Source organism: Eleutherodactylus coqui, chromosome 6 (assembly GCF_035609145.1).
Source record: "Eleutherodactylus coqui strain aEleCoq1 chromosome 6, aEleCoq1.hap1, whole genome shotgun sequence".
In the NCBI taxonomy this organism is placed as follows: domain Eukaryota; kingdom Metazoa; phylum Chordata; class Amphibia; order Anura; family Eleutherodactylidae; genus Eleutherodactylus; species Eleutherodactylus coqui.
In genome coordinates, this window is record NC_089842.1 from 90,596,897 (window position 1) to 90,668,985 (window position 72,089).

A 72,089-nucleotide genomic window follows, 5' to 3' on the forward strand; every position below is an offset into this window, starting at 1 on the left:
CCATGCTGTCGGTCCACACGGAGTTGTAACTACATGTGTCCACTTCTAAAGAACCCCAGTCTGACTGGGGCACGCAGTGTGGGCCGAAGCCCACCTGCATTAAACATGACATTACCTCAGCTGTGATGGGCAATGCAATGGGATATATTTATGTACCGCCGGTGGCTTCCAGGGAGCCACCCATGCTGTTGGTCCACACGGAGTTGTAACTACATGTGTCCACTTCTAAAGAACCCCAGTCTGACTGGGGCATGCAGTGTGGGCCGAAGTCCACCTGCATTAAACATGACATTACCTCAGCTGTGATGGGCAATGCTATGGGATATATTTATGTGCCGCCGGTGGCTTCCTGGCACCCACCCATGCTGTCGGTCCACAGGGACTTCACAATAGGGAGTTGTACCTGTCTGTGTCTATGAATTAAAAAGCCCGGTCACGTTGGGGCATGCAGTGTGGGCCGAAGCCCACCTGCATTTAATCTGACATTAGCTCTGCTGTCCAGGGCACTGCAATGGGATACATTTATGTACAGCCGGTGGGTTCCAGGGAGCCACCCATGCTGTGGGTGCACACGGAATTCCCATTGCGGAGTTGGGGATTCCCAGTTTTACCTGCCTGTGACTTTTTATAAAAAAACGCGGTATGACTGGGGCATGCAGACACCTTGACAGAATGAATAGTGTGTGGCACATAGGTTCCCCATTGCTATGCCCACGTGTGCAGCTCCTGATGGCGGTGGCACAGGATTATATTTCTCATTGCTTCTGTACAGCATTGTGGACTATCGCCCCGCCCCTTTTAAAGAGGGTCGCTGCCTAGCCGTGCCAACCCTCTGCAGTGTGTGCCTGCGGTTCCTCCTCATGGCAGACGCACTTATAAATAGACATGAGGGTGGCGTGGCATGAGGGCAGCTGAAGGCTGCGCAGGGACAATTTGGTGTGCGCTGTGGACACTGGGTCGTGCAGTGGGGGGGGGGGGGTTGGGCAGCATGTAACACAGGAGAAGTGGCAGTGGAGTGTCATGCAGGCGGTGATTGTGCTTTGTTGGAGGTAGTGTGGTGCTTAGCTAAGGTATGCCATGCTAATGAGGGCTTTTCAGAAGTAAAAATTGTTGGGAGGGGGGGGGCACTCTTGCCGTTATTGTGGCTTAATAGTGGGACCTGGGAATTTGAGATGCAGCCCAACATGTAGCCCCTCGCCTGCCCTATCCGTTGCTGTGTCGTTCCCATCACTTTCTTGAATTGCCCAGATTTTCACAAATGAAAACCTTAGCGAGCATCGGCAATATACAAAAATGCTCGGGTCGCCCATTGACTTCAATGGGGTTCGTTACTCGAAACGAACCCTCGAGCATCGCAAAAATTTCGTCCCGAGTAACGAGCACCTGAGCATTTTGGTGCTCGCTCATCTCTAACAAAGATCTAAAACCATGTAATTAGTACTAAATGTCAAATTGGATATATACAACGAGCAGGCATGAAGACCTGTAAGGTCCCAAAAGATATTCCATAAATTAGCAACCTGAAATAGACAAATAAGTAGATAGAACTATTTGCCTTGTTCCTTTAAGATATGTAATCAAGGAGCAATGTCCCTTTTACATGGGCTGAATTCATGGATCAGTGCTTTGAGCGCCGATTGTCATGCATGTCAATCGGCACTTGTTTCATTTTCTTTTACACGGACTGAGAATAACCAATGTGCCAGATGCCACGGACGATCCCATAGAAAATTAGGGAATCAGTTCCACCATCAATTTCCTTCTGGCATTTCACTGTAGTACCAGAGGAAAGAAAACCTGAAGGCTGCACATTCGGGAACGGCCTAACTCTAGAGCCACATCACCTAGGCTATATATGTTGGAGCCTGCTTTGTGCTGCTCACAATATTCCTTGGAGTTCTGTCTGGACTGGTTCTCTGCTTTACCTGGCCACATGGTTGACAAATCTGAGCCAAGAAGAACAGACCCCCAAAGACACAGTGGAAACTCATCAAATGTGACCCTTAACACTAGTGCAAGTGGTGCACTCTAAAGGGACCCCTAAAGGATTTTCAGGATGAAGAGCAGGACATCATCCAATCACCTCAAAACTGTAGCAAAACTAATGCTGCACGAGCACAGCGGGAATCCTTCCTTAATATTGTGTAAGCTGCGCACACTGGAGAACCAGTATTTTAAGCACAAGCTGAAAGGAAACCTATACCCCAGCGGCACAGCACAAACCTCAATAGGTCGAGGAAAGGGGCATCTCCTGAATAGGCTTAAAAGTAACGTGAAAGTGGTTGTTATCCACAGAATAGGAGTTAAGTATCTGGTGGAGGTTCAACTGCTGGGATCCCACTGATCATGAGAATGGGGGTCTTAAGTGTCCCTGAATGAATGGATCACACACGTGCATTACCACTCTATTTATTTCAGTGGGACTGCGTGAAATGGCTAACGTGTATTATCTCACTAAGTAGGGCTCCTTAGGTGGTGTTTGTCAATCCCTTAGGTTTTTCCGTCACTGCAAAAGGTCCCTTGAGGGTTGTATGTTGGAATATCCTCAGTGTGCTTCTATAGCTCCTGTGGTGTGTGGTCTGATAGGTTGACAGGGAGGCGTTTACGCTGGTTGACCAATCAGCCATTAGGTATATACTAGTAATTATAAGAAATTATAGCAGCAGTGTTTCTGTTGGCGCAATGCGCTACACAGGTGTGCTACATGGTACATGCATTATGATCCCCACACATCACACACACACACACCTCTGGTACATGCATTATGATCCCCACACATTACACACACAGCTCTACTACATCCATCCTGACCCAACACATTACACACACAGCTCTACTATATGCCACACACAGCTGTAGTACATCCATCTTGATTCCCACACATTACACACACAGCTCTGCTACATTGTACATTCATTATGATTCCCACACATCACACACACACAGAGATCTACTATATGCATGCTGATCACACACACAGCAGATTACACACACAGCGCTGCTACATGATAGATCCATCCTGACCCCACACATCACAAACACAGCACATGACACACACAGCTCTGTTACATCCTGATTCACACATATCACACATCTATGCTATTCCAGACTCCTGGATACAGTGATCACCCCTGGTCATGTAATTCCTGACTCCACCCACACAGGTGATCACATGACGGTGACATCATCACTGGTCTTGGTGGCTACTGTCGGTTTATCCAGTATACATTTATTTCTACCAAACTGCACAATGGCTCCTCCCACAGCAGTGACTCACCGCAGGGCCCTCAGCCCAATGAATCTCTGAGGTGAATCTTTGCCAGGACTGCTGAGTTGTGTCTGAGATAATAAAGGCTTAGTTGTATTCTGATTGTGTTATTTTTGTTCTCCCCTTCCAAGAGCCCTAATTGTGTTTTTCTTTTGTCGGTCAGGCTCTCTGTTTTATATATGTTGTAGGACCATTGATGAATTCACCAGGGGGCAGAGTGATGACATCACCAGGGGCGGAGCATAAGAAGCACTCACATACTAACTGACAGGTGGTCATTAGTAGTTTGATTCTGGTTTCGCCCTGATTTGGATGCAGATCATTTTCCTTTCATGCGTGTATGAATGCGGTGCAGACCTGTGTTTGTGGTATTCTGTCAGAAGGGTGATATCTGACACCTTTGTCCCTCTATCCATCTTTATAGTTGTTGGTGTGTTCATGTGTACTGTTTGGAACTCAGTTTGTTGTTTGAATGTTTGGTTTATTCTCCTATTTTCCCATATGGATTGTTAGATGCTGGAATCAAGGTAAATTCTGTCTGTTCCCCTCACTCCATCAGATGGGTGATGTCTGATGCCATAGTCCCTATTCAATCAGATGGGTGATGTCTGATGCCATAGTCCCTATTCCGTCAGATGGGTGATGTCTGATGCCATGGCTCCTAATCTGTCGAATGGGTGATTTATGATGGCATAGTCCCTATTCTGTCAAATGGGTGTGGTCTTATGCCATGGCTCCTAATTTTTAGGATGGGTGATTTATCATGGCATAGTCCCTATTCTGTCATGTAATGTCTGATACCTTAGTTCTTCAATCCGTTCGTATTGGGGTTGGACGCCTAAATTAAGTCTTGTCTGTTGTGTATTGTGTGGCTGTGGACTTCTGACTGCTATGTGCCTATGCCTAGCTCTTAGGTTTACCATCTGCTAATTTTCTTCCTAATATTTAATCTACAGACAGATGTGTGGCTGTCCTTATTAGGACGATCGCCCTGCTATTAGGCATGGTGCAGCGAGACCATATTTTTAGGGATAGTAATCTCATTCCTGCAGTGGTCCATTATGGACATTTTAATTTGTTTTGGTGTAACGTGATTCTGGTTGTCCATTATGGACAATATTGTGTCTTATTAGATGTGTTGGTGACGTCCATGCAGGTCATTGTAGCTACGCCCTACACAAACGTAAGAGCCAAGCCTTTGTACTCCTCCAGCAGTCCCATATAGAAATTAATCTAGTGTGCATGCATGACCATCCCTGCATTTATTCAGAGACACTTGGTACCCCCATTCTTGCGATCCGTGGGGGTCCCAGTGGATGGTTGATTAGTTTTTTTCACGGATCAACTCCTTTAAAGATTGTATTTTTTGTTAGATCTTTCAAAGCAGAACAATCTTTTTCACTGGAAACATTTTATAACATCCTCCTATGTCTAGATATTGCTGTTATATACATTGCCTATGTACGAGATAGCCCAAGAGGTCTGACTGAGCTACTGAGTATGAGTGACCACTGGCATTGGACATATTAGATTGTTAACATTTGCATCAGAGCTTTTGTTCAGAACCTCCTTCACTGATTCGGACACAGTTGACAGAACAAATAGTGCTTGACACCACTTTTTCATCAAAATAGTGGACACCATGGCAAAGCCTGACGTTACCTATAATAGGTCAATGGCACCATCAGTGTCCGCCGTGAGACAGATCCAGCACAATGTAATGGCATTTTTTTACCTGGTCTGCAAAAATTATTTGGCCTTTTTTTTTGTCACCTATAGCACTTTTTTTTCTTTTTTCACTGAAAACGTTTCCCCTTTTTTATTTTCTTATATTAGGTGTAATGTATACAAAAAGTGAGCTGTTGAGAAGTCTGCTAAGACCCTGCATCTCTGACATGTCAGGTGTCGCTGGTGATCACATGATCACTGGGTCCTACGCAGGAAACAGCAGTGCCATTTTCTGCATACTCTCCCAGTGCTATGTAGCTTGTAAAAGCTTCTGGTCCTCGGCTGTGTTCTTCATGCACATGACGAGAAACCAATTCCGGTTTCTACTCGTGGATGAAAAATCGCGGCATGTTCTATTTTTGTGTGGATTCCACGCGGACATCTTCCTTTGAATGGCTGGGACAATTGCCTCTGTCAATATTGGTTCATCAAGCACTGGCTCTGATTGGTTCTTGAGCACCGCGGCTCAGCCAATCAGAGGCAGCACTCCCTGGAGGCGGGATTTTTCAATCTCCTGACCAGGAGGCTCTCCTGTAGGACTTCAAACGAATGCTAAATTTGTAAAGTAACCAGGCAGCAGCTGATGATTTTTTATAAAGATAGAAAAAAACTTTTATTCCTCCATAAAAGTCAGACTGGCGACGTTTCGGTTTCCACTGAAACCTTTCTCAAGCCCGAGAAAGGTTTCAGTGGAAACCGAAACGTCGCCAGTCTGACTTTTATGGAGGAATAAAAGTTTTTTTCTATCTTTATAAAAAATCATCAGCTGCTGCCTGGTTACTTTACAAATTTAGCTGTGTTTGGTTTTTGGATCCGGACCACACCAGGCTCTTGCACGTTTCTCCCCATATCCACAACAGATGATTTTCTGGTGGAATCCGGAGTTTTAGTCTTTCAACTCTGGTGAGTGCTGTGGTTGCATTAACTTCTTTTGGAACTTCAAACGAATGCCGGAGATACAGAGAAGACGTGTGGTGGAGCGGACAGCGCTTCTTAGGTGATGTATTTTTTTTTCAGGCAGCTAGGGCTTATTTTAGGGGAAACAGTAGGATTTCCTATTGTAAGGGCGAAGTCAGATGAGCGTTTTTTTTTGTATGCACCTATGTGCGCAAAAAAAGCATGTCTGATAGAACCATTGGTTTGCTATGTGGTGTTCACATGTTCGTTTTTTACAGGCGCAACATCTTTGCACCTGCAAAAGATAGGACATGCGTGCAGCAGCAAGGTCCATGCTGTGCATATTGAATCCATACGGCGAGTCCCCTCATCCATGAACACTGTGACAACACAGTCACAGTGTTCAGTGATGATGGGACTCCCCGCGGGGACGAAAGAATCCCCTGCTACAACTGTGGCAGAGGATCGTGATGTTCTCCCATTGCTTTACATGGGGCCGTCGTTGAAGCCGCCTCATTGAAAGCAATGGGATACAGGCAACCCCCACAGAGATTTTTGGGAAGGGCTTGAAACATAAGCACTTTCCTGAAAATCATCACTGGATGTAGAACCCCCCCCCCCCCCCCGCCTCTTGAAAGAACTGGTCTGATTGGCTGAGCGCTCAGCCAATCAGAGGCAGCACTCAGCCATTCATTATATTCATTCACACGAGCACTTTCAAGATTTTTAAATTTCCGGTCAGAAGAAAGTGCTTTAGATCGGTGCCGGCATGCAAGAGAGAAGACGCACCGGAGCCTGGACAGCGCTGCTAGGTGAGTAATTTTTTTTCCCCTACACCCAGGGATAATTTTCAGGGAAAGGCTTATATTTCAAGCCCTTCCCCGAAGATCACTGTGGCGGTTGCCTGCATCCGATTGCTTTTAATACAGCTGGCAGCATCAGCACTTGCCCCATTGAAAGCAATGGGCACGGAGCTACGGTCACGCGCATTTTGATAATGCGTCAAGCGCTATTTCTTTGCGCACATAGGTGGGAAATAAACACTGCTTTGACAGAGCCCTAAAATTGCATTGCACTGCACAAAACCACATTTTCGTGCGATGCAACACAAAGGAAGGCTTGATGGGGAAACATGGTCTAAAAAACCACGCAAATTGCGGCAATGTTCAAGAACCTGCGATTTTTTTTTTCTCTCTCGCAATGTTGCAGCCTACAAAACATCACTAGTTTGAAGGAAACCATAGGAAAGCATGGGCTTCACATACATGCAGTATGTAGCACTGTCGCATCGCGAGAAAATCACGCAATTTTGCTTCCTGTGTGAAACCGGCCTTAATATGCTTTGAGTTGCTAGACTTGTACAAGCTGGTGCTCACCTCGGCCAGGACTATTATCCATATTAGAACATTTTTATATTTTCCTATTTGTTTGTACAGTGGGTTTATGCCATCTCGGGAAAATGCCCAATTTTAAGGGCCCATGTATTACGAACATATTTTTCACATGCGTAATACAAGGTGCTAAAAGCCCATTGATTAATATTGGGCCTCTCACACCTGCATTTTTTTCACACACGTATAAAAAAGTATTTCAGTGCGTATTGCAAGCATCATTGCACCAATATAAGCCAGGGGGATTTACCATACGCAGCTACGCTCTTTCCCATTGCAAACAGCCGATATACACTCCTGTGAATAAGCCCTTAGGCCGGGTTTACCGGGCCATATTTGTATGCAACATGCAGTGGATACAATCCATTGATTTCAAAAGGTTCATGTCATTATTTTGCATGCGCATTTCAGGCGCATGAAAAAATACGTCAGATGCTCTATTTTCTGCGCAGCGCAAGACCCCATTAAAATCAACGGGCCCTGCGCAAATGTGCCATGAATACACAGGAAGCCTGCATATTCGCAGAGCATATGGGCACAAAATCAATGAGATTTTGTGAGGTTATGTTTGTGTGCGCAAAATATATGGGTGTCATCTTATTTTGGGCGCACAAACACGTGGCATGTTTGCGTGGCAAAAAAGTGCTTACCCCCATGTGAAGCCGGCCATAGTCCGATGGCTGATCGTTCGGCAAGCTGGCCAGATATTGCTATTAGTGGCCAGTGTTGGTAGTGCAAGAGCTCATAGAATGGTAGAGTTGGGAAGGACCTCCAGCGTCATCTGGTCCAGCCCCCTGGCTTCATTCCCATTGAAATCAGTCCGCTTCCAGCTCTTCATTATGGACAGGCCTGGTCCGTATCTAGGTGACCTGACATCTCTAGATATACTTATACCTGCACTTTTTTTTTAATGTACAGAATAGGTGATTCTAAGCATTTTTTGCAATACGTTTTATACGCCTATTCTACACATTTTTCTTACAACACCCCTCTTCTGCTATGCAGCTAGGTGAAGACGGGGCTAAGAAATCTATCTTCACCTAGCTGCATAACAGTAGAGGGCGCTCCAGCTGTGTCTACACCTATTCTCTATACGTAGCGTTGTATGCTGCATATGGCTTCTCCCCTCACAGTGCTCACACCCCACTGGAGCTGGTGCACTGGCAGGGCTCTCAGTGCATGGGGTGTACACTGTTATATGTCACAGTCCGATGCACTGAGGCCCTGCGGGGAGCAGGTGCTGTGAGGAGAGAAGCCGTATGCAGAATAGAGCAGCTTCTTCTTGTCAGCACCAGGGAATGGTGGAATAGGGGACAGTCGTGAGACTTGTAAAACATGGCGGCGGTGGGACACAGGGTTATTAAAAATAAACTCCATATAATAGTGACATTTATTAATAAACTGTAATACGGGAAGAGAAAAGTGTCTGCAGCTGTTCTATAGAGAGCATTCCTCCTGCATCCCTATTTCTGCCATTACTTTGGTGCAAAAAAACTCAAAAAAACGCCAAATACATTTTTTTGTAAATGTTTTTTTCTTACAGAGAAGCCTAGTGGAAAGTGCCACAAAATATACCATATCCAGAGCATGATGAGGTTTTGATAAAATGCCACTGACCCCAGAAACACACCAAAGGTGAGAATAAAACTACAGGAAAGCGTAATATTTATAGTGCATTTCATAATCTTATATATGAAACACAAAATCTGTTTGTTTGTGTCATCTACAAATCCACAGTTCTGGTCTGATTTGAGTGAAATTGTGCATGAGCGTTCTTCAGCACCGGGTGACGAATACTGGCGTAATTAAAAATCCAAAACTCACCGACTTCCTCTGTAACTTTTGTTGCCAATAGCAACCAATCACAACACAGCTTTCATCTCTTACACTGCTGAGGTAAAAATGAAAGCTGCGCTGTGATTGGTTGTTATGGGCAACACAGATTTTTTTTTTGGACAGCTTCCATAAGGGCTCAGTCACACGGGCGCATCGGCGCCCGTGTTACTGCAGGAGGAAGATGGCTGTACCTCAAGACGGACGTCTCTCTGCAGCGCCGGGAGAAAGAACATGCAGCTGTCATTCAGCTGAGAGCTGCCCCTGATTGGTCCCTGCACTGAGCCAATCAGAGGCAGCACTCACTCACCCATTCATGAATTCATGAATGGGTGAGTGAGAGCTGCCTCTGATTGGTGAGGGCTGTGACCAATCAGAGGCAGCTCATTCAGCAGGCGGGGATTTTAAATACCCGGCTGTTGAATACTACTCACAGCAGTTCAGGAGAACTGCTGGCCGGCCGCGGCTGAACTCCGTCTGCCGGGACAAGGTGAGTATATATTTTTTTAAACTTTTTACACAGTTTTGGATGATTTTCAGGGAAGGGCTTATATTTTTAAGCCCTTCCCGAAAATCCATCCTGAGATCGCCGGCAGCCCATTGCTTTCAATGCCTGCCGGCTCCATTGAATTCAATGGGCAAACATCATTCTTCTCTGTCACAGCTGTTACAGCTGTGGCAGAGGAGAATGATTTGTCTAGTATATGTTCTCAATGGGGTCGGCGCTGCTGCCGCCGGCCCCATTGAGCGCATCGGCGCGATCTGCGATTTCTGTTCTATAATAAATCGGACAAGCGCATAAAAAGCGCTCATGTGTCCGATACCATTGCAAAGCAATGGTTCTATAAAAACGGCGATCGCATGCGCAGAGCGCACCAAAAATTGCCCGTCTGACCGAGGCCTTACTGATCTTCTTTTTGGTGCAGTTGAATCCAAGATTGATAGGCTGTAGTAAATAAATTCCATGTACCTACCAGCCATGCATAGCATGCTTCCCTCATGGTAAGTGTGCTAGTATGATGGCACAGCATGAGCAGGCACTCTGGGGGCACACATGGCTTCCTGCCATAAAGACTTTTCTCATACTGGTATATATTAATCACAGTCAGACTTATTATCTCCTCGTACAGTAAATCAGCTTAGCGTATAGTAGCAGTAAGCTAAGTCCTCCTGGAAAGACACTGCCCATTTTTGGTGAGCCAGATCATTTGGCTTGGCTCATTGAAAAGAGCTTTCCCTTTCGGCTATTAAATGGTTCTTTTGGCTCTCGTGTTTGCTGCATGCCCCCCTTTGGTGATGGCCGAAAAGGATCCTCCAAGCAGGAACACTGACCCTTGTGATATATTTATACTCTTTGTAAATACAAATCCAGCCCCTAGAGGGAGCTGTTGTTTTTCTGCAGTTCCATCTCAGGCAGATATACAAGTGATTAGAGCTGTGGTGTGATTAGATGAACCTCTTGCCACCTGAGACCCTCAAAGTGGTTCCCCCCTTGGCCTATAAGAAGGCTCTCAGAGGGTCCTTGTGTGTAGTGACTCTTCTTCTGCTTGTTGACTGCTAGCTGCTCTGCGATGCAGAGAGATTGAGAGGAGGTGCTTTAAGGGAATGTGATAAGCTAGCCAGTTGGATTGACACATTGCTGCCACCTGGGCTGTTCTGACCAGACTGTTAGGAGGTGTTGGGAACAGTGGATGTGTGAGGGCACACAAGGCGATCGGGCTTAGGATGCGCTCGACAGACCACCAGTAGAGAGGATCGTCCGACTGCTGCAGCTGTTTTGTTGCCCACCATCCAGAGACAGGTGGCACCATCGTTACAACCCTGTGTCTGTCAAAACCATTTCCAGGTACATGGCTGAAGGACACGTCTCATGGTGCCCATTACTTGTACTGCCTGTGCCACCCACTGTCATTTCCATTTGCGCTGATGTCGTGAACGATGAATCTGGATGCTACAGAGTGGAAGCAGGTTGTGTTCAGTGATGAATCCAGGCTTAGTTAGACACTGAGGACGGCCGTGTTTGTGTCTGGAGACGTAGGTGTGAGCGCCTCAATCCTGCCTTTGCTGTGGTGCGGCACGCTGCCCCCACTTCTGGCGTGATGGTTTGGGGGGGCATCGTATATGACAGTTGGTCCCCCCTAGTAGTGGTACGAGGGACAATGACAGCTCAGTGATATGTTCAGGACATCCTGCAGCCATGTGTTCCTCTCATGGCGGCTTCCAGCAGGATAATTCTCGGCCGCACACACAAGGGGGTCACAGGAAGCCCCAACAACATTGTCACACTTCCATGTCTGCCCGGTCACCAGATGTATTACCAATAGTACATGTATGGGACCAACTGAGATGACAACTTCCACAGCCTATAAGTCTGCACAATCTAGAGGCTCAGATACAGCAGATGTGGGCAATATGCTGCGGGATACCAGATTTTTTTTTGACAATGAGTGTAACCTCTCTGCATGTTTGGCACCACCTCTAAATCAGCTGGGCCACACACTGCCATAAAAATATATATTTTATTTAATACATGAAATTCAAAAAAGATCACTTCTCCCCCAAATTACACATATTGTGGTATATAGAAGTGTCATTTGTGTTCAGCATTCATGCCCTGGAGAAGCACTGTGTTGGGGCCGAGCTGCGGCTTAATGTTATATCTTATAGGCGATAATGTTACTTTTTAGTGGCCCATTCTGTAGTAAGCTAATGTATCTGGTGCCACGCGCTTATGAGAGCTGTGTGGGAGAAAATCCTTATTGCCCATAGCAACCAATCACAGCGCAGCTTTCATGTTACCTCAGCAGTATGAGAAATGAAATCTGTGCTGTGATTGGTTGCTAAGGACAACACAGATTGTCTTTCAGACGGCTTTCATAAGCGTGTGGCACCAGGTACGTTCCCGAGGCCGCTGTCTAGTGATGTGGCTGCTGTAGTGGATACGAGCTCTTTATAGGGGGCTTTATCCTGTAGGAAATAAAACATGGAGGCTGATATCACTGAATTTGACCCTTAGGCCTTAGGCACGGCACGCACGGATTCTGCGACGGGAATCCCACACGGAATCCGGCAATGACCACCGCCAACATTCTCTGTACTGCGGATGGGCTGCCCATCACACATGCGCAGTACAGATTTCCCCGCGCCGGCGCTAGGCGATGATGCAGGTCCCATGACCTTTCCAGAATTGACATTCCGGAAAGGCTGCGGGTCGGACGGCTTCCATTGACTTCAATGGAAGCCGTCCGTGTTGAAAACGCACCGAAATGGCGCATGCTGCTATTTTTCCACTGCGAGCAAAAATCGCAAGTGATTTCCGCCTTTCTACGTGGAAGAATCACTTTTACATTGCATGCTATGGAACCTGCGGGCGGCCGCCCACTGCAGGGTCCGCAGCAGAGATCCGCCCGGGTGCACTCAGCCTCCCCTAAATTGTCTGCAGGGCGCTGGTTCGGTCACGGATATTGTATCCGTCTGTTACTATTTGGAGGGAAGGTCACACAGTGCGCGCCCTTCACGGACTGCGTGGAATACTCCCAGCAACCTACAATGGCAGCCATCACAAGCTGCCTTCTTCCTGTCACTGTAGAAGGTCCCTGAGCTGTCGTCTGTCGGAGACCCCCCTCTGTGTAACGCGCTGGCCTTCACAGCCGGGGCCCTGCCACACAGACTCTGCATGTATATATATGGCCGTTATGGAGCAGCAGATGTAAGCGTGGCTGCTGAACTGCCGTGTCACCGAGCTAGCAGTGAGAAGGTTATAGAAGAAGCTTCCGGCACGGTCCGGCTGGCAGGGAATTACCCCATCACTAGCGCCATCACCCGGAAGCCACGGCCGCCCCGGTTACCATGGTGACCGCAGCTGGAGAAACCGAAAGTAAAACCTCCAGGAAGTTGCGGCCACCCGAGGAAACCGGAAAGCCTGCAGAGTCTCACCATGAGGGTCGGCGTCCTCTCAGGTAATTACAGCACACAGCCCTGTATATGGAGCGGCTGCTGGACGCGGCCATCACTGGGGGGGACCTGTGGGGCCGCGGGACGGGCGGTTACTTCATAGTAGTCACTGCAGCAGCCCTGACGAGACGGCGCTGGTCTGCATGCTGGGGATTGTAGTACCCCACAATTACAGATTTGTGCCCAGTTTGGGAACACAGAAATGGGGTTAGTATATAAGTAGCAGAAACTGGTATAAATGGTACATTCTTCTCTGGGAGGTTGCATCTTCTGCCCCGTTCGGGCTCACACGGGTGTTTTATTCTGCGCTGCGGCCGTATCTCTCGCCTTGTGTACTGACTAATCACCATACACACTCTTTGGTGTGTATCCGCGCGTAATACGTGCTAAAATAGAGCATATTGCGTCCTATTTTGCGCATACGCTTCTAGTAAAGGCCGTCTCGCATGAGTATAACCCCACCGTGTATTACAGTGATTGGAGGCAGTAAAGGTACATCTGTGTTTATTGAGCCCTTCACACTTATGAATAGTCATCGCATATAATACGCACGCAAATAAGAGCGCAGCGTGTTCTATTTTGCCGTATATTACGCTTGAGAGCCTGTTTTTGTGTAATCACCGCCGGACGTAGGAAATGACATTGTGTACCGCAGCGTTTCCACGCCGTTGTGAGGAAATTTAAAAAGAGATACCAGGAAAATTGCGCAAGACGGCGTGCGTGATATGTGCTGTCCTGTACAGTCCAAAATCTCTGCCACACGTAGCGATGGGTCGGCTCACATAGGGGTAAAATGCTGCGTGATACATGAAGTGGTTTACGGCTTATTACTGCGTATTACGCACGCTAAACCCGCAAGAGTAATATGTGTTAAAGAACGCTCATGTGAGCGAGCCCGTATACTAAGTTATTACTGCCCACCTACTTTTGCCATCCCATGCCCACTCGGCGGGCAGCACCCCCATACCAGCTCTGCAGCTTCTTGTTCTTCATCCCTCACACTCGTTCTGCAGCATCTCAGGCCCGTCTGCACCATACTGTCACTCCAACCATCTCCCTTTCTACTTCTATCCCGTAACAGAAAAATGGCGCAAAGTCTTATTTATATAAAACGCTAAAACTGTTTGTGTCGTCTACAAATCCCCAGCTCTGCCCCGATTTGAGTGACATTTTGCGTGAGCGTTCTTCAGGATCGGGCGACGAATACTGGCGGAATTAAAAATCGAAAGCACATTGACTTCACCTGTAATTTTTGTTGCCCATAGCAACCAATCACAGCGCAGCTTTCATTTCTGATACTGCTGAGCTCTAATGACATTAATAAACATTTCCACTAAAAGAAGTATTCCAGAAGATGGCCGCACGTAAGGCTGGTGTGCCAGTTGCGCAGCGGCTCATAATCAAGTATTTGAGGAACGAATGATGTGGAACTAACGGCGTAGTGACATCAGTTATTATGTAGAAGAAGGAAATCACTTTGGAAGGCCAATTGTCAATAAGCAATCCCTGCGCTTATAGCGCCATGCAATATACAGGTATATCACCTGGTATTATATAACGCACAATGCTTACTTGCAAGAATTTCCGGAGCCCCATATCTGCTACAGCGTTGTGGCCCCTCCGACCATTTAGAACGTAGGTCATTTGCGCCACAATTTGGTGTAAGCCGTGAGGCAGAGGCGTAACTTAAAGCTCCTGGGCCCCGATGCAAAACCTGTAACAGGGCCCCCAACTATAATGCTTTATTCATAGTACTGGGCTTCCTATATGGAGAAGAGAGGCCTTATGGGCCCCCTAAGGCTCCTGGGCCCGGGTGCAACCGCATCCCCTGCATCCTCTATAGTTACGCCCCTGCCATGAGGCAAGGTCACCGTGTCGGGCTTTATATTGGGTGATGATTGCGATGCCAATGTCACTATTGGGGCCATAATGAGTGTGAAATACAAGTAGTGCTGCTTATATATACCCTCGCTAGTTAATAACGTGGCTTCCGTCATAGGGGACTGTGTATATAGGGTATAGACAATCCGCTGTGAGGGATGGCGGCTCTACGGGCGGCTGCGTGGGTGGGAGCGCACACATTGGCTTATTATCCTAACACTTGTCTCCATGAAAGACTCAGTGTATTATCTCATGCTGCAGATACAGGGTAGCAGTGTCATCCTGTGTCTGGGGGGAGGGATACCCGCACATCTCCACTATGTTGTTCTAAGGCACAAGTGAAAGGGATTTTAACCCTTAGACCCCTCTCGGATGGGTGTAATTAGCAGAGCACGCAGCAAGTATGCAGTGACATGTGCACTTGCTGCGTGCCAACAATCCCCATACAATATGGTTTTTAATTAATACGTGGCAACATATTGCATGCCACGACTTAAAAATTTTTTTTTTTGCCTGCGCATTTCTTGCATGATTGCTACTGCATAATACACACAAGTAATACACAATCATTACACCGTCATGTGAGTCTGGCCTAAGGACACATACCTCTGTTATCAGATCATTTATGGGTCAGGTAATTAAAGGGGTCCTTTAATTAAAGATTTCACATTAAATATGGGAAAGAGGGGGATTAATCTTTTATTTTTTACACTAATAAGAGATTTTTATTTTTACTTTGCCTTTAAGGACACTTGAAGTTGCAATTGTTTGCTCTCTCATACAGTATAATGCAATGCATGGTATTGCATTATACTGTATTCTGATAGGCAGGCCTAGGAGCCTTCAGACAGCCCACTGCTGCCATGGCAATCAAAGAGGACGTCACAAGCTCATTGCAAGAATGCCGTTCGGGATCCTCGAACACCAATTGGATTAATTAATTAATTAAAGGGATCCTTTAATTAAAGATTTCACATTACTGAACTTGATGCTTTTCTATTTCATCTTTTTCCTGTGGTTCCTCCAGTTCCAGACCCCCTGCCATCATCTTCCGACTACCCTATGCACAGTGTGTACCAGTAGTCTGAGACACTCCCCCTTCCCTCCCATAGACCAGCACTGATGTCCCTGCCAGCTTCTGTATGTTTAAAATGCCACATGAATGGCATACAAATGCTTGAAATTCTTGTCATTTGCTTAACCCTCTGAAAGGTTTGTGTGAAGGAGGACGGGGTTTTCTGGTATTTTTACATTGGCCGTTCCACCCCTGTTTGGATGGCCTTCTTTCCTTTCCACTTTACACCTATGTTGTTGAATGGGGGGACATCCTCCTTGGGTCCTACCGATTGGTGCCCAGTGTGGTTGTGGCTGTTATCCCAGGAACCGGCCACAGCTTTTACATCGGGGATTAGATATAATACAGGGGTTGGTTTTCAACCCCTTCTCGCTATGAGACGTACAGTTACATCATGCAACGTCGGGGTATGTATGAAGGGGCGACCTCTCTTTATACAGCGTGGGCATCAGCGGTTTATTACAGCTGACACCCGCGGGCAATAGCCGCAATCAGCCGCATGGCGGATCGCAGCTATTAACCCTCTTAAATAACACTGTCAATTCTGACAACGGCATTTAAATCCTCCGAACGATGTTCAGGGGTCCCGTATAGTCCCCCCCGCGTGAGATCATAAGGAGCCATGCAGGTTTCATGGCCCTCTGAAAGGCCCCAAGACTGTCTTGGCAGACTGCCCATCAAGCTGTCCCCGTGGGGTGGCCTAATAGGCTGCCTGTCAGATTGAGTATGATGTCGTGCTATAGCAATACATCATACTGCAGGAGTGATTAAAGCATCGCTAGTTGTGGTCCCCTGGGGGGAGGGGGTGCGGGACTAAAATAAGTTTTACTAATTGTAATAAAAGTAGTTTAAATCACCCCCTCCTTTGCCATATTCATAATAAAAAATCTAAATCAAAAACCAAAAATACATATTTGGTTATGGCTGCATCCGTAAAAGTCAAATCTATCAAAGTAGTGCATTATTTACCCCGCACAGTGAACGTCGTCCGAAAAAAAAATAAAGAATGCCAGAAATGCACTTTTTCTGTATCCTAGAAAAAATGCAATAAAAAGCGACCAAAAAGTCATACGTATACCGAAATGGTACCAATGTAAACTGCAGGATGTCTTGCAAAAAAAAAAGAACCCCCGCATAACTGTCACCTAAAAAATAAGTTATTTCGTGCAGAAAATGGTGGCAGAAAGAATAAAAGTAGTACAGCAAAAAAAAAGCTATACCAGTTTGGTATCGTAGTAATCGCACTGAACCATAGAATAAGGTTATCACGTCACTTTGGTTGCAGTTTGTGCGCCGTAGAAACAAGACTCACTGAAAGATGGTGGAATGTTTTGTTTTTTTTTCATTTTACTCCATTTAGAATTTTTAAAAAGTTTTTCACTACATTATATGGTACATTAAATAGCACCATTGAAAAATACAACTCGACCCGCAAAAAACAAGCCTTCATACAGCGACGGCGATGGATGAATAAATTAAGGAGTTATGATTTTTTTTTCTAAAAGGGGGGAGGAAAAAAATCAAGGGGGGGGGGGGGGAGGGGCTGCATCATTAAGGGGTTAAGGCAGAACCTGAGTAGGTTTACTGGATGTGTGCCTTCTACTTAATATCCCATTGCACAACAGGGAAGTGGAGAAGCACTTCTCAGAAATAAGTCAGTGCGGTTAATAAATAATGAGGCTAATCATGTCGTCCTGTTAGAAAGTCTAGAATGGCAGTAAGGTCTAATGTTCTGCCCTGAAGCCACCAAGTGTGTGAATACGGTTTATAAAAATCCCCTTCGCCTGCACAAGGCCTGGATCACATCATTTACTTACCATAAGCTCTCTGTCTATTAGCAGGTTAATACTAATAATAATCTTATTTATATGGTGCCAACATATTCCGCAGCGCTTACAAAATAGGGAGAACAGATACAAAAAACAAAGATACAAAAACCACACTAAGGCTGGATTCACACGGGCGTATATCCGATGGGTTTTCACGCCCGGCCGATATACGCTGCCCCTCTGATGCATTGGTTTACAATTAGAGATGAGCGAGTATACTCGCTAAAGGCAATTGCTCGAGCGAGCATTGCCTTTAGCGAGTATCTCCCCCGCTGGAGACTGCAGGTTCGGGTGCCGGCGCGGGGAGCGGTGAGTAGCATCTGTCAGCAGGAGGGAGCGGGGAGAGAGCGAGAGATCTCCCCTCTGTTCCGCCCCGCTCTCCCCCCGCAGCTCCCTGCCCGCCGCCGGCACCCGAACCTGCAGTCTCGAGCGGGGGAGATACTCGCTAAAGGCAATGCTCACTCGAGCAATTGCATTTAGCGAGTATACTCGCTCATCTATATTTACAATGCATATTTCCACGGCACCCGGCTGGCCAAGATGCATTTTGGCAGGATGCTTTTACGCCTGAGGCGACTGCATTGATTCCAATGGGAGCCTATGAAAGCTGCTGGAGAAGGGAGGTAGGAGGGACTTTAGCAGCTTCACTGCTAAACTCCCACCCCCTTCCCTCCTCTTCTCTGCCACTTGACAGCTGTTTGCAATGGGACGGGGCGGGTCAACTAGTTGCTAAGCTGCAGCCCCATCCCGCCTCCTCCCATTGCCGGCTGCAACAAGGGGTGGGAGCTTAGCACACCAGCTCTCGTCCTGTCGCGCCTCCTTCCCTTGCCAAGAGACAGCGAGGGGGAGGAAATGGGAGGAGGCGAGGGGAGCTAAACTGTTTCCCCCCCCCCCCCCCCCCTCCCAACCGTATTGCGGGCTCGGCGTATATGCATCGGGCCAGAGCCGTCTAAACGGGCGCACAAATGTTAGATTTGCGTGCCCGTTCACATGTTTTTACGTCGCCGCTCTTACATGTAGTAATCAATTGATGGAAATGGTAGGGGTGAGGGTCCTGCTCCAACAAGCTTACATACTACAAATAATGGGGTGATACAGAAGGTAAAGGGGCTGGAGATGTGCACGGTATGGGGAGGTGGGGAGTGAGGGATGTTATACACACAGACAATGGTCAGATTTAAGCCGTATAGTAGTTGAATCGGTATGACTGCAGGGGGCTGGCAGGGATTGCAGTCGGTAGGACAGTGAGCATGTTATCAGGCGGGTTTCGTTTAGATGTGGTATGCCTCCCTGAAGCGTTTTTAGGGCACACCTGAAGTTGTGTGTGTCGGGGATTGCCTGGATAGTTTTGGGTAGCGCATTCCAGAGGACTGGTGCTACTCTGGAGAAGTCTTGGAGGCGGGAGAGAGAGGTTTGACCACTGTCGGACTATCCTAAAGCCATCTATAGGTCCTGACCGTGTGTTGGAGATGTTCCTCTGCCTTAGGGCTTTTACCCACTAGCGTTTTTTTTTAACGCTGCGATATCGCTGCGTTTTTTTTTTTTGTTTGTTTTTTTTTACTGTAAATCTCAATGCGACTTTCTAATGTTAAAATTGCATTGCACAAAAATCTCAGAAGCGCAAACTATATATTTTTTTAAATGATATGTATATTAAGCTATACAGGAGAGATCCAACATTGCAGCTCTTCTGTATATTACAGTATACAGAGGAGAGCTTATTCACATTTTTTTTTTTCTTTCCTCCTCGCAACAAAAAAAGTCGCAGCACGTTCTATCGTTGAGCGATCTCGTTGAACACCTCGCCCATTGTTTTCAATGGAACCTTCAAAGACATAGCATGGATCTCGCATGCCGTGTGATGTGCGATGTTTCCCGTTGACATCAATGGGAAACGCTTGCAATCCTTTGGCACGCATGAGCCACGCGCCCGAGGATCGCAATTTCATAGAAGTGATACAAGCATTTTTTAATTAAAAACTCACCCGATACCGTGCTCACCCGAGTGAATGCAGCCTAACTTTGTTTCAGCTGTATCCCGCTTCCTGATGACGGCGGGGTATGAAGAACACAGCTGTCCAATTCTCCATACCCTGTTCGGAGCACTTGGCTATATAACAGCCAGGAGCTGCGAGTGGGTAACAGCTGGATGCAGAAGACAAGCAGGGACACCCCGCTTGTTTTCTGCATCCTCTGCTCAGAGCACTTAGCTGTATAACAGCCGGGCGCTCGGAGCGGGGGAACAGCTGCATGCAAAAGACAAGCGGGAATACCCGCAGGGTGAGCGAGGGGAGGGGGGGGGAGAGGGATCCCTCTCACTCTCCCCGAGCCTGCTTGGACGGGAATGCAGTTACTCGAGAATAGCGATGCTCGCTGGAGTAACTGCATTATCCAAGCCTGCTTGCTCATCTAGAAGCCACCCTTATCCGGATGAGAATGGGACCTGCAGCAATCACTTTCACGTTGACCATCAGTTCGTGTATATAGCCTAATTAGCTTTAATGGATGCATGTGCCGTCTGTGGAATACATGGAGCGCACGGCCTGAGTATATCCCCCGCAGCAGCCTGGTGTCATCCATCCTCCCTGCCGCCTCAGCTGTAAATGTGGGAGCTCTGTTCCCTGACAGTCGGAGATGTTCTCTTGGCTGGGATCTGCACATTATCTGCTGGGATCTGCTTTGACAGGCTATTTACTCATGCAGAACATTAGTGGCAGGCAGAGCAGGAAGGAGGGCTTACATACGGTCAAGCTGTGCGCCCTGACGCAAGCGGTCCTCCTGCAGGAGTACTGCGGGCTTTGTGCCTATTTATGTGATCACAACCATTTTACATTTCCCCAGTGATTACCCCCTAGACACAACGAAGAGTTAAAAATAATTGAGGGTGTTTAGGAATGTATTTATAATACAGTTTTTGTTTTCCAGAATTCCATTTTTTTCCCATGCGAAGATATAAGTAAGCACTGAATATGTTGTGTAAATCTTGACTATATGAATTATTTTGTATTGCATTACTGCTAGATTTACTGTTCATCAGTTTGATATTACACTAAGGCCGCCTGCACACGGGATGGTTTGCATCATGGAATCCGGAGCAGGTGTCCACCCGGCGCCCCATTCCGCAGCAATTACCGCCCATAGCATGCTGTGGCAAAACACAATTTCCTCTACGCGAGCAGAAAATGTTCACAATTTTCCGCTCGCGGAGGAGAAACCACAACAGGCATTAAAGTCAATGGAAGCCGTCCGTCCCGTGACCCTTCCGCCTAGCGATGGCGTGTCATTATCTGTACTGCACATGTGCGCCCGCTGGCATCGCAATACAAATGAGAAGAATCCGGATAGGTACGTGGGGGTCACATTCCGCTGTGGGATCCAACCCGGTTTTGTGCAGGTGGCCCACCCTAGACTCACCAGATGGAAATCAAACAAAATGCTACTTTGGCTGCTACCTGACTAATGGAGCCCCGTGGACATGTTTAGGGAATGTTCACACAGGTCAGAAATTCTTCAGGTTTTCCATAGCAGATTTGGGTGCTGGAAATTTGCAGTATTTATAGAGCAAGTGTTGTGGATGGAATCTTAAAGGTGTTTTCTAGGAGTATTTTTGTTTTCTTTTTGATGGCCAATAGATGATTGGCGGGGATCCGCCGCTCAGATGTCCGCTTATCAGCTGATTCCTAGGGTTGTTGTCAGCACAGTAAGCAGGACCATAGCACGGCAGGCGCCGCTTCCATTGAATTCAAGTTTTCTTTTCTTTTTTCTTTTTCTGTCCCAAGTCCCAGAATCCCCGTTTAAGTAATTCCATCTAAATACTGCAGAGAATACGCAGTGGAAATTTACCTGCACCGCAGCTGATAAATCCATAACCTGTCAAGGCTGACGATGTTTTTTTTTTTTTTTTCTCTAAACTGCGGATTTCACTTCTTCAAATAAGGGGCCGAAATCCACTACGAATTCACAAAATCCTAGTCAAATTGCTCACTATTCTGGTTTTGATTTGCCACTTTGGAATTCCTGCAGACTTTTTTTCACTGTGGCGAATGCACCGTAAATACAAAACAATGTGAGCATACCCTAAGTGTGTCCACTGCGGTCACACGAAACGTTACGTAAAAACAAGATGTGAGCCTCCCCTTAGATTGGCCGCAGACCCGCAACCTACAAGCTTGTGGCAGCCGTAACATATAATCTAATGGTGTCTTTGCTTCTGTATTTTGCAGTTCTCCTGGCTACATGGGTGCCTTCAGTCTTTGGAGTTACCATTGAAATTCATCCACAACCTCCTCGGATAAACCAGACGGTCACTTTTATGGTCCATAATGTCATTGGAAAGTTACAATATTTTGAGTGGTTCAAAGGAGAGGGCACAGCCTCAGACAGTCAGATCATACTCATGAACTCGAATGGAATAAAAATTAACGGCCAACAGTACTTCCCGGAAGCCGACGTGCTCCCTAACGGGTCATTGGTGATTAAAGGTGCCCAGAAACGCCATGAAGGCTATTACACCGTCAGCGTTGTAGCAGATAAGCTGGAACAGGCCACAGTGCGCTTGTCTTTCGATGGTAAGTATGATCTGTGGGCTTCATGTATGGACTGGTGGGGACCAGAGAATGTGGCGGGCCCTGGCCGATCAGTAGCCAATAGTGTTTTCATGGAAAACCCCTTTAAACGCTCTGTACACCTTCCAAACAATGTATCCAGTATGAAACGTGCAGCAACTTTTCATTAGGTTTTTAACTCTTTCACTGCCGGGTTTTTTTTGGGGGGGGGAAGGGGGGGGGGAGTACTTGGCTCCTCCTGTAGCCAGGACAATTTTCACACTTTTGACAAAAATGGCTGAAATAGAAAAACTATACTAAACTCCCATACTCCTATTTTATGAGAGTAGACACCTGGCACTTTGTCAAAATGATTCTCGGCACATTATAAACAGGAGCCTTCACACCATTTTGAGAAAGTGTCATTTCTCATGAGAAATGCTTAAATAGGCACTATACTGAATTCTGCTTTCTCCAGTTCTCAGGCTCCTTCCCCATTTCTCTTAGGCTGCCTGCACTCGGCAGAGCCGGATTCCACATGCGGGAGCCCGCAGCGGAATCCAACCTTGGCAGCACCTACCATGTTTACCTGAAAATAAGACACTGTCTTATATTTATTTTTGCACGAAAATAGTGTCTTATTTTTTATTTTTGTGGGGGTGTCTGGGAGCCTTATACTCACCTGGTCCGTGGCGTCCTGATGCCTCGCGATGGTCTCCGGCGGCGCTACAGCAAACTGTAGTGTCCTCCCCGTCTGCCATTTCAGCTTCTTCTGATGATGGTGCTTTAAATACCCCGCTTTCCAGCAAAGAGAGCGCTGTAATTGGCTAATAGAGCGCCAGCAGCCAATCACACACGACTCTCGATGAGCCAATGGAAGCCATTCAGTGATGTCAGTACTTTTCTATGATGTCCTCCATGCTGCTTCTCTGTATGGCCTCTTTCACATGGGCAACAGCAATATTGTCACTACAAAATTGTTGCGATATTGCAGCTTTGTACATGCGTTTTTTTTTTTTGTTTTTTTTTTTTTGCAGCGTCAGTGAAAAATCTTGCATAGCGTCGCTGCTACTCGTGATTTTTAACGTTAAAAATATATCGCATAGCACGAAAATTGCAAGTTCCTGCTATGCGAAGCGATAAACAAGAAGCCTCCATGGGCTATAAAAATATAGAACATCGCAGAAACGTAGAGCATGCCACGATTTTTTTTTTCCTCATAACTTCGCATGAGTAAAAAAACATTGCTAATTTGAAGGAACCGATTTGAAAGCATTGGTTTCACAAACATGCATTTTGTAACGATGTCGCATCACCAGAAGACCGTGCAATTTTGTAGTGTGTGAAAGCAGCCTGAGGCCACATGCACACTGCAGAGCCGGAATCCGTCCCTGGTTGCAGCTGCGTCCGTGCGTACCTGCTTTCCTGATCTTCATCTCTTCTGCGGACGGTCCGCACAGCTCGCCGTCAGACATGCACAGTACAGATTTTTTTCTAAACTCCTGCTTTTTCTGCGAAATCCACGGCTCGTCCACAATTGACACTGGGGTCGGGCTGAGGGTCGGACAGCTTTGATTGACTTTAATGGAGGCCGTCCATGCGGACACTGCAGGAAAATAGAGCATGCTGCAATTTTTCATCCGCAAGCGGAAACCACAATTGGTTTCGGCTCGTGTGCATGAAGAATCACTTTTGCGTAGCTACTATGCGCTGTATTTGCTGCGGAATCTGAAGGCAGTCGCCCGCTCTGGATTCCGCAATTCAAATCCGCCCGTGTGCAAATGAGATAGTGATAGGGGAGCAGAATCTGATCCAGTTTCTATGTGCAGTGTCTAGGAGACGACATAGCAGCTAGTCTACACCCAGTAGCTCAGGGCAAGCTGTGTATAAAAGACAACTTCACTATTTATACACACATCAAACAACAACTTTTTAAATCAAATTAAAAGGTCACTAAGCTTTCCAACAAACTTTGCATAACTCAGTAGTACAGGCAGGTATAAGAAACTTTGCAATATATCTTATCAAAGAAAATGCTTCATTCTCCACTCATCAGACTCCTTTCCTCCTCTTCCTCACTCTTAGGCTGCCTGCAGACGGCCGGGTCAGATCCGGCAGAGAAAATTCTCGCCGTGGGACCCGACCGGAGCGCCTGCAGAGAGCAGCGCGTACTCACCCGCGCCCCGCAGCTCCAGATCTTTCATGTGCCGGCTGCCGGGCAGCTGGCGCATGCGCAGACCGGAGCCGGCGTCCGGTGAGTGACGTTTCTGTGGGGCCCTGCGAGCCCCGCACAGAAATAGGACATGCTGCGGTTTGTTTGCCACGCGAGATTTCGCACGGCCAAACCGCAGCCGTCTGCCTAGGATTGCATTTGCTAACGCAATCCTATGGCAGCTTCCAAGGGCGGAATTTCCGCCCATCTGGAGGCAGCCTTAAGCTATTAATTCACTTGGAATAGCTGCTAAACAGTACATCCTGGGCTGCTGAAGTGCCCGCCTGCAAGGATGTATGATATGTGCTCGTCAGGTAAATGGTTAAACAGTTATTTTGTCCGTTCTGAGGACAGGTTAGGCCACAGGAAAGATCCTGACATAACCCCGCTGGGGATTACCCCACATGACTACTGCTGTAACAGAGCACCGCAGGGGTCACTATACTGTCCGATGCCGGTAGCTGCCTACCTGATATCTGTCCACTGTTGCTGAGCAGCTGGCCTGTTCTCTATAACAAATGCTGATTGAAGACCCATTCACATCCATATAATCCACAGCAGAAAATTCTGACAAGGATCCGCCTCAAAGTTTTTTTTCCTGCCTGCAACACCCGCTCTAATACCAGGTCTAGCGTCTCACTTGTTCTGAAGCACATTTACTCCTTATGGCTTATTCATACGAGCGTATATCGGCTGCCGTTTTCACGGTCGGACGATATCCGCTACCATCTGATGCATTAGATTTCACTGCATCAGATCACACAGGCGTATTCCCGCAGCCGGCCAATATAGCGCCGGGCACTTTTACACAGGGCCGGAAAGATAGTCCTGGAACTATCTTTCCCGGCCGCAATACACCCGCTGCCATGAACTCCTATGGGAGCCAATGACAGCTGCCAGAGAAGGGAGGTGGGAGGGAGTTTAGCAGCGTGACTGCTAAACTGCCCACTTTTCTCTCCTCCTCTCCACCCCTTGCAAGCCGTTTACAATGTGATAGGGGGAACTAAGCTGCGTCCCATCCCATTGCTGGCTGCCAACAAGGGGCGGAGAGGGTGCGGGAGCTTAGCACACTAGCTCCCGCTCATCATGCTTCCTCTGTTTGCAGAGAGTCGGGAAGGGGGAGAACAGCTTAGCTTCTTATCAAACCGATACATTGAGGCCTCAGTCAATACATTGGCTACCCATCAAATGTAGAATACAGTTTAAACTCATTGCTCTGATCCATAAGGTCCTCCACAGAGCTGCACCACCCAATATCTTCTCCATCCATGTCTACCACCCTACCCATGCTCTTCACTCCGTTAATGACCTTCGACTAAATTCCTCTGTAATCCAGACCTCCTACGCCTGTCTCCAAGATTCTTCCCAAGCTGCACCAGTTCTCCAGAATTAACCCGATAGTCTAGGGTAGCACGTTCCAGACACCCACAGCTTTTAAGTGTGTCCTAAAAACACTTTTTTTTTTTTTTTTTTTTAGGGAGGCCTAACATATTCTCTAATGTGAACTTTTATCCACCTACCCTGCTTCTAGCCCCCCCCCCCCCCTTCGCCCTTTGGAAAACTGAGCTGCTTCTTCCCGCTGCACCTCTTATCTGCTTATTCACAAACGCTGGTGGTAAACAACTTCCACAGCTTTATGTATGTGTATAGCACCATATGTGTATGCTTCCTAATAGTCTCGCGAGCAGGGCCCTATAGTTCAAGACGTGCTTTAGTTTATAGGGGTTGTCCCGCGCCGAAACGGGTTTTTTTTTTATCAATAGCCCCCCCGTTCGGCACGAGACAAACCCGATGCAGGGGTTTAAAAAAAAAAACCGGATAGTACTTACCCGAATCCCCGCGCTCCGGTGACTTCTTACTTACCTTGCGAAGATGGCCGCCGGGATCTTCACCCACGGTGGACCGCAGGTCTTCTCCCATGGTGCACCGTGGGCTCTGTGTGTTCCATTGCCGATTCCAGCCTCCTGATTGGCTGGAATCGGCACACGTGACGGGGCGGAGCTACGAGGAGCAGCTCTCCGGCACGAGCGGCCCCATTCACCAGGGAGAAGACCGGACTGCGCAAGCGCGTCTAATCGGGAGATTAGACGCTGAAATTAGACGGCACCATGGAGACGGGGACGCTAGCAACGGAGCAGGTAAGTGAATAACTTCTGTATGGCTCATAATTAATGCACAATGTACATTACAAAGTGCATTAATATGGCCATACAGAAGTGTATAGACCCACTTGCTTTCACGGGACAACCCCTTTAATATAGTACGTCATGACTCATTTTAAGTATATTTCCTCCCATTCCTAAAGCGTGCAGAATATGTTGGTGCGATACAAATAAAAACTATTCTACCAGACAACACATTACAACACTAATTGCTCAACTGCTAATTGTAAAAAGGGCAGGAAGCCAAGCCCGTACACCAGGGGCAATTGGCTAGTTGTTTTTATAACCAAGTTTTGTCCAGCCCCGTTCCATAATTTTCTGCGATTGTGAACTGATCTAGTCCTTATTTATGTCTCTTCTTAGATTCCACTGGAGGATTGAGCGGTGGCGCAATAGCAGGAATAGTCATTGCTGTCCTGGTAGTTGCTGCCATCGTAATTGCAGGAGTAGTCTATCTATTTAAGGCCAAAAGCAGCAAAACAGGTAAGTAGAAGAACTATAAGCAAAATCAGGAGCCAGGTAACTGTATAGCTAGTGCCACTGGTAAATGCATAAATTCTGACAATCCATAGGCAAATTGAATTTGTAATCCTCGTCTTGAGCATACTTTACAATGGGCAAATCCGTCTGCTGAGGTTATGAATCCCTTTTAATGATTCCTACTGAAAATATGACTTGTTTATCGGATTCTGTTGATTGCTGCATGGATTTGCATATTTCTATACCTAATGGTCAAGCGGTTCATAGCAGATCATTACATGGTCACCTGATGTGTCTATTCTTACTCAATACTTGATTTTCTAATGAAAAATCTAATTCTGGAGCATATCTTAAGAAATCTGTTGTGTTCCTCCTGTAAATATGTGCCTTAATTGACAACTAGATGTTACGATTTCTTTTGTTTAAGGGTCGTCCAGTGAAAAATATTGTTTGTTAAATCTAGCATATAATTATAAAAGTTTTTGTAGATACTTATTACAAAATGTTTAAATCCCCAGATACTCCTGGATTAATTTTAGAATAGCGCCACCTGCTGTTTCTATTAAAGAGTCTGTGTTCGATCCACCTCAGTAAACGTTCCACAGTGGACACCCCTACTCCTTTTTGCTTCTATGCAGTGGTGCAGAGAGGAAAGCAATACTGAGCAGCTGAACTCTTCAGGGATAGTAACACCCAGTTATAAAGTCATTTATGGACTTCCAGGCAGTGGTGTATATAGGGGCCACAATAGCGACTGGGATCCTAAGCCGGCAGGACCCAGAGGCCTTTTTATGGGGCAGTGCATGTGCTTTTGGAGCTTGTGCCCCTAATCTTCTAAAACTTCAGCAACTTCCCTGCATGCCCATGCTGTATCAATGGGTTACCTAAGAAACCCAGCAATGGAATGTTCCAAGTGGACCACGGCTGGCAGCTATAGAGAGCAGGGAAAGCCTCAAGCTGGACTTTTGTACCCGGGCCTATAGATAGGCCTACTCCTTCCAGGAGGAATAGAAAGTGCTCCAGAATTATTTAATTGGAAATGCAAATAATTACTAAAACAGACATGTCAGGATGGCTGAAAGGGCCTGTTTAATAGGGCATACGGACATGATAGAGGAGGGTCCCTCCTACTATTAGCAAACCGTGAAAAGTTACAGTGAAACATTTATGGGAAGTATTACAACTTTGTAGAACATGGTTCCTTATTCATTTGAATGAGCACAATTTAACCCCTTGATGCTATCTACTATCACCAGGTAGTGTATGGAGGAGGCTCTAGAATTGAGTTTGCTACATGCAGCAGGTGTTGCCTGTATATTAAAATTGACACCTTGTTGCAGCTGCCAGGATCAAAAATAACTCATCCTGGCTGTTTAATCACTTAGTTGTCGTCAATAGCATTTCAGAATTCAAGTGCTTTGAAAGAGCCTCTCTCTTTCAACTCATCACAGACTGCGGAAGTATTGCAGTTTATTATAGAAATGCTTGCATAGTAAAGTTCCCTAGTGGGACAAAAAAAAGCTGTAAAAAAAAACAAAAAAAACCCCAAAGACTAAAAGTGCAAAAATATAATTTCTCCTTTTTATTATGTAACAAGTATAAACATTAAAAAATAGAATTGCTCAATCCGCCTCTCCATACAGCTCAACAGCTGAGATGTAATCCTCTTTATGCTTGTATTTTACTATTCTATTGTATTGACAATTGAGTTTTGTTCCAACTGATAAAAATCATCATGCCTTTTATTGTATTTCCAGAAAATTGATTGGGTTACTTTTGGGAGTCAGAGGTGGAAATCCTATCCAGAGGATTAATATCAAAGAAGCTTATTGGATCATTCAGTTCTACAAGACCTAAACCAAGGTCACGCTGCATCAAAAGTCCATCATGTCTGCTTGATTCACCTCTGACTGGCAGATTTACTAATGCTAAGGGCTTCATGGGGAATGTAGTCCTGTCTGCACAGCTTGAACCGCATTTGCATGTATTTATTTGGAGACCGTAATGTTAACGTTAGAATCCGTATCATTGTCTCCATATATTCGGCAGCTCTTTTTCTTTGAGTTTTTCTGTCTGCTCTCTTTTACCTGCTCAGGTAGATGCGTTCATGGGATTCTGGGAATACTTGAATTTGCAAAGTTCTGGGACTTGTGTATATTATAAATATTACTGGCATGGGTAGCTGGTTAGTCTCATTACCTGAGATACAGTAGATCAAATGTCAGGTGCAGGCAACTATAATACGTGATGGTATATTCTGCTTTGGGTGAGAGTACCCATAATGATGACATATCTCATGGTATGCAGTGAATATAGAGGCTGTATGGGCATTCTTCACAAATCTCCAATAAGCTATTTAAATGATGACCATTATTTAAAAAAAAAAACCAGGACCAATATAACTATGTTAACAGAGTTCCTGTCCAAGTAGACTTCTCCGCTTTTCCGAAAATGGTACAATATTACCAGTTCTGAGGGCATGGCACAAGATTTTTGCACACTAGATGCACCCAGTGTTCCTGGTCCAATTGCAGGAGGCAAGGTCTAATAGGCTGCTATAGTACACTACAATACAGAAGTAGTGCAGTCTATCAATGTAACTAAAGGATTCTAGCGGGGGAAAATGTAAAAGTTGCAAAAAAAACCTTCCCCTCTCCCCTTTTATTATGTAAACACAAAACCCCTAAAATTGATATCCCTGTATAACAACCCAAACAAAAATATATCACGTTATTTAACGTACATGGTGAATGCGTGAGGGAAAACAACAAAAATGCTAAAATAGCTAATTTTGCATATCCCACCTCACAAACAACGGAATGACAAGCAATCAAAAAGTGGCATAAGCCACAAGTATATACTAATAAAACCTAATTTGCATCCTGTAAAAACAGCTCATCGACGAGCAATAAACGTTAGGACTCTTGCAATGTGATGCTACACAAACAGGTATTTTTCAAGTGTTTTATTGTGCCGAGGTATGAAACTCTATATTATAAACTCTCTCGCTGTAATCATGCCGACTGAGAGAATAACCTTATTCTGTCCATTATATCTCATGGTGAATGCCATAGAATAAGTCCTGAAAACAATGGCTGAATTCCTGTTTTTCCTCATTAATAAGTTTTATACAAAACATCAAAAGTACCTCAAAACTGTTTCAGCAAAAGTTATTCTGAAAAACCAAGCCCTCACACCGTTATAAGTATAAAGCGGGGCCAGATCTGCATCTAAATGGTGTGAATTTCGCAGTAGATTTGCCGCAGGTTTAAAAATGGACATTTCAGAGGTTGAAATCTGCTGTCAAAATCCGCAGCGTCAACAGACGCGCTGCAGATGTGGCATCCCGGAGTATTCCAGATACGCTGCAGGCTCCGCACGGACGTCTTCTGCTCCTTGTGGATGAGCTTTTTTAAGTCTCCTTCATGCTTCTTGTACTGTAAATGCTGCGGATGTTCTGTGAAGGTACCCTAAAGATTTGGGAAGATGGGAGCAGTCAAAATGAGAAAAATCAGCAACCCAGTATTTGCCAGTCTGCTCTCTTCTTACTGATGGGCTGCAGTATATCAATGCCCCATCCACACAGACACAATGTCCGTGTTACGGCTCCAAGTCCTGAACACCCTGCAGTTCAAGTAAACCAAACTTCCATAGAACCCTATCAGGATGCTTTTACACTACGGAATTATTCCACATGACAGCTATTTTTTGGTGCAGACTCTTCTGCGTCTTTCAGTGCGTCTTGCGGAATAATTCCATTTGTGTGAACAAACCCTTAGCCTGGTTTTTACAGTCTTTTTTTTACTCAAACCGCACGTTTTTGTTGTAATGATACAGTGGCGCAAAAATCGCTGCAGCCAGATGTTTGCTGTAGACCAGTAGTAAAATAGGAAACCCCATATATTTTTAGCCTTTTTTTTTTTTCTTCTCACTTTTGCTGCATTTTTGGGTCTATGGCGTTGTTGTTTGCAGATCGCAGCATGCTCTGATTACGGCTCTTATTTATACATAAGTTTAAAAAAAAAAGTCAAACACCAATATGCATGTGTGACTAAGGAGCTCCACCCAAAAAAGCACCAGTATCAAACGCAGGCATCATCCAAAAGCTGTAAGCAATTTTTGTGTCACTCAAAAAACGAGCAGAAAAAAGACTTTCTGGCGGTGAGCTTATGGGAGCAAAATACGGCCACGTTACAGCCGTCTGAGAGGGTCTTCACAGGAGGTCCAGCATCCAAATTACAGGGGAGTAAGGGGTGTAAGGGTGCAAGGGTGCAGGTTCAGGCTGGGTGCACACATCGCATACTCACTAGAATTTATTTCAAGAAGCAGGAAGAGATCTCAGAGACTAGTAAGGTTTTAATGAGGAGAGCGTCCGCACCCCCCCCCCCTCCCCCGCCAACGTCTTGGTTCTGTTCCCTTTTTGAAGGTTTATTTTAAAAATTGGGGTGTGTGTCAGCACTTGATGGCACAATAAAACAGATCGCTTCGGCCATGGCATACCCCTTTCCTGGTCAAAGTTACCCCAGCCTGTGTACCTCTTTTTAAACAGGCATGCAGAGGATCATGTAGTACAGAACCGTAAAGAATCCTTTCCCTCACACAGACCACAAACAGGCAGCTGCTGTGTACATGGGGCCTGAAGCTAATAAGTGTTTTTTTTTTTATTATTCATTTTATTTTTATTTTATTTTGATTATTGTGGACCCAGCCTGACTGCCAATAGCTGGGGGAACAAATCCAGGCACTTTGGGTGTTGATGACTGCTTATTATAAAGCTGTTACTTGCATCTTTCATCTTTGTGGTGATGGAATTCTGATTATTTATTCAGTGTTCAGGCTGTGCACCTTAGTAAATCTGCCAGGTTAATCGCATGGAGCATATTCACCTCATAATATAAGTAAAGCCAAGGTTGTCTTGTTATAGCCATGTCCGTTGGCGTATAGGACAGATAAGGACACCAGTGGCTTGTATACAACGTGTGTATTTATATGGATACTTTTATTTTGCTACACTTCTTTGATGACTTTGTTAATTCTATTTGCTGATTTTGTAATTGTTATACAATAAAGCTCCATTTAGATGGGACGAATGTCAGGCAAACTATGCCCAACACTAGTCCCCGCACATACACACTCCCAGGCTCCTGCACAGGAGCTTGTACCGCTGGCTTACAGTGGGGCAGCAGGAGCAGATTTCAATCCTTGCTCTCCCCTCCCGCCCCTCTTCATTCAGTTAACATAGTGGCTGTTCAATGCTGAATGGCTGCTATTTACACTGCACTGTCATACTGCATAAACGATCAGCGATGAGTATAACTATGACAGTGCAGTGTAAATAGCAGCTGTATAGGCGCAGTATTGAATAGCCACTATGTTAACTGAATGGAGAGGCTGGGGAAGGGCAGAACTGAAATCTGCTCCTGCCGCCCCGCAGTGAGCCAGTGATACCAGCTCTTGTGAAGCAGCCTGGGAGTGTGTATGTGCAGGGACTACTGTCTGGCATCGTTCGCCCAACATTTGTCCCATCTAAATGGGGCTTAAGCTTTACATGTTCTACCTATCTATGTCTGTCATGCAATGATTCATAAGTCTGCTGCAAAACTGCTTCTTTAATGCATGCAGATTTATTAAAGGGCCACTCCGGCGAAAATACTTGTTTCCATGCCTGCCCCCCCCCCCCCCCCCCCTCACCTGATGAGATTTTTTTTACTTTCAATGAATCCCATGATGCATTAGTTAAGGCTATAACATTTTTGCCTGCAGGAGGGACAGTTTATTTTATCATGTCTTTTTATATTCACCTAAAGTTACTGACCATAAGTATATAGTCAGGAGGCTGAGCTGTGATCTCCTCTCTTATAACTGTGTGACAGGTGTTCTATTCTCAGGTGAGTTTTTTGATATCATGAATTTGAAAACCGTTCTTTTAAATTGATTTTTCTTTATCGTGCAGCGTTTTTGTCTTTGGGGGTTCCCTCAGATCGCCTCACCCGTTATTTTCAATGGAACCTTAAAAGACCTTGCATGAAACTCTCCTACCATGCAATGTGCATGCAGTGCAATGCAGGGTTTCACATTGAGCTCAATGGGAACCCCTGCCGATCCTTTCTCGCACTTCACTCACCTGAGGATGGAAATTTCACAGAAGTGATGTGTTGCATCTTCCAATCAAAAACGCTTTGCATTGCCGTGAAAAGTGCATGTTGGCAAGCACGATATTGGGCTGAGTTTCTCGGCCTGATGATATTCTCGCCCGTGTGAATGTAGCCTTGCCTAAAAAAAATCACCGGCGTGGCCCTTTTAACCTTTTTCATAATCTTGCTTGAACAGCTTCTATGCACAATTTTTGTACTCCCAATTTTGACTGTTTTGTCCATTTCTGATATTGATGACTGATGGCCAACATTCAATGTGTCAAAATATTGAACCCTTGTGTATGCAGCATGCTCTATAACACATGGACAACAGCACATATTGAACAAAGTAACTTAAGTCCCTAATTTAATAAATGGAGCATGGTTGCGTGGTTTTGTTTGGGGTTTTTTGGCACACGATTTGCTTGTGGAAAAAGTACAGTAAAACACAAGGATATGCGTGTAAATACGCAACGCCCACTGCGCAAATGCGTGTGTAAATATACTGACATCGGGAGCGGAGACTTCCATCGGGCATTCTAATGTAGGGGCAGAAATGCTCCACTAAGGTCATAGTCTATAGTCTGTACTACTGCAGCTAACTCCACTTCTGCCCAATCATTCCAGTAACTGTTGGGGTCTTAGGACTCGGACCACACTGTTCACTACTTGTCACGTGTCAACAACCACAGTGACCTTTTTAAAGGGAACCTGTCTCCAGGTTGGTTCTGCCAGGCCCACCGGCGGCATGAACCCAGGACTGGTATGCCCATCCATGTTTGTGTTCTGAAACATCAGCATGTCAGAAATAAAAACATACTTAGAAGTTTTACTTGGAACTCGGAGCTTCGAGTCAAAGAGGTGGGCCGGGCTCTCCCCACCCGCATCATCGGGGAGAGAGTTGTCGGTCCTGATGATTTGGGAGAGCCCGGCCTGGCCCACATCTTTGACATGAGAGCCCGGAGTCAAACTTCGATGTATGTTTTTCTGGCTAAAACCATATATGGGTTGAATGGGCATGCCTGTCCCGGGTTCATGCTGAGCGTGGTTTGGGCAGCATCAACTTGGTGACTACTCAAGTGTGAAAGGTGCCCTTCAGCTCTCGGAACAAGTCTTTTTAGTAAATACTTGCGTTCCCAGCAGTGATGGAGGATGTCTCTGCACTCGTGCCGTTCTTCTGTTCTTCCTCCTGGAGTGATTGAATAAATTAACCAGTGTCTAGTAGAAAATAAGATATACGGAAACAAATACTGATGGCATATGGTTGTATTGTCCTCTATAACACGTACGTATTACAGACACGTTGCAATATGCTTGTCTGAGAGTGGCTTAAGGCCGGATTCATATGGACGTACTTGTGCGCGCTATACGCAGAAAATAGACCCCATTGATTTTAATGGATTAGTTCACATGCATGTATTTGGCAGGTGCAGTTCCGTTGTGCAAAAAAAACAAACCGCAGCTTGCTCTATTTTCCTGCGGGGAAGAGCACCATGAACTCCATTACTCATTGGCCATTTCAATGGCTGAGAACATTGGTGCGTATTTTCTTGCGCCCGTGCAAAACATACAGTAAAAACTGCTATTGCATGTAAATATGCAACAACTGATGCGCAAATGCACACACATGCTTGTGCAAATACGCATACGCTTGTGTGAATCCGGCCTTCATAGTCAGTGGTACTGACCAGATGGATGGTAACACAGGGGACTCAGTTTATTCATATACATCCAGGTGGACTAAAGCAATTTACAGAACTGTTTAATGGACAATGCAAGTAGTTACTACAACATGGATGTGTTCCTGCATACTGTGCTGACCTTGTCAGGCTGCATGGGACAAACCCTGCTGATAAGGGGGGTGGTGATGCCCACTCTTCAGTCTATTCCCACACTTCCTGGAGGAGTAACAGAGGGACAGCAGAATACAGTGGAGTGTTGTCAGGAAAGATGTTGTAGAATGCCTTCGTATTTCCTAGGACAGGTCAGCGGAGCGGACAGATCTCTTGTAAACTTGAAAATACTGTATGGTACTAAATCAGAGGAACAAACCTTTCCCCAATTGTGCCCATTCACATCGGTGTCAGAGGTCTCATTTGGAGACTCCAGCGAGACGGCAGAAAATCCAGATGAAATGGCGCCGCACGCTGTACTATTTCTTCTGGCAAAATGCTGGTCAGACGGGCCCTGTTATTCTCAGCGGGTCTGTTCATTTCTGGGGTGTGCTGGATTCGGGGGTCCAGTACTTTAATTGTTCGTCTCTGAGTACCCCAAATGGGTAGGAGCCCCCCGGGGCAGGTGTGAAGCAGCCTAAGGCAGTCAGACCCTCGGAACTTCTGGAGGGAGACAGTGCAGCATACAGAGAATATATGTCCTCCACCCAACATATCATATAGTGTACATGAAGCGTAGTTGTGGCCATTTCTCCCTCTGTGACCTTGTACATACTTGTATTTTACTTTCAGCCACTACCCAACCAGGCGTGATATGAAGCTGTGAATAAAGCCCCACAAAATCGGTAAGTAATAATTTTTCTGTCTATACCACAGTTGTAGGTCAGCGCTGGTGCGTATACAACGTCCGCTCTTCTAGGGGTCCATCCCATCGCCAGCAGGGCAGGCTTGTCCGTGTCTGTAGACTGCTGGCACCAGCTGTTAGAATGAGAGCAAGAATGGATTTATGGGCAGACATGGCAGAAATCAATGGAAGGCATGTTAAATGGAGACCAAGGCTGGCACCCTTGGTCTTATTACAGTCAATTGCACTTTACAGTCAATTACCCACTTTTAAATGGAGAAATGCCCTCCCCTGGAACTATATTCGTGAATTGCTATAAGTGCACCCCCTTAATGTGTACATGTGGCTCCTCTAAGGGCTCGTTCACCGCTTGCACTGTGTATTACATGTGCATTTTTGCTTGCATAATACATAGTGAATAGAACCTATTGAATTCAATGGGTTTGCTCATATGAGTGTATATTTATTAATTAATTTATTTTTTTCATGCGATCCTGTAAAAAACTACAAGGCATAGCCTATTTTGGTACACATTCCGCACCGCAATAGGCCATTGAGGTCATTGGGCTTGCCAAATGCGCTGTTACTGCACTGGAAACCTGCATGTTCGCTGCATATTTGTGCGGCTGATCAATGAGCTCGTCGGTGTTCTTTTTTACGTGCGCAAAAACTCAGTGTATTTTTGCACAAAAAAACATGCTGAAGGGGGCAAGTTCCTTTGGCGCAAGCGATTTTTGCACACTTATCACATAAATCTGCAGCGTATCAGCGTGAACGAAATGCGCTTACGCCAGTGTGAACAAGACCTTGGGTTGTATTTACACGGATGACTGTTTTCCCTGAGATTTTAGTGCGAATGTAGTGCAATATGCACATCACCCTTATATGCGATTTTTCACGGTTCTGCACTTCCTAGTTCCTGGTGGTAAAAGCGCATCGCACTCACATTGCATGGAAGTCGCATGACACGGGATTACAATGCGGTTAACGCTTCCATGGGAATAATGAGAGATTCTTGAAGAAAAATCACACAAATAGGGCCTGCCGTGATTTTCCTAGTTCAGACCATCAGTTCAAAAGGAAATGTTTAACTCCTTGCACGCTCCACTCCTCTATGAAGAGTACACACCACTGCTGGCTGTGTATGCCCAGCTAAAATACCGAGGAAGGGGCGCAACGGCCCCCGAAACGCGGCTATATGCTAGGTTAATTTTCAATACAAACAGGAGTCGAGCTCAAAAGCTCGTCTCGTGCCTCTTTGAGGCGCCTATAGACCCAATTTTTCCCACATTATCTCATGTACTTGCACGTCTCCCTTGGAAGGTGGGACATCTTGTGGTCTGGCTGTTTCCTCTTAGACTCGTCAACAATCGATCAATTTCACTCCCATACATAGAATAAGGGAGGAGAAAAACAAAAACCATTTTCAAACCAAAAGATCGGTGCATAGATTTGTTCCGCTCCTGTTTTCTTATCTTGAAGTCATGTGACAGACTGGAACTTTGAATTAATTTAACCCTTCGGTAAATGTTTATACTTTTCATCATAGCAACATAACAAGGTGTAGATTTATTCCTGTAGTTTCCCTAATGGTGGTCTATCCACTTTTGGTTCCAGAATTCCTGCATTGTGTCTGAGTCACTAATGTACGGGGTTGATGTCTTCCTTCTATTTCCTATGGGAAGCTGACAATAGCTGGCATTTAGGTCCAATATCCACGGACGGGTTTGATTTGCGGTATCCACGCGGGAGATCCGCAATTCAAACCACCCATTAGAGAAGCATGGGCATCCGCAAATGAATTAAAGCATGCAGGTTTGTTTTGAGGACCTTTTGGTCCGGAAAACCAATCGCAGCATGCTTCATTCCTGTGCAGTTCCGGCACGGGTGGCTTCTATTGAAGTCAATGGCAGCAGTCCCATCTGTGGCCCGCCTGCAGATGACACTGCAGCCGGGCTGCGAATCCCGCGGGAAAGCAGGAGATTTGGGTGGGTGATCTGTACTGTGCATGTCAGATGGACCATCTGCCGTACAAATAACCGGGAAGTGGAGAGGTCCATGCGGACACCGCTGCCGCTTCCCCGCAAAGGTATGCAGGGTCCTTGGCCTTGGGCAGGGTTGGATTCCATTGTGGGCTCCAGCGTGTTGAACCTGCCGCTGGACATGAGGGCTTAGTCATATAATGCAGTGTTCATATTGGAGGATTCAAAGGAAATACTAGCTGCGTAAGAATAAATATAAGAACAAGCATAGAAACGAGAACAAAATGTCTATTCAGCCATTCCAAAGCTTGGTAAACCAGTGGGCCTAGAAACTTGGTCTGATAGATCGTACTCTTAAATCTGCAATATATGTTTTTTCTTATTTACAGCAAGTGCCATGTGATTTTTACACTGCTGAAAATCACATGTTGTTTCAGTAGTGAAAATTGAAAATTGCATTCACATGAAAATGGCACTTACCTGCAATGCTTTTTTTTTTTTTTACCCTTCTGTAAGAATTAATGGATGAAACTCTGCCTGATATTGCGCTCACCAACATGCGATCTCTCCATAGATGCGAGGCGTTTTTCTGTCAAAACAACCTTGCATCACTTTGGGGAAGTAGCGATCCTCCGGGGCGGCTGACAGTCGTTTGCAGAGGATCGCAGAGTGTTTCTCATTGTCTTCAATGGGAAACCTCACATCGCATCGAACTTGCTTGTACGTGGCGCAATGCTATCGCCAGCCCCATTGAAACCAAAATGCGATGTGAGGTCTCGCCTAAATATAGGACAGGTCGCATTTGTTTTATTTTTTCCCTGCAATGTAATGCAATGCAGGGAAAAAAAAATCTTGTGTGTGTGTGTGTCCGCGTGTGTGCGTGTGCGCGTGCGTGTGTGTGCGTGTGTGTGCGTGTGACCCCATTCAAAAGGATGGGGCTCATATTTGTGCGAGGTTCTTGGCTTTGTGAAACCGGCCTGATAATTGCAGTTTTCTTAAATCTACGCAGGAATTGGCAGCATTCTGTAACATGGTGACTGTGATTAGTAATGTTTCATTTTACTGTTGTAGGAACGAGGAGACTCCTTGAAGACGTGGATACAGCTTCCTGTTACATAACACTTTTAGAATGTATGTTGAAGAATCAATCTTCCTCCATCTTCAGATATGTTTTATGTTGCAGATCAGCATTTCTTGCCAGCTGTTATTGCTTTTGTGCATTTTATATATATTTTTTTATTTTGCTATTTTATGAAAAAAAAATAAAGAAATATAACACAATGTTTCCTGCAGCTTGTGGTTACTCCCAACTAATCCATCTCCCCACTTTCTTGGTTCTGCATCATTTGTACAATGGCAAAAGCAGTGCTTATCAGTCTGTTCTACACTGTGGGTGTGCCACTTATATAGTGAGGTATACAGAAAAAACATTTGTCTATTGGCAATACCCCACCCTTCTCTCTCGAAAAAAAAGTCCCTGACCAAGAGAATCAATTCTTTGTTCTTTGTTACCCCCCTTGTGATCTTAATGAGGGTTCTATCGTGTTTCTTTTATAATGTACTAATAAATGATATTCTTTTCTGGTTAGGGATGCTTTACTCCCTGCAGGGAGTCCACTTGTCACCGAACACTGGAATTCCACTGCGGGGAATATTGACATGCACCACAGACCAATGGTGCACGCATGTCCTATGTTTTGCAGGTACGTGTGTTTGCACGCCTGTAAAACACAGACATGAGAACACCCTATAGGGAACCAATGGTTCTAGTAGACACACGTTTTGTGCATTTAATTGTGCGCACATAAACACGCTCGTCTAAAACCACCCTTAAGGGAAGCTCCTACGCAACACTGACCTTCCAAGTGTAAGAACCAATAATGGTGCTTTCATGTGCGTGGACTATTTCTTTAATACACACCACAAGATGCAGAAAATTCTGTACCAAGTCGGCGTATTTCCATGTGACTATGCAATTTTGGTAAGTGAAAAACCGCATTACCACTGTGTGGTATGTGCATGTTACATGCGTTACTGACGCATCTGCGTGTTTTTTAACATCCTTATGGCATTCATGCGCAAAAAAAACACAAGACCACCCAATTGATCTCCCTTTTTTCTCCGCTGTCCACTGGCAATGTGTGAAAAATGCAGTACATGCACATGCATCACATTGGCTCTAATGGGTGATTTCAATCCATAAATATGAACGCACGAATATGAACCCCGTTCTCCTGAATGGAGTCATATACATGAGCGAGTTTGTTTTTTCTTTTTTTTTTCCCGCATTGCGGTGCAGGAAAAAAATCGCGGCATGCTCTATCTTTGCATGTTCCTCTGAATGCATCACCCATTGTTTTTGGTGGGGCTGGAAAACACATTGCATGGCTTACGATGTGAGGTTTTGCATTGAAAACGATGAGAAACACTTGAACGGGTAAAAGCCGCGCCGGATAATCGCAAATGTACTGAAGTGATGGGGAGGCATTTTTAACACCCCTCGCATCCGCAGGGACATCACATGTGCACAAGCGCAATATCGGGCTATTTCAGTGGCGTTGCCTATACCTAGTGGTGTACACAATCTATGGGTGTGGGCTGGGGGTCTCTTATTGGATACTTCTACATTGTCAGGAACTCTTCTTGGTACGGTATTTAGTTAATGGATGTGAGGATGAAGCAGGGGGGAGTGTGTTTTTGTTTCTCATATCATGAGACCAAACTATTTTTTTGGTAAGGACTGTGTCAACTCCCTGCAATTATGGAGAGCAGATACCACATCACTGTCGGTGAACTCCTTCATGTGAATCATTATCCATAAATCCTGTAGGATATGTCCTGAGGGAAGTAAAGGGGAGAAAAAAAAGTATATCACTATAGTAAATATACTAACCCTTTAAGGACTGCCCTCTTTTTTTGATTTTCACGTGCCCCCCCCCCCCCCCCCCCCCTCCTTCCCTTACAAAAAATACCTCTCCCGACCATATGGGAATATTACGTGGGCTCTGTAAGATCGTGTGACTGCCTGTGAGCTACAGCCTATCAATTACATTGCCTTACGCTGTTTCGCTCACATTATCGTGTCAGAATTGCGTCATTCGTGAGCAGAAAATAGAATTCAGCATGTTCTATTTTGCGGCACATATACGTGAAATGGAGCCCATTGTTCTCTGTTGTCACGTATATGCCCCCGTGAGGGCTGTGGGTGAGGACTTTGCTAAGTGAAATCTGAATGGAAAAAGAACAGGTGTACTACCATCTGCTTGAGTGCAGTCATGCGCAGTACAACTTCGCTTCCATACGTGGCTGTATGCAGGGTCACGGTCAGGTTTACGCTTGCGGCCGTGTGAGAGACCGGTCTTGGTGCCATTGAAAATACAACTTGTCCCACAAAAAACAAGCCCTATGTAATGTACTGAGGAACTTTTTTAAAAAAATTCTAAGTGGAGTGAAATGGAAGCAAAGTACAATTCGGGCATCTTTGAGGGTCTTGTTTCTGCGGTGTACCACACTGCAATAAAAATGTCATAACTATTCTATGGGTCAGTACAATTACTAGGATGCCACATTTAGGTAATTTTTTTTTGCTTTACTACTCTTAATTTTAGTTTTTCATATGTGACATCTTTTGTACGTTTCTTTATAATGTACTTGAAACACCAATAAAAATTTATTATAAAAAAAAATATATATATATTTTTCCCAAAGACATATTTTTTTTATATTCTGCCCTCATCTTCTGACAGCCATCACTTTTTTTTATCTTTCCGTTGACATAGTTGTGCGAGGGCTCGTTTTTTTTGTGGGACGCACTGTAGGCTCTATTGGTTCCATTTTGGAGTACATATAGCTTTTTGGTCACTTTTTTTATTCAATTTTTTCTTGGAGACTGAGGAAAAAAAACAACTTTAAAATCGCACTTTTTGGGTCAGACAACATTTACTGTGTGGGGTAAATAAAGCAATACTTTGATTCATCAGACTTTTATGGATGCAGTGATACCAAATATGTGTTTGTGAATTTATTTAGATTTTTTTTTTAAATTATAAATATAGAAGTTTTTTTTCTTCAACTTTTATTACTTGCGATGGTGTGATCGCTTTTGCAGTATGATTTATAGCATCACATTATACTGCAATCTGACAGGCAATCTATGAAGCTAGAGGCATTGCTTGATAGGCAATCTTTAATGACAACCCTAGTGGCTTTCAAAAGGCCCCCGGCTGCCATGACAACGGAACAGTGCCCCGTGACCTCATTAACATTTAAATCCCGCAGTCATAACTGACGATGGTGTTTAAAGGGTTAACAGCCGTGATCACTATGAGTACAGATTGAAGCTGTGGCCGGCCAGTGTCAGCTGTAAGAAACAGCCGGCACCCACATTGTATAGAGCGGGATTGACCCCTGATCCCCCTCCATACAAACCCTGAACGCACAGGATGTAACTGTACTCAAGCATTTTCTGTAGATGTAGCAGAGCTGAGTGTCATTTGGAACGTTTCATTGCGGAAGGCCTCATAGCACACACCGACTGCTGAGTTATTGTACCTCTAAGGGCGCCCACCCACTGGCGTTTGCGATTTTCGTGCGTGAAAAACGCAGCGTTTTCGCGGCGTTTTTCCCGCGTTTTCCGCAGCGGTTTTTGCCGCGTTTTCGCGGCTTTTCCATTAATTTCCATTGACTTTCATGGGTGCATTAGGAGAAAAATAAGGACACATATGCAACTGACAGTTCCTATGTTAAAAATCGCAACGCAACGCAAAAAAAAACGCCAGTGGACAGGAGTACATTCAATTCTAATTGCTCTTGAGAAAAAACGCAAAGAAAAAAAAATCGCCAGTGGGTGGGCGCCCTAAGAGTTCATAGTTTACATCCGTCACCATTCTCAAGTTCTCTGGATCCTTTGTAGGGAACATCACCGCAGCAGTATTAGAAAACCGTGGCCTGGCGCTGCAGCAGGCTAGACGTGTTATACCTCCACGCCTCTGAATTTCCCACTATCCATCACCATCCTGCTGTTTTCCCTGGTCCCAAGCACTGATTGTCAGGCTTACCATCTATAGCGGGCACTCCTTGGCCATATCTAGGAGAAAAAGTATTGGGAGCTGGAACTACTCTACAAAGGCCTGCCTATTGGGACCTGTCATGTCTCGGGCTGCATCTGCCCAGTAGTTGACCGGTTTTTTGCGCCTATCTTTTTGCCTGCTGTCTCCTCACAGACCCGGAGAGATTGGCCTGCAGTCCAGGGTGGCTAAATTGTTTCATCCACCCGCTGTGCTTCCTAATCAAGATCAGAGAGGTTGTGGTCTACAGCGGCCTATTAAACCTCCGGGAGCCATAACGTTCTTGGACAAGTAGGACCATCTTTGACACCTAGAGCCACCAAGCCCAGTGAATATCCAATGGACTTCTACAGGAGCACTGAAACTCCTCGGCCACTCACTGTGCCAGCTTGTTTGGCTTTAGAAGTCTGCAGCCTACCGTGGCCTAGCCTGCTATTGAAACACTGGCCTCACTTGACTCTGTTCTCTTCATGCTAGGTCACACTTGGTGGCATCTCCTCATCTGCAACTCCTCTGCTGACTATCTACTCAGCTGCTTAGAGGCTCTGGATCCTCAGCAGACTGCTTAGTCACTAGATTAGAGAGCTTCAAGGGCCGGATTGTGGCCTAATCCTCCCACGGCTCCCATCACAGACAGGATTACAGTCGCAGGAGCTGGAAAATTGGTTATTTTCTAACATCAAAAGATGATTTTTCAGGACTCTCAGAATTAGAGGACTAATGTTTTCCACCCTGGTAATGTTTCCAAACACCCTTTACACTCGTCTAGATATTTGGGCCGTAACATCTGACAGCTAACATATTGGTAGCTCCACAATTTATTAAGGGGCTGATGCCTTCATTTTTACAAAACAAAACACATTTTTGTTTCACCTGTTCAAACTCTGATTCAAACTCAGTGAAAACAGGGTGTTTGCTGCCACCAAGTGGACTTTTTAGGTTCAACAGCCCTAACAGAAAATCCCTGTTTAACTATATCCCAACCATATGGGGAAAATGTACTATAAGAAACAAATCTATATCTAAAATTTCCTAACCAAGACCCCGGGCAGGGAAAGAATTTTATGTACATGATGCAATATATTAAAGGGCCACTGGGTCATGCCATGTACTATTATAAGAACTAAGTGAATGCATGTGCTGAGCTACCATTGTTAAAACAGCTTTTGAGATGCCCTGACACTGTGTGCATTTTCATTTGCATAAGTGACACAAGTCTTTAAAGACGACATAGGGGTAATGTATAGACTGCTATGTCTTTAAAATGCACCCTCGATCTATGCAGTTTAAAATGGCAGTTCAACAGGGCAAGAGACAGGTAGGCCACAAACTCTGCTTAAATGCTTTGCACTTCAAAACTATCCGTAATGCTGCCACCTCTTTTCTAATTCTTACTCTCAGTCTCAGAACTTCTTTCAAGTGCCCACCTTCGAGGGGCACTATTCACATTAGCCCCTCTCTCCTGTCCCCTATGCACAGCTCGCATGCACTCTATACTTTCCTACTAAGCCTCAAACCCCCTAATACCACTAACAAACATAACTGCCTCCCCCATAAATCTCCTAACCATCTGCTCAGGCTTGCTATCTTGCTGCTACTAGCAGCCGGGGATATCTCTCCCAATCCTGGCCCACCCTCCACTGCTCCTAACTAGTACCCCCTACCTGACTAAGACACCCCTCAAGCCCAACTGCTAGCCCATGCGAACCCTACCCTGACTCCTTTAAATGTGCCCTCTGGAATTGCCAGTCAGCATGTAATAAACTCCCCACCATCCACGACTATTTTACTGCTAATTCTTTAAGTCTGCTCGCTCTCACAGAAACGTGGATCCAGCAGTCTGACACGGCTTCCCCTGCTGCACTGTCTTACAATGGCCTGCAGTTCTCTCATACCCCGAGACCAGATGACAGGCGTGGCGGAGGAGTAGGTGCTCTTCTCTCCCCAAAATGTACCTACCAGGTCATCCCCCCCCCTGTACCCTCACTCACTTTTCCATCATTTGAGGTACATATGCTACGGCTTTTCCACCTGCTGTCCATGCGAGTAGCAGTTATCTACCGCCCCCCAGGTGCTGCTCGCCTGTTTTTGGACCACTTTGCCACCTGGCTCCCCCACTTCCTATCCTGTGAAATCCCAACCCTCATCTTAGGCGATTTTAACATCCCCACTAATGACCCCAACTCCCCATCTGCCTCTCAGCTTCTATCGCTCACCTCCTCCCTTGGTCTCTCTCAACTCACAGCCTCTCCCACTCACAGGAATGGCAATACTCTGGATCTAGTCTTCCTCCGGCTCTGCTCTGCTTCCAATTTAACTAACTCCCCTCTCCCACTCTCGGATCATAACCTCCTCTCTTTCTCTGTCACGCTCCGTCACGCTCCCTAACATGTCTCCACACCCACCTACATACCGTACCTGCAGGAACCTTAAGGCCATTCACACCCAGGACTTGGCTGAGTCCCTACAGTCCTCTCTGTCCCCTATCTCTCTCCTCTCCTGCTCCAACCTGGCTGCCGATCGCTACAACACCGCTTTCAAACATGCCCTGGATGAAGCAGCGCCACCCAGGATCCAAGCCATCCGATGTAGAACACAGCAACCCTGGCTCACGCCTCAAAAGCGCTTCATCCGGCGGTGCTCTAGAAGTGCTGAACGGCTGTGGAGGAAGTCACAAACATCCGCAGAATTTCTCCACTACAAATTCATGCTCAGAACCTACAACCTCGCCCTCCATCATGCCAAACAAGTCTACTTCACCTCTCTCGTCTCCTCATTATCGCACAACCCTAAACGGCTCTTTGATACTTTTCACTCCCTTCTCAGCCCTAAACCGCAGCCCCCTGTAACGGATCTCAGTGCTATTGAGTTGGCTGCCTACTTCAAAAAGAAAATTGATGACATCCGTCAAGAAATAACTTCCCAATCCCAGACTAGCCCTGACCCTAGTCTTGTCAGCACTGCATCTAGGTCCTGCTCACTGTCTGTACTCAGACCAACGACAGTGGAAGAAGTCTCGAAATTGCTCTTCTCTGCTCTCCCCACCACCTGCGCTAGTGATCCTCTCCCCTCACACCTCCTCTGATCCCTCTCCCCAGTGGTCATCTCCCATCTCACCACTATATTCAACCTAAAGAAGCCGACTCTTGATGCAACTGATGTTGCCAACTACCGACCCATCTCAAACCTCCCCTTCATCTCTAAACTACTAGAATGGCTGGTTTACTCCCGCCTTGTAAGCTATCTATCAGAGAACTCTCTCCTCGACCCCCTACAGTCTGGCTTCCGACCCCAACACTCAACAGAAACTGCCCTTACAAGGGTATCAAACGACCTACTGACAGCCAAATTGAGGGGTGATTACTCCCTACTGATCCTCCTCGACCTCTCCGCAGCATTTGACACTGTTGACCACAAACTCCTCAGTATGCTTCGCTCCATCGGCCTAAAGGACACTGCTCTCTCCTGGTTCTCCTCCTACCTATCTGACCACTCTTTCAGCATCTCCTTTGCTGGCTCTACCTCCCCTCCTCTTCCCCTTGCTGTTGGGGTCCACCAAGGCTCGGTCCTCGGCCCCCTCCTTTTCTCTATCTACACAGCCCCTGTTGGACAAACCATCAGGAGTTTTGGCCTCCAATACCACCTCTGTGCTGATGACACCAAGCTATACACCTTTTCTCGTGACATCTCTGCACCTTTCCTCTAAGACATCACCAACTGTCTGTCCGCTATCTCTAACACTATGTCCTCTCTCTACCTAAAACTAAACCTCTCTAAAACTGACTTACTGGTGTTTCCTCCCTCCACTAACCGACCTCATTCTGAAATCTCCATCTCCGTGTGTGGCGCCACCATAACTCCCAAACATCATGACCGCTGCCTTGGGATCCTATTCAACTCTGATCTCTCATTTACTCCCTACATCCTATTTCTCGCCCGAACACGTCAGCTGCACCTCCAGAACATTGCAAGAATCCGCTCTTTTCTCACCGCAGACACGCTGAAAACGCTTATTGTTGCCCTCATCCACTCACGGCTCGATTATTGCAACTCGTTGCTGATCGGCCTCCCCTGCACCAGACTCTACCCTCTTCAATCCATCCTGAATGCGGCAGCCAGGCCCATCTTCCTGTCCAGCCGCTATTCGGACGTCTCTGCCCTGTGCCAGTCACTGCACTGGCTGCCCGTTAAATACAGAATTTAATTTAAACTTACTACCTTCATCCACAAAGCCCTCCACAGTGCAGCACCCCCCTATATTGCCTCCCTCATCTCAATCCATCACCCAGCCCGGGCTCTCCACTCGGCAAACGAAACTAGACTGCGTACCCCTCTAATTCGAACTTCTCACTCCCGCCTCCAAGACTTCTCCAGAGCAGCACCGGTCCTCTGGAATGCACTACCAAAGGCTACCGGGGCAATCCAGGACTCGCAGAACTTCAGGCATGCTCTAAAAATGCACCTCTTCAGGGAAGCATACCACATTCTCTAAACAAACTCCTCTATATGCCGCCTGATAACATGCTCCCTGACCTACTGACCGCAATCCCTTCTAGCCATCATAAACCGCTCCTGCAGTCATACTGATCCTGCCATCACATGGCTAAATGTCTGACCATTGTCTGTATATAGCATCCCTCACTCTCCACCTCGCCATACCATGCACATCTCCAGCCATTTTACCTTCTGTATCATCCCATTACTTGTAGTATGTAAGCTCGTTTGGAGCAGGACCCGCACCCCTATTGTTTCCATCAACTGATTACAATTGTAACCGTGGTTCTGTAATTTTTTGTACTTTTGTCTTTCTGTATTCCTCCTGTCTATGTAAGCGCTGTGGAATATCTTGATGCTATACAAATAAAGATTATTATTATTAAAGGCAAATACAATGTAGGGGTCCCTTGTTAAAACCAGGGTGATATGTACGTCGGGCGCAGCTGTCATCCAGGTTTGATTTCTCTTTTCTGTCATTACATGTCATATATGAGGCAGTTTGCTGGATCTTTATTCTTCTTTCACTTTACTATTCAGTTACTGATATAGTCCCATTTAATCATGTTTTGTGATTAAAGAGGTTCTGCCATCAGATTCATGCTGCCTGAACCCAAGACAGGGAAGCCAATTGCCCCGTTCAAATACATTTCAAATTCTGACTTGGAGCTGATCTCCGAGTCACAGGGGTGGGCTGCTACAGTCTCTATCCACCCGCTGCATGAAGACTCATGGCTCCTCCCCTATGACTCGGAGATCAAACTTCAAAGTGCATTTATTCTGAAACACCGCAGTGTTGCAGAATAAGGCACTCACAGGGGCATTGGACATCCCTGTCTCGCGTTCATGCTGCTCAAATCTGATGACAGAATCCCTTTAATTATACCTGCGATGTGGCTTCATCTAAGTTTTAGTGCAATCTTTTATGTGTTTTATGAGTTTTAATAACAAAGTGTCTATTTTACTCTTTTGTTTCGGAGTGTATTTATTTATAGATGTATTGCATTGCTTTTCATACACTCTAGTTGATACATTTTGTGTGCTATTTATAGGTCATACATATTTGAAGATTCAACTAATTTATAAACATTGTGCAACATTTGATACATTATTTGCATCTTCTAACTGGAGAAGGGAAAAAAAGCTGCCAAAAAAGTGGTGTCCCCTGATGACAAATCCCCTCACATTCTATAAGCAGACACCTCATGTGCTCATACCACGCACTGGGATGTTAAAGGTTGGTGGGCCGCTGATGCTGGCAGCTCCTCCTACAAGCTGGCAGCCAGGAAACTATATTGATGACATGGTGGTACCACCATACACAGTGGCCCGTCACACCTCAACACAGCAGGGCAACAGGTGTTCAAATGGAATGAGAGCATCGCATGTAGGTGACCTAAACATATAGCAGCAATGAAAGTATCTTAAAACAACATGGCTACAATTTCATGTTAGGGGGAATTAGGACATTTACCCCATTACCACCTGGCTGTTTGTTTCTTCCCAGCTCATCATTATGCAGCTTGTCTGTACAATGTATCCTTGGATAAATAAGAGGATGAAGTAAAATAATCCTGCAAGTAAACTATTCAAATCCAGGATGTAATTATAGTGGACCTGTCACATAGATGACAATGTCTCCATTCCTAGGTTTCTCTGTTTACATGACTGTCAACCAGAACATACCCAAATTTTACCAGCATGAAAGACACATATTGTTTAGAGAGACAGACGGGGTTTGGAATCTATCCAGTCGGTACTGAAAATAGTATCAGACATATCGTATGATCAAAACCCACAGATGGTCAATCATGATCTGAAAGCAAACCATAGAACCAGTGTGAGGAATAATGATATTCAGTGAAGAGACAGAAGGTTGGCAGCACAATAGGTCCTTAAAGTTTAGTTTTTAATAAAGTTTGTTTTCAGTTGTGATACTGGCAGCCTGTGACTATCAAATAAAAATGGTACAGTTTCAGTAATCTTGTGATTTGTGACATTACAGTGTCCTCTATTAGAAATGAGTAGAGTTGTGTCAGGCACCTTTCATTCCTTACATTGTAAGAACACCATCAGTAGCCGGGGTCGTCTTAGTCTGCTTTTGGCTGTTTGTTAGTCTATTGCTTAGAGGCAAACTCTAGAAACCGTAAAATGAAACTCTACTTGTAGCCAGCACATTCTGACCTACCTAGATATGATTCACACAATCATGAAAACAGCCTCGAAGTATCCTGGTTGTGCATTGAAATTTCAACTCTCCCACCCCCCATTTTTCTTTGTTAATGTTGAATAAAGCTCTCCATGATTTTTAGCTCCTTATCAACACATTGTACCATAGTATTTAAATTGTGCAGTTCTCCTCTATTCATTACAATTCCATGATCGTGGGGAGTGTTATAGCAGCAGCCATGGGACCTGCATGAGCTATCTTTCTACTACACATTGAAGTATTGTTCTATCTTGCCATTTGCATAAATTTCCCAGAGGAGCATGCATGGCCTTATAAGTCTTTTCATACATTCTAGTTGCTCTCCCTAAGGAGAAACTTTATCCCTCCCAATCTACTACAAGTCCCAGAATTCTCCATTGCATTATTTTTCACGGTGTGCGTTCATGAGTCCTTCGGCTTTCTGATTGGCTTATTTCAGATCAGGCTAACACACATATCGTATAATTCTGAAATTACATTTCCACATTTCTGAGAGTTTTTATAGCACCAAAATCTCCTGCAGTGGGCCATTTTTTTTGCAATTTCTAATTACATTTTTGGACATGTCTTCAGTTCTCAAATTCTAACCCTACTCTACATCTTCTGCCTCCCCCCCCCCCCTTACTACACTTTTCATCCTACTTCTTAGCCAGCCCCGTCACCTCCTATCATATCAACATCAACCCTCTGTAGTCAAACAGTACGTATTTTGAAAAAGCATGCTCGAGTCTACCGTTAGTGTGATGTCATTTGTTATGACATGTACATTGGGGGAAGGCAAAATACATGCTGGATGAATGGTGCCTGAGCAGAGGAAGCATCAAATGACTGCTATTGGTAATGGTGGATTCAGGAAGATATTGTTAACCCTTTCCAATCCACTGTCTGACGTCTGAAGATGTTCTGACTGAAGGCTGTACAGCTCCAATGTTGAAAGACTTCCGGCAGGGTATTCTTACTGCATATTACTGGCCGCTCTGTTGTCGGGGGCCTCTCCAGCATGTCCCATACCGCAGTACTGGCTCTAGCCAGTAGATGGCGCCATTGTATAATGGCAGAAAGGGAAAGCCCCCTAGGAAACCCTGAATCCAAAATTGGATTGCAAAGGGTTAATACTGTAGGTACATTAAAAAAAAAAGATAATCCTCCAAGACCCTCATCTACGCTCCAACCTTGATGCTTACACTGACAGAAATATTCTTGTCAGTGTGAGCACCAACCAATAACATCCCCAGGTGCCATTAATAGTTGGAACCTCATGGTAAGTAGCCATAACCATTATGAGAAAACGTAGTTAACAAGGACCTCTGGTGATGTTATATCAAGAGATTAGATATCCCGCCGAAGTTCAAGAAATGTCCTGTCATTCCACACAACTCCTTACAAATATGGCATAGTTGGCAGGATAGTCACAGTCAAATAAAATTGTGCAGCAATGGCCTTAGGTAGATGAACCTAATGTCATTGTTCAGTGTAAATGTAGCCAACGAGCGAACAACAAACAATAAATTGTTTTCTTTTTGTTCGTCATTCATTTTACGCTAACATAAGAATCATCACTGGCTCATTGACTTATTGTTTGGTTTCAATACCAATCGTTGAGTTGTTCTGACTCGCTTATACAGTAAATGTGAATGACTGAACGATTTCTCGTTTTAACGAGCCAACAATGTATCTGCCTGTATAAACAGTCTGTCTGAGCAAATGAGCTAACTCTGACATTGTTCGCTCGTCCAAACGAGAAATCGTGTAGTTTAAACAGACCCTTAGTTCCAAATATTGAACTTGAGACTATAACTCTTTGGAAAATTCATAGGTTCCCAAGCCCACACAAATAGCAACCCAAAATAAGAAAAAGAATTTAAAATAATTAAAGAAAAACGGACATAACTAATATAGATAAAGCAAATCCTTACATATAAAGTTATTTTCAGCTTCCAGCAGCTACTGTATGTCTGATTTTTTTATATAGAGGACAGGAGCTTCTGAGTCTTATATAGGGCACACAGTGTATCAGGGAAATAAAAAAAGGGAACTGCCCTAACTTTGTGTCCAAGGGAGCAGCTAATCCTGGCACAGGTAATAAGCATTACAAGAACATATAATACTTCCCTGTACTGTGGAGACTTGATACTTGTCAGTTGATTTTACGAACAAATTACTGAAAATGGATCCAGCCTGTACAATAATCACTGAAAAAGCCATGGTTACTGATACAAAGCTGCATGGACAGGTACAAATACCAGTACGCAGCAGCATGCAGAAAGGGGAAATGCTATATAGGAAAGATAGCACAGGTGCAAAATACTGATGAACAACCACTCACATACCCACCATTCATAGAGAGTGGCTGCTTTGGATTGCAATTGCACAAAGATAAGGCTTGTATAGGGTGTAGTCACACAGATACATGTAGTGCACCAAGCAGGCTAACAGCCTATTAGTGTTGCCCATATAATTAGACTAGGGGAGTTGCCCCACACTATTGAAGTACACCACACAAAGCGCTGATACCTTGGGTCCCGTAGCATCTCTGGGCCCAAACAGCTTCTGCAAATAAATATGAGATATTGGTTAATATTTTGTTTAAAATACACAAGCCCGCAACCCATGTCAAGGGTCCTCACGTCTTGCGAGTCTCTATACTAACATTACAAACAATTCACTGCAAAAGTATCAATCCATACAAAAATCATTGCAAAAGGCCATAATTACTGACATCAATAGAGGTACCTTTACACAGGACAACTGTTGGGTGCATTCGCATCGCCCAACAACCATTGCAGTGACCATCGCTCCTGTGCTTTTACACAGGAGCGATAGTCTGTCTGTAGCAATTCAGGCACTAGTCTGGAGCCTCAAGTGTGACAGCCACAGGTCTGGAGAGTAGTTATGTGGAAAGCCAAGAGTCAGCAACAGGAAGTCTCGGTATGCAGTACAATGGATGAGGCGGGTAACATAGTTAGGAAGGAGGCCAGAAGTCGGTAACGGGAAGTCTCGGTATGCAGTACAATGGATGATGTGGGTAACGTAGTCAGGAGGGCAGCCAGAAGTTGGTAATGGATAATCACAGTTTGCAGGAGAGAAGCAGGTTTAGGAGAAGATGCTTGATCAAGGCTATAGAGCAGAATAATCTCGGACTGGAGGAGTGTCAGGGTCAGGCTTTTATAGTGAGCCCAAATGGAAGCAGGGCAAGGCCAGGACAGGGAGGTAGGAAATAGAATACACTGGATCATGGAACAAGGATAGGTTCAGCAGGGGAATTTATACAAAGGCTTGGATGTCTCAACAGGGAGAGCTGCTAGCTGGAGTATGGGAGGTCCCATGTTCGATTCCTGACAGTGAGGCCCTCCTTTGACGATGGCTTCCAGACATCCTAGTGCCTGGTTTGTCGGGATACCTTTTGTGAAACTCCCCTGTGAGCCTAGGAACATGGATATTTCTCTCTGGCTCCAAGAGTTTTCCTCCAACTCATATCCCTGCCACTGCACCATGTATTGCAGTCTTCCCCGATGTTTAATGGAGCCCTAGCTTGGGAGAGGGGACACAGGCTTTGAGATTCTTGGTGGGCAACTACACCTTTTCTCCCCCCCAAAGGTAGGAGTCACTTGATGGTGTCGATCTGCTGCTTTTTTAAAGGCATCCTGGGCTTCCTGTAAGGCCACCTTCAATTCATTTTGAATATCAGCTAATGCTGCCAGTCTGTGCTTGGCCATCAGGACAGGGATGTTGGTGGGAAGGCCAGGAATGTAGTTGGCATGGAACAGACTCTGGGTGGTAGAACTATGTTGGTCATTGTTATACGTGAATTCTGCTGTTGATAGATACTCCCCCTAGTTGTCCTGCAGGTGAGAGATAAAACATAGGAGATATGTTCCAAAGTCTGATTCGTTCTCTGGGTCTGACCGTTGGACTGGAGGTGGAAAGCAGAATACAGGTTAATAGTGATGCCCAGAGTCATGCAAAAACTCTTCTAGAACTCAGATGTGAAGCCTCCTGTCTGAAACTTCATCATCTAGTATTCTATGAAGTCTGAAAACATCCTGGATCATCAACTTCGTGGTTTGCTCCGTGGTGGGAATCTTGGGACAGTCTACAGCAACCAAGATGGTAGTCATTCCTTTCGAGGGGGGCAGGTCCACTATAAGGTCCATTGATATAGATCCCCATGGCCTGGATGGGATTGGCAAAGGTTGTAGGAAACCCAGAGGGTGAGCTCATGGTGTCTTGTTCCGGGCACATACCTCGCAAGAGGTGACATTATCTCTTCACATCCTTCCTGTAGTCGGACCACCAAAAGGAATGAAGCAGAAGTTCCAGAGTCTTTGTGACCCCAAGGTGACTGTCCAGCTTAGAGCCATGGACCAGTTGAGGGCTTCAAGTAAACCGTAAGTAAGCCATGGGAACATATAGTTGGTGTTCTTGCCTCCAAAGTCCATTCTTGAAAGAGAGCTTCACATCCTTAGAAGGATAACTCAGGTTAGGGTCACTTTTATAGCCTTCCTTGAGCTTTGTTAGGAGGTCCTCAGAATGCAGGACACCTAAAAAAAATGTTTGGGGACAGAATTGTGTGGTCTGTATTTAACTTCTCTTCAGGTTCCTAAAATATCCTGGACAATCAATCTGCCTTGCCATTTCGGGAACCAGGGTAGTAGGACACTACGGAATCACATCTGGGAAAGAACAGGGCCCATCATGCTTGTCTTGTAGATAACCTCTTGGCAGTATGGAGAAATTCAAAATTTTTATGGTCAGTAAGAAGTGTTACTGGATGATGGGTTCCTTCCAAGAGGTGCCTCTACTTTATGAAAGCCACTTTGGTGGCTAGAAGATCCTATTCCCTACATCATAGTTTTTCTCTGCGGGTGATAAGTTGTAGGACAGAAATGCACAAGGATGTAGTTGCATTTTATATTCGACTCATTGTGATAGGTTAGCTCCCACAGCGGAGTTGGAGGCGCCCACCTCCAGGACAAAAGGCAATTCTGGTCTTAGGTGGATCTGAACTGGTGCTGAAGTAAATAGAGTCTTCAGCTTCTCCAAAGCAACTTGTGCCTCCAGGGACCAGGAAAGGTGTATGCTTTCTTTGTGAGGGAGGTGATGGGAGAGATGACTTTTGAGAAGTCCTTGATAAATCTTTTGTAGAAGTTCTCAAAACCAATCAGGCGCTGTACTTCCTTGAAATTTCTTGGAAAGGGCCAATCCAGGATGGCTTTAATCTTGCTGGGATCCATACTTAAGCCGTCTGGGGAGATAATGTATCCCAGGAATTACATTTGGGTGTGTTCAAACTCACACTTCTCTAACTTGATGTAGAGGTTATTCTTTTGGTGTCATTCCAAAACCACCTGAACATGCTTGCGATGTTCCTTTAAATGGTCAGAGAAGATGAGGATGCCGTCGAGATATACCACTACGAAATGATCCAACAGGTCTCAAAATACGTAATTGATAAAGTGCTGGAAGGTAGCTTGAGCATTGCAGAGACGAAATGGCATCACTAGACATTCGAAGTATCCATATCTTGTTCTGAAAGCCATCCCTTATTCATCTCTGGGGCAGATCTGTACCAGATTATATGCTCCTCTGAGGTACAGTTTACTAAAGACCCTGCCAGCAGTTCTGGGATTAGCGGGAGAGGATAGTGATTCTTAATAGAAATCTTGTTTAGTTCCTGGTAATCAATACACGGTCCAAGAGTAGAATCTTTCTTTTCAACAAAGAAAATGGGTGCTCCTGCCAGGGAGGAAGAAAGCCGGATGAAGCTCTTCCTTAGATTTTCATCCAAATGTTCCCGAAGGCGCATTAACTCTGGTTCTTAAAGGTTGTAGATATGCCCAAATGGAATAGAAGATCCATAGAGCAGCTCAATAAAACAGTCATATGGCCAGTGAGGAGACAGCTAATCAGGTTTCTTCTCACTACAAACATGCCTGAACATCTGGTAGTGAACTAGTAATTTCTCAAAGTCCTGTTGACTATCCTCAAAGTCTTGCACTGGTTTAGGGGTGAATGGTGTAATCTGGAAGTTCTCTTCACAGTATTCTGAAGGGAAAGCATGGCACAATGGTTCAGATCATCAAAGTGTAAGGATTGGCGGTTCGCGGGTCCGTCGTGCCCGCACCGCCGGTCCGGTCACACGTGCGACCGCTGTGCGGCGCAGGGGAGCCCCGGTTCTCGTCACCTCCCCTGGCCGCCGGGCCCCGCCTCGCCGCCGGGTTGCTAGGGACGCGGTGGGTGTTGCCCCGCGTCACGTCCTAGGTATCCTGGCAACTAAACGTGTGTCTCCTGTCCTGCCTCCTGCAGGGCTGGGGGCGGGTTCCCCAGTGCTGCTGGGTGCACTCAGCTGCTGTCAGGCTCCCCGCCCCAATCAGCTGCTAGGGCGGGAGCTCTGACAGCATTTAAACCTGCTGGTGTCTTCTGACCAGTGCCAGTGTTAGTTTTGGATTTCCTGCTACACAAGCGTACTGCATACTTCTGACTCCTGACTCCTGTTACTGACCCTCTGCCTTTGGACCTGACGTTGCCTTTGCCTGACCCTCTTGTACCGCGTACCCTCTTGTTGCTGACCCGGATTGTCTGACTCTCCTTGCTGTTGTTTGTTCCAGTGTCTGTCTGTTCGTTAGTCCCAGTGTCCCCCTTCCTTAGTGAGTGTAGGGACCGTCGCCCAGTTGTCGCCCTGGGGCTTAGCCCAGGGGGGCAAGTAGGAAGGGACAGGGGTTACGGGTATTTTCAGGGACCTCCAGTTTCCTGGACCCCGAGTCCTGACACAAAGATTTGACCCAGAGCGGTTGTGAAGACATCAAGGCTGTCAAGGAGATTACTATTGGTCTCTATTTACGGTGAGACCCATGCGAGAGCCAGTGAGGAGGTTAATGATAAAAAAAAACACCTTCTTCCTATCACAGGTAAATAAGGTGGGCTGCGTCTGGAGATAAATCTGGCAGTGACTAAGAGAGCCTCTATACTGACGATGATCTCCAGCAAATTTTGCAGGCAGTGACATGCGGACATCAGAGCCTGAGTGATGCAAATACAGAAATTACCTCTGTAAACTGATGATTTCCTTTTGCTGATCTAGCACCAGTGTCTGTAATCCAGCAAAGTTCTCTTGGTAGGGGGCACAAAATTCCTGTAGCTCTGTAACTATTATTTTGTAGCGGTTCAGGCACTAGGGTGGAGCCTCAGGTGTAGCAGCCACAGGTCTGGAGAGTAGTCAGGTGGAAAGCCATTAGTCAGCGACGGGAAGTCTCGGTATGCAGTACAATGGATGAGGCGGGTAATGTTGTCAGGAGGGAAGTCAGAAGTCAGTAACGGGAAATCTTGGTATGCAGTACATTGGATAGCGTGGGTAACGTAGAGGAGCAGGTTTAGGAGAAGATGCTTGATCAAGGCAATAGAGCACAATAATCATGCACTGAAGTGTCAGGGTCAAGTTTTTATAGTGAGCCTTATTGGAAGAAGGGCCAGGACAAGGAGGCAAGAACTAGAATACATTAGATTATGGAACAAGGCCAGGTTCAACAGGGGAATTTATCCAAAGGCTCGGATGGCTCAACAGGGAGACCTGCCGGCTGTAGTACAGGAGGTTCCGCTTCGATTTCTGACACTGTCAGAGAATGGAGGCAGAGCAACTGCTGTTTACTCTGAGCGAGAAGAAGCTCAGTAGTTGTTCCATTTCAGTAAGCTGAAACAGAACAGCGCTGGATGGACCGAATCGATTCCTGTGAGCTGAAACAGGACCACCAAGTTTGGTGCTTTTTCCCCCCCCGTATTTTAAGCTGCATTTGTGGCCAGATGTGAAACCAACGAAAATGTGTTTTTCTAATAAAGACATTGCTGACATATTGATAGGATATGTTATCAATGTGTAATTGATGAACATCTGATTACTAGGACCCTGAGCAATCTAAAGCACGAAGGAGTTATAAATCCATAAGTGAAAAGGTGCCTTAATTAGCCATGCAGTGCTTACTAGAGACCAGCAGGAGTTTTATTAGTCAGATCCCCACCAAACAGACATCCTTGTAATATATGTACCATCATTGTCTCCGATGCAAAAATTCAGGCTTCTGTCTCTATACTTATTTGTCATACAGCATATTGTATTGATAGGTTGAAGCAAGTGACATTTATTCACAGCTTAATCGGACTTCAAATAGAGAGTGCCGCCACTTGTCTGCCACTGGCAACTTCCTTATTCCATCACAGATCTACAGGAGAGTCACACAGAAATCCATCATCTGCAATGACGGGATTAGTAATAACAGGTAGGATTCATATACTCACAATACTACATTTATCAGTCAGTGATAATTAGCAAGTGACTGTTCTGCCATTAGCTCTGTATCCCTACTATACAAACGAATGTGTCCTGTCTGCAAGACAGCCATGCTGATAATATAATGGCCATGCTGCATGCCCAGCAATTGCATTGTCTTAGGGATACTGTCCCCACGCTTTGCGGTGAATCACATTTCAAATACTTAAGATGACCAAAATGTCTTAAGTGTCATATTTTATGGCATCTGCTTAATGCATTTTTTTTACATACAGAGCAAAATCATTTAAAGTACATTGTACAAGTAACATTATGCAATGCAAAAGAATAGTTGGGTTCGCCAGAGCACCTCTGTTATAGGTTTCCACTATGGCTCATAGACAAGTCTTCTGTGCAGAGGACCCCCCTCTAGGATATCCATATTCTCTCTTTCCTATAGATCGTATCCAAATATTTTTTCACAACATATCCATAGGAGCTTCTAGATGAACTTTCATTATCCAAGGAATCTCAGGAATATCAACGGCATATCTTGCAGGATAGATAAAGCAAGACAGAGGATTAAGAGGAATTTTCTATTTTAGCATAAATATAATGTAACTTTTTAAAATACTTTTTGTATCAATTCTTCACATTTTTAAGATCTCTGTATGCTCTCAGTGAATGAAAACCTCTCCCAACCAGGTCCTATTCACATAGCTCTAATACTTGTTAGAAAGACTCTTATACACTGCAATGCGTTTTGCTTCTGTGTGGGCAACATTCGTTGAGAATAGGTTTTTTGCCTCTAATTGTAAAAGGAAGTTTTCATTCAAGTACAGCAGATTTCTTAAACCGGTGAGATTAGTCATCTGTAATCTTAGTTTTGATCCCTTATTTTAATAGTCAATTTGATGATTTTAAAATTCCTCTACTCTTTTATCCTTCATTTCCAATTATTTCTTCAGAGCTGAGGCTAGTGGCCATCTTCTTCTCTATAGTGCAAAAAGAACTTAAGTGGTGGAAGTGTTTAACATTATGCCACTAGTCTTTCTACAGTGCCAACTCTTTACCTGTGTGTAGACATTTGGATATGTAAGCCATTAGCTGCTGGATTCCCCCTCAGATGGATCACTTTATATCTGGTTGTTTTGCCTTCATGAAATATTTGCAATCCTATGAATGAGCAGAGGAGGATGAAGACCAGGAGAACCCTCTCTATTTACTCCATATACTGGACATCCAAAGTGAAACACTTTAAATGGGCACTAACTTTTCAAACCACTTGTGTTTACATGATAGCCAGTGTGATAATTAGCTGAACTGCTATGTACTTTATTTACTTAAAATAACATTTTTTGTGTTGAAACATCCCTGAAAAGTGATGTCTCCCTTACCCTAGCTTGTGTCCACTGGCTGCTACCTCTTGATTAACACAGAGAGCTGCAAGTAGAGCTATTCTTCTGTTTATACACATGTGTACTACAAAATTTTTTTGTACACTTCTGCCTGATGAGGTTATGTCTGTGTGTGTAATAGACATTTAGAAAGCAAGATCTCTGTAGTTGTCTGTGTACAGTGTATAGAACACAGCACACATGACACAGCAGCAGCTCATCCCAGAAAACCAGATATACAGCTTGCACATGGAAAGATTCAGGATATATATATGCACACACATAAGGCTGCTTATTTTGAAAACTCAAGGAAAATTTAGTCATTCTTCTTAATTAAACAGATAAGCAAGTCAGATAAGCAATGCTAAGATAAGTAGTGAATGCATGGCAGTAATAAATAGTGTAAAATAACATCCACATAGATTTAAATACCACATACAGCAATGAGATAAATAGCAAAACGCTAGACTGATACGGGATCAGATAACTAGTTGCTCCAGCATTCAGCTTCATAAAGTCTACTTAGTCCAGATCAGTTGTGTTTAACAGCCCTGACATAAAACATAGCTATAGAGACAGATGAGTAGTAGAAGAAATAATGCATTCAGCATCCAGATAACTACTATATACATGCTTCAAATTAATGGTGGATACAATGTCCAGATAGATAGTACATATATAGAAAAGTAGCAGAGCTGAGTTTATCTGGTAAGATATAAAGTGTGATTCCATAAGATCTGCAAATAATCCTAAAGTTCTCCTACTCAAGATGCTCAGATACTGTCCATTACTACATTTCGTTACAACTAATTCCCACCACAAAACAATAGTAAAGTGTGATAAATTAGGGCTCATTCACACGGGTGAAGGCGTATTTCGGTAACGTAAATATGCAATGTCTTTATGCAACAGAAATAGCTTACACCTGTGTATTTCACCTGTTCCTGTGGGTTTTTGTGCAAGCAGATGCCCTGCAAAAATATGTTGATGGGCCCTGGTATTTGCTACGGAAATTTGCAGCGAATGCGCTGGTTTCTTGTTGCATATCCACTGTGTATTTGTTGCTATCATAATACACTGCGCAAATATGCTCGTGTGATCGAGCCCTTACAGTATGATGATTGTCTTATAACCCAGGCCTGATGTCAGGACATTCTCTTTTAGTTCTCTTCGGTCTCACAATGGATGTGATCAGTGGAATGACCACTCAGTATCAAGTTACTAGTGAAGCTATCACTGAGAGTGTTACTGAAATTACTGAGTATCCTACAACACCACTCACAGAATACGGTAAGTCTTCAGGACGATAACACTTATTCACAATCAATCGGCAACATTAACACCTTGAGTACACTTCAAGAGAATGCTCGCAGAAAGGACATTTCACTCTCTTTTTAAACATAGACTTCATTGTACAGGAGTGATTAAATCGTATTGTCAGCTCCGGCGGCTCTAGGGGTCTCGGTGCCCACACTACTTGTCCTAGTACCCAGGCTGTGGGGTTGCGGCGCAGAGGGGCCCCGGTGTTGGTGACCTCCCCTGGCCGCCGTGATGCCGGCTCCAGGCGCTCTCCCAAGCGCAGGGCGCGCCCACCTAGTTAGCCAGGTTGTGGGGGACGCGGCGGGTTACCGCGCCGCGTCTCCGTTGCCATGACTCCCGGGCGCTTTCCTTCTGCCACTGCCTGTCTTAGCAGGCACCAGGGGCTGTTCACTCCCGGTGTCCTGTGATTGAGTCCTGCTGCTGTCAGTCTCCCCACCCCAATCAGCTGCTGGGGAGAGAGTTTTGACAGCATTTAAACTCCTCAGTTTCCTTTGTCATTGCCAGTGTATGTTTGGTCTCCAGCTACACCTGCAATTCCTGTATTTGATTCCCTGCTTTGACTTGCTTGCTTCGGACCTGACTTTGCCTTCGTCTGACCCCTTGTACCTCGCCTTCTCCCGTTGCTCCCGGATTGCCTGACCTGTCTTTGTTTGTTTCTTGTATTTGTCTGTGTGTCTGACTCCTGCCCCACATCCCTAGCTAGTTTAGGGACTGTCGCCAAGTTGTCGCCCTAGGGCCTTACCTAAGGGAGCAAGTAGGTAGGGACAGGGGTTGCGGGTAGTTCAGGGACTCCCAGTTACCCGGACCCCAGCCCTTGACACGGATGTCAAACATTAACAGATTAATCCCAATGGATAGATTCATGCATTCATGCCCCTAAAATCTGCAAAACCCTCCTGATCAGGGGCGTAACTATAGAGGGTGCAGGGGATGCGGTTGCACCCTCTCTTCTCCATATAGGGAGCCCAGCACTATAATAATAAAGTATAAAAATAAAGCATTAATAAACCATTATAGTTGGGGGCCCTGTTACAGGTTTTGCATTGGGGCCCAGAAGCTTCAAGTTATGCCTCTGTGCAGCATGGTTTAGGTATGGGTACAGATACAGTTACAGATAGAGGGGGGGCCCCAGCTCACCCTTGTCACTAAAGGGTTAAACACTGCATGTTTAACCCTTTAGTGACAAAACTAATTTTAGCCTTAAGAACCAGTAAATCGTTCCTTCTTTTGTGTTCCAGAGCTCATTAGTTTTTTTTTATTTTCGTGCATGTAATTGTATGACACCTCGTATTTTAGGGTATGAGTTTTACTTTTTATAGAAACCAATTTCGAGTCCATATAATGTGCTGAACAACTTTTATTCATGTTTTGCTAGGGGCAATGCAAAAAAAGCTATTTCACTATGTGGTATGAATATTATGTCACTTTATTGTTTGAGAAATTATGATTATGACAAAACCAAGTGTAATGGAGGTTTTATAAAGTTTTACTACTTTACACAATATTGATATTTTTTTACATAAAGATTTTTTATCTTCACATTCCCAGACCATAGACTTGTAGTTTTTATTGGCACCATTTTTAGGTATGAATGACTTTTTTGATTACTTTTTATTGCCGTTTCGATAAAACAAGATGAACAGAAAATGGCGATTTTCTTTTTTAGTTTCTTTTTATGGAATTTACTGTGCTGGATAACTGCTGTAATATTTTATCGTTTGGGATGTTATGGATGTAGCAGTGCAAATTATGTCTAGGTTGTTGTCCTTTTCTTTTTTCAATATTTAAAGCACTGTGTAAATCTTTTTCTTCTTGTAAAATCATGCAGGTGCCACAGTCACAAATGTTTTTTAATGGAATTGTACAGATAATGGGTCGCACTGAAGGTGGAAATAAATCAGAAATTATTTATTTTTGTTGGATTTTTTTAACATGACAAAAACAGGATATTTTAACAGGGGTTTGCAGACTTTTTATATCCGCTGTAACTCTATTTCTAAGCAATGGATTTGGAACGCTGTATCTGACCCCTACAAAGGTATACCAAGAAATTAATCAGCCCGTAATTCTGTACCTGAAAATGACATATTATGAAGTGGTCAGTAAGTTTATCTGAAAAATGATTAGCGACTTGATAACTATTATGTGTTCAATTCTAATTTCGGTCAAAATCTCTCTGTTACAATTATACCCCATGTTCTTGTTTCTTCAGTCACAGAGCCGGTCACTAGACCTAAAATCACAGCATCCACCATCCAACCCAAGGAAAATGACACATTCACCCTAACTTGTAACACCTCAAAAACTACAACTATAAGGTGGACCAGGCGTGACGCCAGCAACTCCTCTGAAGCCAAGATATCTGGACATAAGAAGACTCTCACCTTCCCTAGTGTTAAACGAGGAGACTCAGGAGAATACCGGTGTGAAGCTCACAAGGAATACAGTGATTACTATAAAGTATCTGTGGCCTGTGAGTAACCATAATAGTTGTACTGCTGTGAATATCATAAACTGTATCTCCGATACATATATTTACTGATATTCTGGTTGACTTTGACATGATGTAATATTTATGAACAGCTTTATTTTAGATTACTTATTGGACATGCTCCTCTTTTCTTCTACAGATGGCCCAGATAACGTTCAAATAAAACGTTTGACTTTTGGTTCTTCACTCACATTATCCTGTTCTGCTGAGTCTGTCCCAACTCCTACATATGAATGGAAAGTCAATGACACAGTTTTAGAGGAAAAAAACAACAAACTTGATATTAATAAGACTGTGACTGAGAACCAAGGACTGTACACGTGTGCGGTGAGGAACCCAGTGACCAACCACACTGCTACTGCCTCTGAGTATGTGAATGTGATTGCAGGTAAGGTTATAGAGAGTGTTTACCATCTAAATCACTCTTAGTTTCCTTAGTTTCCTTTGTAATTGCCAGTGTATGTTTGGTCTCCATCTACACCTGCAATTCCTGTATTTGATTCCCTGCTTTGACTTGCTTGCAGGAAAATTACCCAATCATTTCAGTGTGAACTTGGCCTGCAATACCAAGCCCCACGACTGTAGTTGGAATGGAGCTATGTGCTTTTTGAAGAAATCAGCTCAGTTCATGAGAACTCTGGCCTGACAAACAGCTAACCGGCATGGGCCCCAGGCTGTGGACCCTGCTGATCTACTATTGATGGCTTATCCTGAGGATAGACCATTCATAGTGAACAACCACTTTAATTGCAATACTACACACAACCAGTGAAAGGCAATATCAGATTATCACATGAGCATGAGCTGGGTTTTCAAATGCATGTTTTTTGAACTGATCATCAACTGCAGTATGTCAATACACCCTTACGGACCTTTCACCAAGGTGGAATTGTTATGCAGGATACAGCAGAGTTTGCCATCCTGCGGAAAATTCTGCACCAAAATTCTAATATCTAACATGTAGATTTTGTTATGGAATTGAACTGCGGCTCAGTGTGACCTGACAGTAATGGAATAGATGTGCAGAACTCATCACTGCCGTTCAGCTGCCTGCCTGCTTGTTGCAACAGATGGGCAGCTGAACAGCAGCGCTGAAGTGGTGGGCCCCTTTGGGGATGAGGGCCCTGGGTCCTGGCCAGCCCTGGAAGTGCAAAGAAGATGTGTATTGTGCCTAGATAGAAGAATGAGCCACTCACATACAGCTGCCCTACAAATTGATGAACTGACTCTGATCTGTACAAACACTTTGGCCAGCCCGTTAGTATCATAGGGTGGTGGAGGCTTGTAGAAACCCTGTGTACTGTATACATCATATTTACTGTAGGTTAAGCTGGGACTTGTTTTATCTCAGTATTCCCATATGTAATTATCCATACTAGGTTAGGGCTTATTTAGACGACCGTATATCGGCTCGGTTTTCACACCGAGCCGATATACAGTGTCCTTGTCTGCAGGGGGGGGGCATGGAAGAGCCAGGAGCAGGAACTGAGCTCCCGCCCTCTCTCCGCCCTTTGCCACTATTTGCAATGGGAGGGGGCGAGATGGGGGCGGAGCCAATAAGTTTTTTAATTTTCGTGCATGTAATTGTATGACACTTTCTATTTTAGGGTATGAGTTTTAGTTTTTATAGGAACCAATTTCGAGTCCATATAATGTGCTGGACAACTTTTATTCATGTTTTGCTAGGGGCAATACAAAAAAAGCTATTTCACTATGTGGTATGAATATTATGTCACTTTATTGTTTGAGAAATTAGGATTATGACAAAACCAATAGAGATGAGCGAACATACTCGTCCGAGCTTGATGCTCGTTCGAGTATTAGGGTGTTCAAGATGCTCGTTACTTGAGACAAGCACCACGAGGTGTTCGAGTCAATTACATTTCCTTCCCTGAAAAATTTGCACCATTTTCTGGCCAATAGAAATGCAGGGAAGGCATTACAACTTCCTCCCGTGACGTTCCAGCCCTATCCCACCTCCCTGCAGTGAGTGGCTGGCGAGATCAAGTGACCGCCGAGTATATAAAGTGGCGCCGCCTGCGGCTCGCCACAGATGCACCCTGGCAGAGATTAGGGACAGTGCTGCTGCTGATATTATAGGGAGAGAGTTAGTGTCTACAAGAACCCCAATGGTCCTTCATAGGGCCACAGCTCACCTAGTGCACTACTGTTGTGGGTACTAGTAGCAGTTTTGCCTTTTTTGTTTTTTGGTATATCGGGCGTGCAGCCCCATTACAGCTATATCGTTCTCAGGCTGCAGTCTGTACTAAGTAGTATAGGGGAAGTATTGGTGAGGCAGGGACAGTGGTAGTATGGAATCCTGTCTACCTGTGCATTTAACTCCGTGGTTGCTGGGAGTTGTAGTACCTCAGCATTGCACTGCAAGGCCTCAGTTCAGCCTTCAGTGTAATTTTTTGCTGGGGACAGTTAGTGTAACGTAAGCGCTCTCTGCCTCCAAGTGCAAGTTTACAAAGCACTGATATTTTTCTCCTCTCTGTGTTACCAGTCAGCGGCCGGCGCAGTGTACGGTGCCAGACAGCCATAGAGGGAGAGTCCAATACACGCTCCATTGCCTGCATTGCATTGGAAAAAAACTAATTTAAAAAAAGGAATCCTTTTTTACGCCTGCTTGTAACCCAGTGCATATTACTGCGTGGCCTGTGGGACTTGAGGTGAATCTCAACTGCATAGTGCACAGCTAGTCCTGCTTGCATCCTTCCTTATAATTTAGCTCAGGCTTCATTTTGCATTGTATAACCGTTGGCAGGCACCAACTGCACTGCAATAATTCAAAAAGATTTTTACACCGCTCAGTGTCTGCTCGATTCTTAATCCACCATGCTGAAGGGTAGGGGTAGGGGTAGAGGACGTGGACGCGGGCGAGGACACGGAGTTCCAAGTGAGGGTGTGGGTATAGACCGAGTTCCTGGTCCAGGCGAATCACAGCCGGCTGCTGCGGGAGTAGCAGAGAGGACAGTTTCTGGGGTCCCCAGCTTCATATCACAATTTTTGGGTCCACGTCGTAGACTTTTATTAAAAAACGAGCAGTGTGAGCAGGTCCTGTTGTGGATGGCAGAAAGTGCATCCAGCAATCTATAGACCACCCACTGCTGCAACTCTGAATCCTCTGGCTGCTGCTCCTGCTTCCTCCCAGCCTCCTCACTCCATGAAAATGACACATTCTGAGGAGCAGGCAGACTCCCAGGAACCGTTCTCGGGCCCCTGCCCAGATTGGGCAACAATGGTTCCTCTCCCACCGGAGGAGTTTGTCGTGAGGAGGAGGATCCTCAAAGTGATCTTCCTAGTGAGAACAGACATATGTTGCGTACAGGTACCCTGGCACACATGGCTAACTTCATGTTAGCATGCCTTTCTCGTGACCCTCGCATTAGACGCATTCTGGCCACTACGGATTACTGGGTATACACACTGCTTGACCCACGGTATAAGGAGTACCTTTCCACTCTCATTCCCGAAGACGAAAGAAGTTTGAGAGTGATGCAATACCACAGGGCCCTGGTGGACAAACTGATGGTAAACTTCTCATCCGACAGCGCTAGTGGCAGAAGGCGCAGTTCCGAGGGCCAAGTAGAAGGGGAGGAGCGGAGATCAGGCAGCATGTTCAGCGCAGGCAGGGGAACACTCTCCAAGGCCTTTGCCAGCTTTATGGCTCCCCAGCAAGACTGTGTCACACCTCCCCAGTCCAGGCTGAGTCGGAGGGAGCACTGTAAAAAGATGGTGAGGGAGTACGTAGCCGATCATACCACCGTCCTCCGTGACGCCTCTGCTCCGTACAACTACTGGGTGTCAAAGCTGGACACGTGGCCCAAACTTGCGCTGTATGCCCTGGAGGTGCTGGCTTGTCCTGCGGCTAGCGTCTTGTTAGAGAGGGTGTTTAGTGCAGATGGGGGAATCATCACGGATAAGCGTACCCGCCTGTCAACTGACAGTGCCGACAGGCTTACACTCATAAAGATGAACAAAGCCTGGATTTCCCCAGACTTCTCTTCTCCACCAGCGGACAGCAGCGGTACCTAAAGACCTTTGTCAATCTGTGTATGATATTCGTCCTCCTGCTCCTCCTCCTGAAGCCTCACGTAATCACCCCGAACGGGCAATTTTTCTGTTGCCCAAAAGGCTCATATAACTTTTCTAAGGAATATTTATACGTTTCAATTCTCATTAAAGCATTGAAACTTCTACCTGAACCAATTTTTATTTTGACTGGGCTGCCTCCAGGCCTAGTTACAAAATAAACCACAGTAAGCTAAGCGATTAATGGGTTTCCCCTGCCCTCTTGGTCGGGCATGGGCAATTTTTCTGCGGTACATTTGTACTGTCGGTGAACCAATTTTTCGGGCCCTCGCCTACAATGTACTCCAAGTAATTTTTATGGGCTTCGCCTGCACTCACGGTACACCACTGTGTCTGGGGTTGGCCTACACTTTTGCTACAGAAATGTAACTCTGTTCTGCCTACCTATACTTCTGCCACAGTAATGCTAGAGGGGTCTGACTATACTTCTGCAACAGAAATGTAACTTCGGTCTGCCCATACTTCTGCTCCTGAAATGTTACCTTGGTTGGTGTATACTGTTACTACTGTAATTTTACTAATACTGGGCTCTGCCCATACTGCTTCAACGGAAATGTTACTGGGGCATGTCTATACTGCTATAACAGAAATGTAACTAATAGTGGGCTCTGCCCATACTGCTTCTACGTAAATGTTACTGGGGCCTGTCTATACTGCTACTACTGGAATGTTACAAATGCTCTATTCTCCCCACACTGGTGCAAGGGAAATGTGAATCTGCTGCTTTGCCCATACTGCTTCTGCGTAAATGTTACTGGGGTCTGACTATACTGCTACTACTGAAATGTTACAAATGCTGTACTCTCTCTACACTGTTGCAAGGGAAATGTAAATCTGCTGCTTTGCCCATACTGCTTCGACGTAAATGTTACTGGGGTCTGACTATACTGCTACTACTGAAATGTTACAAATACTATGCTCTCCCTACACTGCTGCAAGTGAATTGTGAATCTGCTGCTTTGCCCATACTGCTTCTACGTAAATGTTACTGGGTCCGTCTATACTGCTACTACTGAAATGTTACAAATACTATGCTCTCCCTACACTGCTGCAATGGACTTGTGAATCTGCTGCTTTGCCCATACTGCTTCTACGTAAGTGTTACTGGGGTCTGACTATACTGCTACTACTGAAATGTTACAAATGCTGTACTCTACCTACACTGCTGCAAGGGAATTGTGAATCTCCTGCTTTGCCCATACTGCTTCTACGTAAATGTTACTGGGGTCTGACTATACTGCTTCTACTGAAATGTTACAAATACTATGCTCTTCCTACACTGCTGCAAGGGAATTGTGAATCTGCTGCTTTGCCCATACTGCTTCTACGTAAATGTTACTGGGGTCTGACTATACTGCTACTACTGAAATGTTACAAATACTGTACTCTCCTTACACTGCTGCAAGGGAAATGTGAATCTGCTGCTTTGCCCATACTGCTTCTACGTAAATGTTAGTGGGGTCTGTCTATACTGTTACTACAACTGAAAAGTTACTGCACTCTGTCAATACTGCTCCAAATGAAATGCTACTGGGGTCAGCCTACACTGCAGCAATGGAAATGTTAAAGGGGTGTGTCTATACTGTTACTACCACTGAAATGTTACTGGGGTCTGTCCGCACTGCTGGAACTGAAATGTTACTGGGGCATGTCGCAACTGACACTACTGAAATGTTACTGGTGTCTGTTAATACTGCTGTAAATGAAATGTTACTGGGGTCTGTCTATACTGTTGCTACTGAAATGTTACTGGGGCCTGTCCCTAATGATACTACTGAAATGTTACTGGGGTCTGTCTGCACTGCTGGAACTGAAATGTGACTGGGGCATGTCGCAACTGATACTACTGAAATGTTAGTGGGGTCTGTCTGCACTGCTGGAACTGAAATGTTACTGTTGTCTGTCTGCACTGCTGCAAATGAAATATTACTGGAGTCTGTCTGCATTGCTGGAACTGAAATGTTACTGGGGCATGTCACAACTGATACTACTGAAATGTTACTGGGGTCTGTCTATACTGTTGCTACTGAAATGTTACTGGGGCCTGTCTCTAATGATACTACTGAAATGTTACTGGGGTCTGTCTGCACTGCTGGAACTGAAATGTTACTGGGGCATGTCGCAACCGATACTACTGAAATGTTACTGGGGTCTGTCTGCACTGTTGGAACTGAAATGTTACTGGGATCTGTCCGCACTGCTGGAACTGAAATGTTACTGGGGCATGTCCCAACTGATACTACTGAAATGTTACTGGGGTCTGTCAATACTGCTGTAAATGAAATGTTACTGGGGTCTGTCTATACTGTTGCTACTGAAATGTTACTGTGGTCTGTCTGCACTGCTGGAACTGAAATGTTACTGGGGTCTGTCTGCACTGCTGGAACTGAAATGTAACTGGGGCATGTCGCAACTGATACTACTGAAATGTTACTGGGGTCTGTCTGCACTGCCGGAACTGAAATGTTACTGGGGCATGTCGCAACTGATACTACTGAAATGTTACTGTGGTCTGTCTACACTGCTGGAACTGAAATGTTACTGGGGTCTGTCTAGACTTATACTACTGAACTGTTACTGGGGTCTGTCTATACTTATACTACTGAAATGTTACTGGGGTCTGTCTATACTGCTGCAAATGAAATGTTAGTGGGGTCTGTCCCTACTGCTGCCAATGAAATGTTACTGGAGTCTGTCCATACTCTTACCACTGAAATGTTACGAATTCTCGGCTCTGCCTATACTGCTGCTACTGCTATGTTACAGGGTTGTGGAAACGGAGGCTTCCCAAAGACATGATGGTGGCGAGGCCACGCTACTAGGTCCCCAGGCGCGACAACTTTTCAGCGACGTGGTTACTGGGAAGGTGCATATAACCACAGACACGTGGACAGGACACGTACTGCCTCAAAAACATCCCCCTCCTCCTCCTCCAACAATGAAAGCATTCTTGGCAAATGCTTTTGCAGTGGTCCGTCTGGCAGCAGTCCAAGAATTTCACCTTAAACGACACAATGAGAAAGCCCCCCACCACTCCCCCGCCAAGGCCCACTTAATCCTGGCCACATTCCGAAAACCAACGAAATAAAACCGCGCTAATAGGTCCACAGTCGTGACCAGTTTCCCACCAACGCGGTTACTGTTAAGGTGCATATAACCACGGACACGGGGACAGGACACGTACTGCCTCAAAAACATCCCCTTCCTCCTCCTCCAACAATGAAAACATTCTTGGCAAATGCTTTCGCAGTGGTCCGTCTGGTGGCAGTCCAAGAATTTCACCTTAAACGACACAATAAGAAAGCCCCTCGCCACGGCTCACTTAATCCTGGCCACATTCCGAAAACCAACTAAATAAAACCGCGCTACTATATCCACACTCCACAGCTTCATCCTGGCCACATTCCGAAAACCAACTAAATAAAACCGCGCTAATAGGTCCACAGTCGCGACCACTTTCCCGCCAACGCTGTTACTGGTAAGGTGCATATAATGACGGACAAGTGGACAAGACACGTACTGCCTCAAAAACATCCCCCTCCTCCTCCTACCAAAAATGAAAACATTCTTGGCAAATGCTTTCGCAGTGGTCCGTCTGGTGGCAGTCCAAGAATTTCATCTTAAACGACACAATAAGAAAGCCCCCACCACCACCCCGCCACAGCCCACTTAATCCTGGCCACATCCTGAAAACCAACTAAATACAACCGCGGTTGTATTCCGTTATCCCTAGCTGAAGCTTTCAGCCGACTGGTAGAGCAATGGTGGCTTCCAACTTGTTGGTACTGCTAAGTCCAAGGATTAGAGTAGAGCAGAGGTCGGAATACAGGTGACTATAGAACACAGCATCCCTGCAGGGCAAGGGACAGAGTTGCAGCAGGTACCGACCCTAAATGGAAGCAAGCCAGCTGAGAACCGCATACTCCCTGAATGATTTTGGACTGACCGATGATGAGGCCTTTACTTGTGATCATCTTTGGTAATTCCTAAGAAAGATGCTTGCGTGGTAGTAGCCCGAAACTTGGATTGCTATTTGCTAACACTTTGCAATGGACAACGGAAACCATGGGAATGAAGCCTTTCCATTTTTCAGCTTGAGATGAGAAGGAGTGCAGACTTTCAGTACCTTGAGTATCCTTTTCATTGCAATCAAATGCCCCTCTCTTGTCTTAGAAAATACTAGCTTTTCCACATAGGTGTTGTCTAGAGATGAGCGAACGTACTCGTCCGAGCTTGATACTCGTTCGAGTATTAGCGTGTTCGAGATGCTCGTTACTCGTAACGAGTACCACGCGATGTTCGGGTTACTTTCACTTTCATCTCTGAGACGTTAGCGCGCTTTTCTGGCCAATTGAAAGACAGGGAAGGCATTACAACGTCCCCCTGCGACGTTCAAGCCCTATACCACCCTCCTGCAGTGAGTGGCTGGCGAGATCAGGTGTCACCCGAGTATAAAAATCGGCCCCTCCCGTGGCTCGCCACAGATGCGTTCTGACATAGAGGAGGGAAAGTGGTATCTTTGTGCTGCTGCTATAGGGAGAGTGTTAGGAGTATTTTAAGCTTCAAGAACCCCAACGGTCCTTCTTAGGGCCACATCTAACCGTGTGCAGTGCTGTGGAGGCTGCTTTTTGCAGTGTTGCACACTTTTTTTTTTGGTATATCGGCCGTGCAGAGCATTGCGCCCTGCAGTAATACTCCAGGGACAGAAGCGCTTAGGCAGGGACAGAAGACATATTGATTGAATATAGGCAGTGGGCCTTTGCTAAAAAATTTGGGGAAAAAAATCTATTTGGGCTGCCTGTGACTGTGCTCAGTGTTCTGGGTCTGTGCTGGGTGTAGTAGTTCTACAAAATCATACGCAGCCAGCTAA

General features: G+C 45.3%; 1 protein-coding gene across 2 annotated transcripts; it reads left to right on the forward strand.

The window, feature by feature from the left end:
• The first annotated feature begins 12,913 nt into the window (after positions 1-12,913).
• On the forward strand, positions 12,914-39,168 carry LOC136632360 (carcinoembryonic antigen-related cell adhesion molecule 3-like). 2 transcript variants are annotated; one of them, XM_066607167.1, is made up of 5 exons: positions 12,917-13,076; positions 22,080-22,424; positions 27,138-27,257; positions 35,854-35,906; positions 38,959-39,168. In XM_066607167.1, the coding sequence occupies exons 1-4, from the start codon at positions 13,055-13,057 to the stop codon at positions 35,877-35,879; spliced, it is 513 nt and encodes a 170-aa protein (XP_066463264.1). In that variant the 5' UTR covers positions 12,917-13,054; the 3' UTR covers positions 35,880-35,906; positions 38,959-39,168. The 2 variants fall into 2 exon arrangements, with proteins under 2 accessions (XP_066463265.1, XP_066463264.1); XM_066607168.1 differs by lacking the exons at positions 35,854-35,906; positions 38,959-39,168 and adding an exon at positions 29,012-32,409 and having other exon boundaries at positions 12,914-13,076.
• The last annotated feature ends 32,921 nt before the right edge of the window (positions 39,169-72,089 follow it).

Bases quoted from the DNA above. Each gene is read 5' to 3' on its own strand.
- LOC136632360 (XM_066607167.1), top strand. From the start codon at position 13,055: ATGAGGGTCGGCGTCCTCTCAG. The intron at 22,425-27,137 runs GTAAGTATGATC...GTCTCTTCTTAG, and splicing joins AGTGCGCTTGTCTTTCGATG to ATTCCACTGGAGGATTGAGC. The intron at 27,258-35,853 runs GTAAGTAGAAGA...TTTTACTTTCAG, and splicing joins GGCCAAAAGCAGCAAAACAG to CCACTACCCAACCAGGCGTG.